Source organism: Pygocentrus nattereri, chromosome 27 (genome assembly GCF_015220715.1).
Source record: "Pygocentrus nattereri isolate fPygNat1 chromosome 27, fPygNat1.pri, whole genome shotgun sequence".
Taxonomy (NCBI): Eukaryota; Metazoa; Chordata; class Actinopteri; order Characiformes; family Serrasalmidae; genus Pygocentrus; species Pygocentrus nattereri.
The window spans coordinates 23,630,151-23,702,239 of NC_051237.1; the positions used below are offsets into that span (position 1 = coordinate 23,630,151).

General features: G+C 41.5%; 3 protein-coding genes and 1 pseudogene across 3 annotated transcripts; 1 reads left to right on the forward strand and 3 right to left on the reverse strand.

The window, feature by feature from the left end:
• Positions 1-14,452: 14,452 nt before the first annotated feature.
• On the reverse strand, positions 14,453-15,391 carry LOC108438422 (olfactory receptor 142-like). Its single transcript, XM_017716214.2, has one exon. The coding sequence runs from the start codon at positions 15,389-15,391 to the stop codon at positions 14,453-14,455; it is 939 nt and encodes a 312-aa protein (XP_017571703.1).
• Positions 15,392-17,268: 1,877 nt separating this feature from the next.
• LOC119262594 lies at positions 17,269-28,787 on the forward strand (annotated as a pseudogene).
• A 9,730-nt stretch (positions 28,788-38,517) lies between these two features.
• On the reverse strand, positions 38,518-39,456 carry LOC108438424 (olfactory receptor 51E1-like). Its single transcript, XM_017716216.1, has one exon. It carries the CDS (start codon positions 39,454-39,456, stop codon positions 38,518-38,520), a length of 939 nt encoding a protein of 312 aa, XP_017571705.1.
• Positions 39,457-54,096: 14,640 nt separating this feature from the next.
• On the reverse strand, positions 54,097-55,035 carry LOC119262595 (olfactory receptor 6N2-like). Its single transcript, XM_037535576.1, has one exon. The coding sequence runs from the start codon at positions 55,033-55,035 to the stop codon at positions 54,097-54,099; it is 939 nt and encodes a 312-aa protein (XP_037391473.1).
• Between the last annotated feature and the right edge of the window lie 17,054 nt (positions 55,036-72,089).

The following is a 72,089-nucleotide window of genomic DNA, read 5'->3' on the forward strand; positions in this document are numbered from 1 at the left end:
GAAGGCACAGGGAAGGCCAAGCTCATCAGATGCTACTCTTCTTTCACCAAGAAGGCAAGTTGGGAGTCCACCTCAGGTCTTGGAGCAGGATGGAGAGGACAGGTGGCATGACATCACTGACGAGGATGAAGAACCCAGTCTCGTCAGATTTCTTCCCAGTCGACCACCAGGACCACAACTTTTGCCAAGCACAATATACTCACCTCTGCAGTTGTTCCAGCTGTTTTTCAGCTCTTCTGTTGTCCGAACACTTGTGGACAACACAAACAAGTTTGGAGAGGTTTCAGCTGCAGCTGGAAAGAAGATAAAGTGGGCTGCAGTTTCTGTTGGTGAGTTTTATGCCTTCATCGGAATCATTGTGTACATGGGCTTGGTGAAAGTGAAGAGTATCATGGATTTATGGTCCAAGAAACAGCTGTACCAATTTCCATTCCCGCCCACAGTGATGAGCAGCAAGAGATTTGCTGCTATATCAAGCAATCTCCATCTGTCTGACCCTCAGGAGGATGAAGAAAACATGAAAAAGAAAGGAACTCCTGCTTATGACAAACCATTCAAGATAAAGCCCCTGTACACTGACATCCTCTCAGCATGCCGCAGTTTTTTCCAGCCCAGGAGAGAATTGTCCAATAGACGAATGAATGGTGGCTTCTAAAGCAAGAAGTGGACTGAAGCAGTATATGAAGGCAAAGCCCACTAAATGGGGCTACAAATTGTTCATCCTGGCAGATTCAGCAAGTGGGTACACATGGAATTTTTTGTGTATGAAGGGAAAAGTGCCTTCACATCAGGAAAAGGACTAAGCTATGATTCAGTCCACACACTACTGGATTTTTCACTGCTTGGCCATGGATACAGGGTGTACATGGACAATTTTTACACCAGTCCAACCCTTTTCACTGACCTACTGCAGAACAACACTCTTGCTTGTGGTACCATTCGTTCCAATCGGCAAGGATTTCCACACACAAAATGGAATGATCTTCCAAAGAGGGCAGAAAGAGGAACCATCCGCTGGTAACGACATGGAAAGCTGCTGTATGTCAAATGGATGGACACAAGAGAGTGTGTTCCACAATGCACAAGGCCTACAAAGGGGACACAGTGAGGAGAAGGGTGTAAGACAAACAAGGCGTGTGGAGTACCACCTCTGTTCCCATTCCGGCTGCTGTGAAGGACTATAACAAGCACATGGGTGGCGTCGACCTTTCAGATGCACTGATTAGGTACTACAATGTCCTCCACAAGTCTAGAAAAACGGTACAAGACATTCTTTTTCCATTTCATTGGCATCGGAATTGTGAACAGCTTCATTCTGCACCATCAACTGGCTGACATCCATGGACAAGCCTCTCTAACACAAAAAGCATTCAGAGAAGCCTTAGTGGTAGAACCCAAAAATGTCATGAAAAGGTCTGAAGATGTTGCAGGACCTTCAGGCCCATCCAAGCAGCCAGCCCAGGAGAAGTGCATACCTGCATTCTTTTCTGATGATGCTACTGCAGGAAGGAGAAAATGTGAAAACTGCAAAAAATAAGGGCGGCAAACAAAGACTCCAGTTTTCTGTGCAAAATGTGGCGTGGTGTGGCGTTGTGCCTAGTACCAACTTCAAGCAGTGGCATGATGAAAAGTAAAAGAAAGCACATGCAGATATATAAATAGATATTGTACATTATTTTTTATATCTTTTATAATACAGCATTTTATGTAGCAAGGCACATTCTACTGCTATTGTATTGGGGTGTTGTGTGGGGTGGGGTGTTGTGTTGAGTGGGGTTGTGTATTGTACATAGTTATTTTTATTGAACATAATTATTTGGCTTTTATAATACAGTTGAAATTGTTGTTATAACAAAATTTTGCTGAGTAAAACAACCAAAATGAATCTTCTGCCTCATTTCACTTCTTTATTGGTTATTGATCTGGTTTGGCTTTAGATTTTCATCTGTGGTAAAGGTAAAAGACCACTTGGAGACGTCAAAAAGCTACTTGGAGAGTGGTTGGATGACAGTTTGTCAAATAATGTAAAGAAATACACCATAGGATGTTGCCATTAAGAGTAGGTAATACACAAACACTTTTTTTCCTGCAAAAATTGTTAGAAAATATTTTTTTTTTCAATTTGGAGAGGTTGGGGTCCTTTGGAGTCTTCAAAGGGACACTTGAAGAAACTACTCTAGAGTGAATAACTTCTGATCAGTGAGGGTAATCAGTTTAAAATTTTACATGGTAAAAATTTGAACCCAAGGGGCAAAATATGGAACTGCAAAAACATTTCATGGACATGACCTCTTCAGTTTATGGTCCCTAAAATCTAAAACAAAAAAAGAAATTTTGAAAAGTGCCTGTTTTTTTCCTATTTTTTACCATATTTTGGCCATTATAGTTTAATTTCAATAATTTCAAGTGTTTTCAATTAATTTTGTAAAGGCTTTTGAGTAATAATGCTTCATAAAATTGCCTCTGGATTATATAATATTTGAGTAAAAAGCATTAATATTTGGGTATGTCATTTCAAGCGAAAATTGGCAAAAATAGGCTTGGAGCGAGCCTGGCACTGATGCTGTCCAGACCTGCAGACTTCCTCACCTTGATCTTCCTGAACTCCTTCCTCACCTGATGGAGTATGCACTTAACACAAAAACATGCAAGAATTTGTTCAGGAGGCAGAACAGGCTCATGCTAATGGGTAATAATTCAATGTTCTTACAGCAGATTTGCTCCTTAATAGTGATGTGTCCAGAGTTATACAATCTATCACTCACAAATACTGCCAGCCTTCCTCCTTTGCTTTTACTGCTCTCTGATGACCCATCTGCCTAAATGAGCTGGAAACCATCCAAAGTAACAACTGTTAATGTGGATTGCTATGACTCAGCGAACAGCAACACTACACTCACAGTACTCCTTCTGATGTCAGGTCAGCAGCATTAGCTTGTCCACCTTATTGGTAAGAGATTTTACATTTTCCATGATGACTGAGGAAAAAACAGGTCCATAACATCTCTTGGCATTATGCAGAGCCCCAGTACAACTCCCCATCTCTTCCTCATCAGATTACAGGAGATATCGAGTGTCTCATTTGGCAACACCTCTATGGTGTGTAGAACTAACAGCTGATACCTACTGTAAACAATAGGGCTCCATACAGGATCTTCAGACATTGTCATAAACAGAGAAAAAAAGGAGTGAGGATGTAATACCATTGAGCAATGATGAGGCAGACACATATGCAGAGATAAGCGAGATTTATTTGGGGCAAATCCAACATCAGGGTCAAGACGGTCCAGGGGCAAGGAGCCAACATGGAGAGATCGGGGTACAGACATGATACAGAAACACAGAACAAACACAACAGAAGCCAGAAGAAAACAATCACCAAACAACACGAGAATACAATGCATCTAACACCTCAAATAATACACTACACTTCAAACACTATTAAACAAGCCAAACAAAGACGAGCAATAAACCAGGAAAAACATGGAGCTTCATACTGAACAGGGAGAATCTGCTTTTAGTTACAGAGCACCAGCAAACTGGAACTCACTATAGGAAACACTAAAGTTCAGCTTGCTGGTGTCACTGCTATTCTGCCTGCAACTGTTTTGCTTCAATTTTTCATTATTATTGTCTTATCTTCATTATTTCATTTGTTTCCCATTTTTTTATTTATTATTCATATTCTTATTCTTGTGTTAATTATGATTATTTTAGTATTATTTCAGTAATTTCAGGGGGACTGGTAGATGTCCTGTAACGCTGGTATTATATTGTCTATGATGGATTCTGCCATGCTCACCACTCCTTTAAGGGCCTTGCGGTTGTACCAGACAGTGATGCAGCCCGTGAGGATGCTCTCTATGGTGCATTTGTAGAAGTTGGTGAGGATCTGAGGAGGCAGACCAAAGGTCCTGAGCCTAAATAGGAAGAAGAGATGCTGACGGGCAGATCTCACAATTGTGCTGGTGTGGTGGGACCAGGTGAGGTCATCAGTGTACACCAAGAAACTTCATACTGCTGACTCTATTAATGTACAGTGGAGAGTGACCACCCCTCTACAGCTTCCTGTAGTCCACAATCATCTCCTTTGTTTTGCTGATGTTGAGACAGAGGTTGCTGTCATGACACCACTCTGACAAAGAGCTAACCTTGTCTCTGTAAGCCGTTTTGTCTCTATCAGTTATGAAGCCTAGGTTGTGTCATGGAAATCCTAACAAAAGAACAAATTGCAAGTTTTGAATAAGCAAAAGTTATTTATTTAGGAAATGAAAGTGATACAGACCAGAGAGTGGAGTGAAGAGATGAGAGTGCATTCTGAAGAGGTCTCCCTTACATAGGGGGCTTATACCCCAAACCAGGTGTTGGCTATATACCAAATAAAGGGAAAAAAGCTGCTGTTATCAGGCTAGTGTTATCCAGTTATTCAGCCAAACCTTCCACTGCATCCCTGGTGTAATTGATGAAATGTTGCTGGTTGTAGTAGATGTAGTTTATCCACTAAACATTCTTATTAAAGGTTGACCACATGAATAACACAGACTCAAACCTTGATGCTGTTTGATTCTTTGGCTTGAATTCATCAGGGACCCCTCTTGGGACACCTGTAGCATCAATATAGACATTGTTGTTGAAACCGCCAGGAATGGCTGTTGACCTCTTTGTTCAGCAGTGGGTTTTGCTTTCATGAAGGGTAATTATGGCTACTGGCATGGTCAAGACTGTGAGGGCACATGTGCCCCTCAATGGACTCTCAAGATGGTCTTTGAGCAGTACCACCAAACATCAGCCCTGGCAATTGTCATTGGTGTCATTCATGGCTGGAAAGTCAGTTATTTTATGTGACATTGCACAGTATGGAAAGCTGCCTATATCAGGTTCTTCAGATTCATGTTGGTTGAAACATGTGTAGTTGCCTTGGACTGGTTCAAAGTGGGGAGGTACGTGGCTTGTCTTTTTGACTGGCCAGAATTTCCAATGCATGTTAATACAGGCCGAGCCACTCAGGACTGCCTTACTGGAGAATAAGAACAGAAGGCACATAGTGCGACTGGAATCATTAAACAAGCCTGGGAAAGGTGCTGCTGTCAATTCTGATTTGGCCATGGAGCATGCATAGCAATTTCATGCCTCCAAGGTGAATGCTATACAGACCATCCATTAAATCCATATAGTTACTGATACTGATAGTTAAGTATAATGGGTTGCAGTCCCTTGAGCATGGGACCGAGCTGCGGCCCTGGATCAGAGTAACACTATCCTGCAAGCCCTGCCATTCAGGACTAGACTGTTTGTAAGTGTAACCATTAACACCTGTGTTCGACCATACTTCGTCTCAACATCTACAAACCCCACTGGGGCTGTGTTGGTCTCTGAGGCAAATATATTTATCAGCAGTCATCCATTGCTGAGCATAAGTTGTGTCAGGCCAGGGGGCTACTGAACAGAAATCGAAACTAAAGATGATTGTGTTTCCTTCCATAATGGTTAAAGTGAGCTACTTTCTGTAATTTAAATCTGTTAGTATCAACATTAACAATGTGCTGAGCAACATATTTGGTTCATTGAGTGTTTGTTCTTGGGGAATTAATCTGTCAGTATCTCTATCTAGTGCACACCTTTTGCACCTAAAACTGTGCCCAAATAGTCTACAGGCGATGTTTCTAGGCGGTAAATATGGTTCTGGCATCCTTCTTGATGTATTTTGGTGCCTGGAGTGCAGGCACACCCAATCAGCACTGGATACTGCATGACGCCATCAGTAAACAAGAGACTGTGCACCCAGATGCCACGTTCATTGTTGCCAGCGACTTCAATCACTGCAACCTGACGGCTGTCCTCACCGAATACCATCAGCACATGAGCTTTCCGACGAGGGAGAGTAACATACTCTGCCAAGTTTACAGCAACGTGAGGGGGGCCTACAGGGCTGTGCCTTGGCCGCACTTCGGACAGTCCAACCACATCTCCATGTTCCTCTACCCAGCATACAGACAATTCCTCAAGCAAGCCCTTCCAGTGAGTAAAACTGTCAAAGTGTGGAATGAAGAAACTGACTTAATGCTTCAGGACTGCTTTGACACTACAGACTGGGATGTGTTCAGAACTGCTGCTATGAGAGAGGACTGTACTGTTGATCTAGAGGACTGTGCTTCTGGGGTAACGGGCTACATCAGTAGTTGCATTGAAAGCATTGTCCCTACAAGGCGCTGCAGAAAATACCCCAACCAGAAACCCTGGTTAAATGGTGAAGCTCCGTCCATGCTACGTGCTCACCATGCTGCATTTCTCTCAGGCAACACTGAAGATTACAAAAGGTCCAGATATGACCTGCGTAGATCCATCAGAGAGGCCAAGAGACAGTATAGGCTGAAGCTGGAAGGCTACTACACCACTGCAGACTCCCGGCGCATGTGGCAAGGACTACAGCACATCACCCACTACAAACAGATGAGTAGGCAAGTCACAACCAGCCACACTACACTACCTGATGAGCTAAATGAGAGGCCCAGACAACATCCCTGGGTGTGCACTCATCAGAGAGTTTGCTCATCAGAACTGGCTGACACGTTTGTGGACATATTCAATCTATCCCTCGTGCAAGCTTCTGTGTCATCCTGCTTCAAGTCCACCACCATCGTGCCCCTCCCAAAGAAAAGCATTGTGACCTGCCTAAATGACTATCGCCCTGTTGCACTCACCCCAATCGTGATGAAGTGCTTTGAGAGAATAGTCATGACTCACATCCAAGAGACCATTCCGAACACTATAGATCCTCTTCAGTTTGCATATCATCATAACAGGTCTACAGACGACGCAGTGAACACTGCTCTTCACACAGCCCTCACACACCTAGAGGGCAAGGACACGTATGTCAGAATGCTCTACATTGACTACAGCTCAGTATTTAACATGGTCATCCCACACAAATTCCCAGAAGTGAACCTGAACCATTCTTTCTTATATGTCTTGTTCCTTCCCTCAGGCACATGAGCTGTGCAATAAGGATGGAGGTTAGGAGGGGACATATACTCAGTATACTGTTCCCCACCCATTTTCTCCCTTGACTTTGCCATCAAATATTCTGTGATTTTTGTGGTTGAGTCATGACACAACTTCCACTCCACTTCCATATATATATTATATATATACAGTACAGACCTTCTCATTCAAAGAGTTTTCTTTATTTTCATGACTATGAAAATTGTAGATTCACACTGAAGGCATCAAAACTATGAATTAACACATGTGGAATTATATACTTAACAAAAAAGTGTGAAACAACTGAAAAATATTTCTTATATTCTAGGTTCTTCAAAGTAGACACCTTTTGCTTTGATTACTGCTTCGCACTCTCTTGGCATTCTCTTGATGAGCTTCAAGAGGTAGTCACCTGAAATGGTCTTCCAACAGTCTTGAAGGAGTTCCCAGAGATGCTTAGCACTTGTTGGCCCTTTTGCCTTCACTCTGCGGTCCAGCTCACCCCAAACCATCTCGATTGGGTTCAGGTCCGGTGACTGTGGAGGCCAGGTCATCTGACGCAGCACCCCATCACTCTCTTTCTTGGTCAAATAGCCCTTTGTGGTCATTGTCCTGTTGAAAAATAAATGATGGTCCAACTAAACGCCAACCGGATGGAATAGCATGCCGCGGCAAGATGCTATGGTAGCCATGCTGGTTCAGTATGCCTTCAATTTTGAATAAATCCCCAACAGTGTCACCAGCAAAGCACCCCCACACCATCACACCATCACACCTCCTCCTCCATGCTTCACTGTGGGAACCAGGCATGTAGAGTCCATCCATTCACCTTTTCTGCGTCACACAAAGACACGGTGGCTGGAACCAAAGATCTCAAATTTGGACTCATCAGACCATAGCACGGATTTCCACTGGTCTAATGTCCATTCCTTGTGTTCTTTAGCCCAAACAAGTCTCTTCTGCTTGTTGCCTGTCCTTAGCAGTGGTTTCCTAGCAGCTATTTTACCATGAAGGCCTAATGCACGCAGTCTCCTCTTAACAGTTGTTCTAGAGATGTGTCTGCTTTCTGAGGCTAGTGAATCAGATGAACTTATCCTCCGCAGCATTCTTTTCTGGGGCGGTCCTCATGTGAGCCAGTTTCTTTGTAGCGCTTGATGGTTTTTGCAACTGCACTTGGGGACACTTTCAAAGTGATTTGAGTAGTCGTGATGGCTTGTAATAGGAAATAAGGTCTTGCAGGTACTCAGGAGCAAGCCCATGTAGGGCTTTATATGTCAATAAAAGAATTTTATAATCAATAGGGAAATTAACAGGCAGCCTATTAAGTGATGATAGCACTAGACTGATATGATAAAATTTTCTAGTTTTAGTGAGGACCCTGGCTGCATCATTTTGGACTAGTTGAATTTTGCTTAGATTCCTGCTCATACATTCTGACAGTAGTGCATTACAATAGTCTAGCCTAGAAGTAAAAAAAGCATGTACTAGTGTTTCTGCATAGATATTTCTTATCTTGGCAATGTTGCAAAGATGTTAAAAGCTGTCCTAGTGATGCTGCCTATGTGTTGATCAAATGATAAATCTGAATAAATTTTGATGCCAAGATTTTTTGCTGCTGAACCAGGTGTAACTAGAAAGTAAGCGGGATTTAAAATTAAATCTGCTAATTTATTTCTTGCCAATTTTGGACCCAGAAGGAGAACCTCTATTGTGTTACTGTTTAGTAGGAGGAAGTTACATAACATCCAGCATTTCACATCTTTTACAGTTCTCTATTTTCTTTAATCTGTATTTGTCATCAGGCTTGGCAGATATGTACTGCGCATCGTCTGCGTAACAATGAAAGTTAATGCCATGGTTACTTATAACTGTGCCTAACGGTAACATGTATAGTGTAAATAATAATGGTCCTAAAATAGAGCCTTGTGGAATTCCAAATCTTACTTTTGAATAATTGGAAGATATCAGTTCGTCCAGTGTAAACAGTTTAAGTTCTGTTAAGTAAGATTTGAACGATAGGGCTGTCCCTGTGATTCTAACCATGTTTTCTAACCTTTCTATGAGATTATTGTGGTCTATTGTATTGAAAGCTGCATTGAGGTCAAGGAGCACAAAAAGAGATATGTAGCCTTGATCAGAGGCAAGAAGAAGATCATTAGTTTATCTTAACTAGGGCTGTCTCAGTGCTGTGGTGTGGCCTGAATCCAGATTGGAATTTTTCATATATGTGGTACTTATGTAGATATGAACTAAGTTATTGTGCCACAGCTTTTTCTAAGATCTTAGATATAAAAGCTAAGTTAGAAATAGGCCTGTAATTAGATAATTTGCTAATATCAAGATTTGGCTTCTTTATCAGAGGTCCATAAAAGTCCATAAAAACTTCACTGGTGAGACTCACCGGAATTTGTGGTTCAGTATCTGTCTGATTTTTTTGTGATTCTGGAAATCACACTAAACAGAACAGGATTATATTTATTATTCTCGATCAGCGAGGTCAGATATGCTGAGCGAGCTTTAGTGAGAGCATTTCTATACTCTATAAGGCTGTCCTTCCAGGCAGAGTGGAATACTTCAAGCTTGGTTTGTGGCCATTTCTGCTCTAGTTTCTGACTGGTGCGGAACCAACAACCTGTTGATGAATGTACACAAAACTAAGGAGATTGTTGTTGACTTCCGAAGAGTGTGAGGTGACCACCCCCCACTGAACACTGGCTCTGCTATGGAAATCATCAGAAGAACCAAGTTTCTTGGTGTCCACATCACAGAGCACCTCACCTGGTCCCTCAACACCATCTCCATAGCCAAGAGAGCCCAGCAGTGCCTCTACTTCCTGTGGAGACTGAAGAAGGCTCATCTCCCCCTCTCATCAGGGTGGATGAGATCCGCCCTGAGTTCCTTAAGGCTCTGGATGTTGTGGGGCTGTCTTGGCTGACACACCTTTTCAACAATGCGTGGACATCGGGGGCGGTGCCACTGGATTGGCAGACTGTGGTGGTGGTGCCTCTTTTTAAAAAGGGGGACCGGAGGGTGTCTTCCAACTAATGGAATGGCTAGAGTGCAGCTCTCCTCATCTACTGGGATTTTCTCAGCAGGTGAGGTGTTAGTTGCTTCAAAACGAGCATAAAGTGCATTAAGCTCATCTGCAAGTGAGGAGGAAGAGTCCCTATCACACATTGTACCTTCTTTGCAGTCAGTGCACAGTCCACTCTACATACACGTCTGAGAGCTGAGGGCGAAGATAGTTAGATTCCACTCTGTTCCTGTAGCTCCTTTTGGCCGGCCTGATGGTCCTTTGAATGTATCTGGCCTTCTTGTAGCTAGCCAGGTCCCCAGAGTTGACCAGAGTTGAGCTATTAGTTTGGCTTGAACCTCAGCATTGATCCAGAGTTTCTGGTTGGGAAATGTTCTGACACCGATTTTTGGTACAATGCCATCAGTGCATTTATTAATGTAGCTTGTCATGGAGTCTGCGTATTCATTGATGTCTGTGCCAGCTGCATCATTTGAACAACTTCCAGTCTGTGGATTCAAAGCAGTATGAAGATGGCCTTCTCACACTATTGATAGACTGATCTGAGAATTGGTTTGGCCTGTTTAAGTCTTTGTTTGTATACAGGCAGGAGAAGAATAGAGGTGTGATCAGCTTTGTCGAAGGCAGGGCGGGGGAGGGGGTTGTAGCTGTCATTGAGTACAGTGTAGCAGTGGTCAAGAGTCTGTTCTCCACAGGTGGGAAATTCAATGTTCTGGTGGAATTTGGATAGAATCTTCTGTCCAAAGTTTGCCCTGTTAAAATCTCCAACCACAATAAAAATAGCTTCAGGGTAAATGTTCTCAAGTCCATTAATGATCTCGTACAAAGTTTCCAATGCACGTGACTTATCTGTCTGATGCGGGATGTAGACGGTATTGAGGATGACAGAGCTAAAGTCTTTGGGCAGAAAAAAGGGTCAAGCTTTGACTGTTATGAGGTCAATGTCTGGAGAGAAGTGACTAGCTAGAACTGCTACATCTGTTCCCCATTTGGGCAGGCGTGGGCTGGAGGTTAGGGATCCCATCTCAATTTGCATCACCAGTGTGCATTATCCGCATCCAGCAATAGAGGGAGCTCTTCGCGCTGCAGACTATGATCACGTGACGTAAGTAGGCAAGAGGCAGAGCGAGGTGAACACGCTCATCAGACACGCGATTTCTTAGTCCGGAAAAAAAATGAGCACAGCCAGGCCAAGTGCCGAAAAATCTTCGAGAAGCGAAGACGTACGTGAGGATGAATTGGTTCCAAAAAGGGGAGGCATGTCTGTAGTCTGGGAATACTTTTTTGTCGAGATGACCATGCTCAATCCAAGGTTTTGTGCAAAGAATGTCGAGCTATTGTGGCTACAGTCACAGGGAACATGACAAACCATTACCATCACTTAAAACACAACCACAAACAACTGTATGAGGAGTGTTCAGCAAAAAAGTCTGAAAGCACGGTTAGATCTACCTCTTGTCACGATGCAGCTCCAGGTGTAAAAGAAAAATCCCTCGCTCAAATGTTCGAAAGTGTAACTCCATATGACCTGGGCTCACGGCGTCACAAAGAAATAACCGATGCCATCACATACTACTTGGCTAAAGATATGGTGCCATTTAAAACGGTTAGCAAAGAGGGCTTTGTGCACTTACTAAACAAGGTGGATAAACGGTACAAGATTCCATCACGAAGGCATTTCTCCCATGTTGCCGTACCAGAGATGTATGCTCAATGTGTTAGAAGTGTACAGTCCGAACTGAAGCAAATTGGATTCTTTGCGTGTACAACGGATCTGTGGTCCAGCAGAACAATGGAGCCATACATGAGCTTGACAGTTCACTTCAATAACCAGGACTTTGAACTGAAAAGTCGAATGCGTGACTAAATGTAAAATATAAAGACTAGGTAGAAGTCAGGAGAATTAGTAGAAAAAATGAAAATGGATCGCTGAGCTTATTTGCAGTCTGTTGGCAAGTTTTTGGCTTTAATTGTTAAATATTTTCTGACTGTAGAGTTCTACACTGTAAACAATGGTTTGTCCGTTCAACCTAAAAAATTACTTAATGTGGTAACAAGATTGAACTGTGTTTAATCAACTTTAAATAAATACTTTTAATGTCTTTTTTAAGGTTGTACGGACAAACAGCATTTTACAGATACCTAACTTTTAGAAAAAACTGCAAGTTTTTGTGCTTTTATGTTGGCTATGTTGCTTCTGTGATGCTGAGCTCTAGCTATAATAAGTTTGTGCTATTACCAGAAAAGAGAGCTTTTGTTTGTATTTTATTTCATTTATTTTTTAACCTTATTTTTCTATTATTTCCTTATGTATTTATTCATTTGTTTTATTATTATTTATTATTACTAAATGTTGAGAGAACAGCCTTGCACCGCACAAAATGTTTGCACTATTATTACTTGTACACATGTTAACTAATTTTAGATTTCATCTATTGTTGAATAAACCTGCAAAATATTTGGAATTATTCTGGATTCATTACACAGTAAAAAACAAAACAAATTAACGTGCTGCTGTTCAGAGAGACACTACATTTCTGTATTTTAATCTTAATTTATCGTGTTTCACATCGATATCGGGATATCTCACAATGTTATCGCACATCGCAATTCTAGTCCATATCGTGCACCCCTACAAGACACCTAACCCCGGGCGCTCTGGGCAAGTGTGCTCACTGCCCCCTAGTGTGTGTGTGCTCACTAGTGTGTGTATGTGGTGTTTCACTTCACGAATGGGTTAAATGCGGAGTTGAAATTTCCCCAGTGCAGGACTAATAAGGGTCTCTTAATCGAGAGTTCACCATGACACATACCCCACCGCCCCTGTCCTTACCAGAGTCCAGAGTTATGTCCTGAAGGTAGATGGAAAAGTCGGTCAGAGTAATGCCTTTTTTTGGTGTTGCCAAGTCTCTGTGAGTGCTAAAATGCAGCAGCTCTCGATGTTGTGCTGAAAATTGATCCGTGTGTTCAGTTTGTCAATTATGTTCTCCAGCATTTGAGCATTTGTGACCAGAATACTAGGGAGCAGAGGGTTGAAGAACATTTTCATTGTCCTGCATAATATGCCAGAGCATCTGTCCCACTTGCACTTCCTACTGCTCCGCTGGCATGCACATGTTGGTAAACAAACAGGCAGAGAAGCTGTGAAGGGGCAGCTGTGAAGGTGCAGCACCTCATGTCTGAGTGTGTGTTTGTATTAAAGTTTGACAAACTCTTCTGAACATCTGATCATCGCTCAAGACAATCATATTGAATCAGAGAAACAGCAGAATAAAACACAGAAAACTGTAGAGTTTACCCAGAGCTCTCACAAGTGCGACCAGTCTACGGCACACCAGAACCAAAATCGGTGCAGCTTTGTAAATGAGGGTCACCCTTAAATGTTCTCTGAGGTTAAATAAAGGTTGATTGTTTGATTGATTGATACTGATAGGATTCACAGTATAATCAATGCCAGGGGGCTCTTTACAAAATATTCCATATGAATGACACATGCAAGTCATTTTTTTGTCCAGCTCATAAAGATTGGTACACAGAAGGGTCTACTTAAAGCAGCAAAAAATAAGTAGGCACCAAAACTGAGCCATTTGTATGAACTGGAGATGAGTAGGCCAGGCCCTATGAGCTCTGGAGAGAGGAAGGTCTTTAATTCATGTTTATAACAGTGACTTTGCAGGGTGCATAAATATGCATATAATTAAAGAAAATAATTTTTCTATGTTACATTTTGGTATTCAATTCATGACAGTTGTAGTCTCAGGACAGGTGATGGATCCGGAACATATCTAAGAAACTAGTCTACAGTAAAACACCCAAACAAAAGGGCATATGGTCATAGGTTTATAGCATTAAGTTTTGGGCAAGAAAGCTCATCTCACTGACCCTGCAGAGTGATGAAAAACATTATCAAATTCTTGTTTACAGCTTAAAGTGGTTTTAGTTATCCTGTTTTTACACTCTGTTCTTTCTTTTGAGTGATGTAGTGGACTTCACCTTGAGATCTTTCTGAACTGAAAAGAAAACATTTAAAATCACAAAAACAATCTAACAATGTCCTTTAAATGTTGAATTCTATGATGTATACAGGTAATTCATATGATGAATAGTTCAGTGAAGTTTGCAGCTTAATGAATGGCTAATACATAAGCTTCTATGTTAATAGTCAAAGTTCACTGACTCTTTTGTTTAGACAGTTAACATTGCACAGCTTTCTGATTGAGTCCAAATAAAGTCAGGAACAGCCTCTGCGTGACAGTCTATTTGTTTTTAATGGGGAGTGTATATATTTAATTAGTTTGTTTGCAGAGGTAATGTATGCTTATATAAACTTAAATGTGTTCAAACTTTTGGAAAGAAAAATGGGGAAAAAATACATTTCTTTGAATCTTATGGCATACAGAATAAAATAATGATTTAAACGTTTAAAGGAAATTAAAATTAAAATGACATATGTGTCTTCCTTTTCCACATCATTTTTTTGATTTTACTGTAAATATCTTGCAGTTTTAAACCATACATAATAGGATTAATAAGAGGAGGAATGACCAAATTTTCAATTGATACCATCACAGAAACAATATGTGGTATATTTCCTTCTAATCTGGTGTTAATCACCTCAAAACAGGAGTTAAAAGAAAAACTGATGAAAATGAAAAGGTGTGGGAAGCAGGTCTGCAGAGCTTTTCTTCTGAACTCTTTGGAATTCTTAAAACAGATTTCAAAAATTTGAACATATGAGTAAATTATGAAGAACAGTGGTGGAAATACAGTAAGAATTAAACCAAACAGTCCATAAGAACTGCTAACAGATGTGTCTCCACAGCTCAGCTTTGCAATTGAATAATCATTACAGTAAATTCTGTCTAAATTAAATTTACACAGCTGAAGTTGGTATGTTAGTATTATTAATATTCCAATTTCACAAGCAGGAAAAAACCAACAGAAAAATAAGAGCTTTTTAACAGTGGACATTTTAACAAGGGTTGCATATTGTAATGGTTTACATATTGACACATATCTGTCAAAGGCCATAACTGATAACAGTGTGAACTCTGAAGCTCCATATGTGTAAATAGAAAAGGCCTGAAGCAGACAGGCTGAGTAAGAAATAACTGGTCTTTCAGACAGAAAATCACTCAGCAGTTTAGGATAAAGTGCTGATGTTCCAAAAAGAGAATTGAAAAGTAAAGCAGCAATGAAAATGTACATCGGCTCATGGAGACATTTGTTTGTGTAAATGACAAAAATGACAACAGAATTAGAAAAAATAATCAAGAGATAAACTGTAAGAGTACTTATAAAATAAAAATATCTGTACTTGTGCAGTTCAACATGCCCATCCATAAATAAGTATATAACGGCAGAAGAATTATCCATGAATTCCCATGAAGTTTGTCTGTAAGATGTGGTGCAGGTCACAGTAACATTTCAGGCACTTTAATCAGGCATTCACGTACTAGAAATCATAAGCAATGATGATCTGGTGCCTTACAGCCAGGCTGTGGTGAGGAAAATATGTTTGTGTTTATTTGTACTTTCTGAAAAAGTGACGTCTGTTTACATAGGGACTCATCTCCAGCCCAGCCCATTTTTGTTCCTATAGCAACAGTTAAAGAACGCTAATAAACTGCAAATCTCCAGTGGATTATGTGGTTAAAATGTTTGACATTTCTTATTAATATATATATATGTGTGTGTGTGTGTGTGTGTGTGTGTGTGTATATATATATATATATATATATATATATGTGTGTTTATAAAAAACAGAATCTTTGATTACTATAATCAGATATAATTTCCCTTTTCTCTGCTGAACTTCCTGTCCTTGATCTTGGTTAAAGTTTGATTTAGCTCTTTTTTTTCTGTCTACAAACAAATTTTTGTTTTATGTTTTATGTTCCTGTAGCGAGCCATGTGCTACCCCAGCCCCAGAATGGACAAAGGAGGCAGAAGGAATGAGTGCAGCGGCCAGGTTTTTTTTTTATTATTATTTTCACACCACATGAAAACAACTAAAGAAAAAAACAAGCTTGCCATGTTACAGTGGCTTCAAAACTAGACTTTTTAGTCCTTTTTCTGTTGAGCCTTTCAGCTCTTCAGTTTGTTGCTGCTACTGCTTGTCTAATTAGTCCATGTAGCTGTTGAAATGGATCTAAATTAAAGCTTGATGTTGGGGATAGTGCATTAAGTAATCTGATCTCTTAGGGGAAGAAGCAGTTGCAGTGTTTTGAAGTGGGGGAATGATTGCTCTGCCAGGTAGCAGGAGGGTGAAGAGTCCCTGAGATGGGTAGGAGGGGTTGTCCACAATGCTGTCAGACATTGTGTATGCTGTGCCTGAGGTAAGTGGTGTCAATTTTGAGTAAAATCACCTTGTTAGTTTTCAGAGCTTTTCTCACAATATGCTACAGGTTCTTGTGGTTTGACCTGGGACAGTTCCCATTCCAGACAATGAGACACTTGGACAGGATGATTTCTGCTGTCCTCCTGTGGAATGTGATGAGGATGGAAATGGGAAAGTTTGCTCATTTCATGTCTGAAGTGAAGTTGCTAATTGGGATTCTTGTCCATTTGACATTGTGCAAACAAAGGAACTTGGAACTTTCGCATCTGTTCATAGGTGAGCCATTGATGTGCAGTGGAAAGTTATCACAGCTAGTTCTCATGAAGTTAACAATTATCTCTTTCATCTTAATGGAGTTATGACATAACTGAAGTTTGATGAAACACCATGCCATAAACTCCTCCTACTTAATTCTAGCTTCCTATAAATACCAGTCCTTCACTCTTACTCATGAATTTCGTACCAACCCAGCTTCATGCTACTTATCCGCTATTATCTCATATCATCTCATCTCGTCATGGACCTCAATATTGTCGCTTCCAACAATGATCTCTTTGGAGAAAACTGGCATCCTTCCTCCCAGAGATCCGCGCATCATGCACCCAGGCTCGAGTCCATCATCGCGGTTCCTGACATGCCTGCTGCCTCGGCTTACTCTGGCTTCTCATTTCACTACAGCAGCTCTCGTTCGGCGCACAGCAGCTCCTGAAGGAGGAGGCGTTCGTCCCCTGATCCACTGCTCCGTTGCGGCCTTCAAGAGCCGGGAATTCCTGCACCTCCCCCAGCTCCGGTGCTTCCATACACTTCCTGCTCCAAATCAAAACCTCTGTCTATCTCCGATTGGACCGTAGCTAAACTGCAGAAGGTCCTTTGGGACTGGCACTTTCTTTTTGCCCGTGCGGCGCCTAAGGCAATGCTTTTCTCCCTGCATGTGGAGTCTCTCGGGGCTAAACAGTGCCTGCCTTTCGCTGCTCTGGTGCAGCCCAATCACGTCACCTTCCATACTGCCATGGCGCGTGATGATGTCACCAACTCTCTGGACGCCTCCTCAACACAAGTGCCGCCCTCTGCTGGATGTCCAAGTCCCACTCCCAGGCAGCTCGTCTCGGTTGCTGGCCCAGCCTAACCTGTTATTGTCCTTGTTACATGCCTTGCTTCCATTTTCTCATGACTCTCCCTCTCCCCCTATTTTTTCCCAGGCTTTGTCTCCCCGACCTGTGGCTATGTCTCTTCCTTCTTCTCAGCTTCCTTTTTTGTCATCCCAACCCCTCCCTTCATCATCCCAATCCCTCCCCTTATCATCCCTTCCAGTTCCCTCATCATCCCAACCCCTCCCCTTATCATCCCTCCCTATTTCCTCATCATCCAAACCCCTCCCCTTATTATCCCTCCCTATTCCCTCATCATCCCAGCCCCTCCCCTTTTCTTCATGCCCATTTCCTCAGTCTTTCCTGCCATTCCCTGCTTGCCCTTCAAGCCTCGTTTTCCCATCCCATTCTGGGTCTCAAGTTGCAGGCATTGTCGGCTCAGCTGTGGCCCCTCCTCACTGACTCCTCATTTTCCCCTCTACACTGCCCCTCCTGCTGTCCCACCTGGAGATGCCCGCCTCTTCAATCCTCCTCTTGATTCTTCTGCCCAGCTTGTGGGGATCCCCCAAGGTACAGAAGTCAGTCTCCCCTCATTACTTCACCCCTCTGCTGCTTCTGGTGCTCCCCACACCATTGACACCGGCAATGTTTCTCTTACCCTAAAGTCTGCCGAAACTTGCACGTCCAAGGTCCTCACCATGCCTCAGTTTGCCCTCATCTTTTCTGTCAACCTCAATGTTCAGCCTTCTCATCTAGGCATCAGGAGCTGGATGATTATCTTTCCATCACATTGGACCTCGCCGTTCGTTTCAGAGGGTCATGTTTCTATGATTACCATTGTTTGTTCTTGGCCGACACATCTTTTCCTTGGGGGCAGGATAGTCTATAACATTTTCAACTCTGCTGGATGTTTTTCTTCTTCATGCAAGTTAATCCATGTCTGCTCACATTGTGGCCAAGCCCATTCTAGGTCTAGATGTCCCCTTCACCCTCCTATGTTTGGGCCCATCTTTCTACTCCTGTCAATGTCCCTGCACTCACTGCTGACTTCACCTTTCATCCAGATCATTCCTTGATCACTTATCTGCTGGATGGCCTTATCTTTGGCTTTTCTCTGGGACTCGCCATGCTTTCTGCTTCTTCACTTTCACGTCGCAACCTACTATCCGCTCTGTCCGAGCCTGATGTCATATCTTCCCTTTTGGCCAAAGAAGGTTAGGAGGGTTTCAAGATCGGCCCATTCTCTTCTTCTCCATTCTCTACCCATCACGTCAATCCTAGCAGTGTTGCCACTCAAATACTCTGGCAAGAACACCTCATCATCAATTTGTCTGCACCTCATGGCTCTTCGGAACCATCCATCAACAGCCTGCATCGCTCATCAAGCAGGCTGGTCTTGGAGCTTGGCTCACCAAGGCTGACATCATCTCAGGTTTTAAGATCCTCCCTCTGCACCCTGATTTTTGGCATCTGCAACTGCTTTGCAGTCCGTCTCACCTTCAGCTGCAAGAGAAGCCCCAAGATTTTTGGCACCTTGGCTGAAGCCTTGTGTTGGATCTTGCTCAATGTTTGCATGCTACCCTACATGCTCCACCTCCTCGATGACTTCCTCATGGTAGTCTCCCCTTCCTCCCCACCTGCGTATGGTCTGCTTTTCAGTGGCTCGGTGTCCCCCTCTCTCCCGAGAAGACATTGGGTCCATCAACGTCTCTTGAGCTCCTTGGCATTCAGCTAGACTCTGTCTTATTCCAGGCTTCCTTTTCACCCGATAAGCTGGATCGCATTAGTACTGCCTTGTCAGACTTTGTGCTGCAGCCTCGATGTACAAAGCTCCAGCTTCTCTCTTCTTGGACATATTAATTATGCAATTCACATAATATCTCAAGGACATTCATTTATCTCCCACCTCCTCAGCATTGCCTTTTCAGTTTCTTCACTCCAACACCACCTCTCCTTGGATGATGCATGTATCTCAGAACTTCACTTCTGGCTCTTTCTCCTTCAACACTGGAATGGCATCTCTTTCTTCTATGAAGACGCTATGCTAGTTCCTGAAAATCTGCAGCTATTCAATGATGTGGCTCCCTCAATAGGCTTTGGCAGCTTCTATGGTGGCTGCTGATTCTTTTCTCCTTGGCATCCGGAGTATGCTTTGCTTTCCCTTAAATCAGGTGAATCCTCCACCTTGTGGGAACTCTACCCTCTCATCATTGCTGCACTCTTTTGGGGACCTGAATGGACAGGATGAGTGATTCTCATCCACTCCAACAATTCTGCAGTTGTACATATAATCAACAAAGGTCGTTCTAATTCCCTAAAACTCATGCCATTCCTACATCGCCTTACTTGGCACTCAATCCAATATCAGTTTATTCTTCGAGCCATTCACATCCTAGGCCGTTTGAATGCTATTGCTGACTCATTTTCATTTTCAGAAATTTCTTGCCTTCCACCACATCAACTGCCCTTAACCTCTGATCTCCTTCACCACTGCATTCAGACTCTATGCTGGTCTCTTCCCCAAAGAACTATCCATTACGTTAGAAACCCTTTTTCTCCTCGCTTTCTTCGGATTCCTGAGATGTTCAGAATACACAGCTCAAACCAAAACTTTCAACCCCAATCTACATCTGTGCCTATCAGACTTAACTATGTTTAACTCAGATACTATGATCTATAATAATCAAACACAGCAAAACAAACGAATTTGGTAAAAAGAATTCCTTTGTACTTGTTTAAAATTAAGCTGTACCTCAGTCCATATGAACCTTTGGCACAGCTACTCCAACTCAGGCTCTCTCAAAATGCCCAGCAATCAGACCCACTCTTTATCACAGAAACTGGCTCCATGGTCTCCCGTCATTGGTTCCACAAACTCTTACTCCTAGTTCTTTCATTATCCAGTTACCCTTCAGAATGATTTTCTGCTCATTCCTTCAGAACTGGGGCAGCTTCCTCTGTTACTTGCCTGGGACTCCCCATCCATGTGGTTCAACTACTCAGACGACGGTCTTCACAAGCTTACCATGGCTATATACGAACACAAGTCCAGGATCTCTGCCAAGTGCACGTACAGCTGGCCTCCATCTAATCTGGAATTTTTGGGGGTCGGCTTTCCCACGACCTGCAGAAGCCATACTGAACTCTAGCCCAAAATCCCTCAGAGTTCCACTCATCTCATTATTTAACTTACCAAGGCGTGTTCTGCATTCACAAAATGGAGTTACGACATAATTGAAGTTCGAGGATAGACCACGCCTAAACTCCTCCTGCTTAATTCTAGCTTCCTATGAATACCAGTCCTTCACTCCTCCTGCTCGTGAAGAATTTCGCACCCCACCTCCTCAATTTTCTCCTCCACCTTGTCCACACCTGCAATTGATCTTTAATGGGGGGGTAGGTCAGCCTTCTTGTGCCCCGCAGAAGCCATACCAAACTCTAGCCCAAAATTCCTCAGAGTTACCCTCCTCATTATCTCACTTACCAAGGCATGGTCTGCATTCACAAATCAAAATGAAGAGGTAGGATACTGTGTCTGCACCAGTCTGCAAGCTGCACCTTTTCCTCTTTGTATGCTGACACATTATTACAACTAGCAAGACCCACCACTGTAGCATCACCAGCTAACATCAGGATATAATTTGAGCTCTGTGTTGCACTACTTTCATAAGTCAGCAGTGTAAATAGCTGGTATTCAGCATAGTGGTGATAAAGGTTGTCTTGCCTATCATGACAGAATGAGGTGTCCCTGTCAGGAAGTCCAGGCTCCAGTGGCAGAGGGAAATGTTCAGGCCGAATAAGCTCAGCTTTCCAATATGTTGCTGTGATTGTGTTCAATGCTGATCTAAACTGTATGAACAGCATTCAGAACATAATTGTCTTTTCTGTTCAAGTGCATACTGGTTTGCGTGACAAAGTGAAATGGATCCAAAGTGGAATGAAGACTGCTCTATATGTGTTTCATTACCAACTGCTCAAAGCACTTAATGATGACATGATTAAGTGTTTTTTTTTTCAGTAATCACTGAAGCAATACACAGTAGATTTCAGCACAGCAAAGAGATGATTTTAGTTGTTTTGCCGTAGTCTAGAGCAATGGCCTGACCCGCAGCAATGTTGAAGAAATCTTGTTATTAAATCTAAAAGCTGGTCAAGATATTCTCTGAGCATCCATCCAGACCTGTGCTCAGGTCCAGCAGCCTTCTGAGGGTTAACTCTGGAAAATTGTTTCAAAGGTTTTCAGCAACTAATAATCAATAAGATAAGATAAGATAAGATAGACTTTTATCATTCCACTGGGGGAAATTTGCATTGTTACAGCAGAACACACAGTAAGCAGACAAAAGATGTGCATCATACAAAATACAAACTATGATATACTATATAAATAAATAAAACAAGACATCTGTTAGAAAAATATAAAAAATAAAGATAGAATTAAGATACTATACAAATTTACAGTTTGCACATGCAGTTGTATGGATATTGCACAATTCTGAGCAGGTAATAACTAGATATTGCGCAGTAATAATTGCAGATATTGCACAGAACTAGTATATGTATTGCACTTGTACCATTCTGTCAGCAGCAGATATTGCACATTAATTAGAGGTAGAATATGATATAGGTAAAAAAATTGTCTTCTCCATTGAAGTGTGTGAGTGAGAGGTGAGTGGCAGAAGATATGGTATCCTCTGCAAAATGGTTAGGGTGAAATGTGTAGTGAAATGGATCCAAGGTGGAATGAATTGCTCTGTATGTGTTTCACTATCAACAGCTCAAAGTGATTAATGATGACCGTTTTGAAGTAGTGCCAGGCTCCCAACAATGCTGAAGGTGTCTGTTGTCATATGTGAGAGCTGGTTAGGACATCCCCTGAGCACCCATCAAGGCCTGTTATCAGGTCCAGCAGTCTTGTGATGGTCAATTCTGGAAAGAGAAATTTCAAGGTTTACTAAGGATAGACCAAGTACGTGAAGGAGTTCTACTTTATTGGCTGGTGGTTCTGTGCATCAAACTCTCTTAAAAATCATTCAGTGCATCTAAGAGCGAGGCATCACTATCACAAGCATGTGCTGTCACTTTGTAGTCAGTGTTGGCCTGAATGCCCTTCTATATATGCCTTGTGTCTCTGGTATCCTGAAATTGTCCATTTCCTGGGCATAATAGTTCTTTGCATCTCTGCAAGACTGGGACAATTTGGTTCTTGAACTGCTGAGAGATGCCATTTCATCCATGTTGATGACTGCTTGTTTTTTGACCACTGGCTATAATGGATTTGATTCTTAGATTTCCACCAGTAAAGCCATTCCATACATGAAGCCTGGCTACAAGCCACATTCATAATAAAAAGCTGGACCATTTAAATTTGCATTGAATAGTATGCTCCACCAAGCCCAGTTCCTCACCGCTTGTCCTTTCCAAGAAGTTTGACAGAGCACCAGCAAGGTGATAATTTGTGAGTGAGTGGCAGTTCTATTTAGCACATCACAGTGGGTGGTGCACTATGAGTGGCATTTGTACCTTCTTTGACAAGAGCACCTGTCTTAAACTGGGCAGACTAAAACAAGCTTTTTTAGGGTACTGCTGCTCACTTACTGGCCAGGTTCTGGAACATCTGCCAGTTTGCCTTTGACTCACTTTGCCTGGAGGAGAAGAAGAATCACAAAAACTGTGGCCGAAGGCCCAGTTACTCTTTTCCTCCTGCCTGTGGTGAAGGCCTAGAAACTCTTGTCCTTCTGTCTGTAGCTAAAGGCCCGGTCATTTCTATCCTCCTGCTTGTAGTTTTAGGTCTAGTTACTCCTGTCCTCCTACCTGTGGCTGAAGGCTTAGTTACTTATGTCCTTTTGCCTGCAGCTTAAGGCCTTGATGTTCCTGTCTTTCTGTCTGTAGTTGAAGGCTCAGACACTGCTGTCCTCCTTCTTGTTTTGTTAGGCCTAGTCTCTCCTGTCCTTCTCCTTGTGGCTGAAGGCCTAGTCCCCTTTCCTGCCTATGGCTTATTCCTTATTTCCTGCTTATCTGGCCTCACTCACTAACCTTGCACTCAATAACTGCTCCCTACATACACTGTGCTGCTGTTGTCAGAAGGTTACTGTTTACATCTGTTACTGCACAGAACGCTATTGTTTACATAGGTCACTTGCAACATGCACTTTATGAACAGTTGCTCTACATACTTGCACATGTAACTTACATTTTTCTTTCAATTTTGCACATAAAACTGTTTTTACGATCATTTTAGTGTTATTCTTATATTGTCTATTTTTTTTCTATTTTCTTCTAAGATTATATTAGGTGAATGGAGGAACAGCAAAGTAAGAAATTCATTGTTCAGTGTAACTGCCTGTTCTGCTGTGTATATGACAATAACACTCTTGAATCTTATGCTATGCATAACATATGTTATGGTATTGTGTTAGAGTTCAAGTATGGATGTCCATTACTGTGTTAGTAATGCATGCACATCAGTAAAAAAATTAAAATGTTTTTGCTCTTTAAAATGTAATATCCAGTTTATAATAAATCTTGGAGGGGCATCATATGTAAGTAGTTTACTTTAAAATACACAAAACCTAATACTGTAAACTTGAATGTTTTGGATAAAGTAAGTTCACTACAATGATTTTGAACAAGGAGGGATATCTTACTGTATGACAGTTTAGTTTACAGGTTAAATTTGTTTTTCGTTATCCAGTATTTTATAGTCTGATCTGACCTCTGAGTAATGTGGTTGACCTCATGCCCTTTTGAAATAAAAGAAACAATTAAAATCTCAAAAACAAAATCATGAACAGTATATATATATATATATATATATATATATATATATATATATATATATATATATATATATATATACACACATACACATACACACACACACACACACACATACACACAGTACAACTGCATTGAAAACTAATAGTGTATGTTGATAGATATTTTTTCATGGCATACAGAATAAAAATAGCCATGTTAAGGTTTAACAAAAAATTTTAAAAAGTTCTTCTTTTCCACATCATTTTCTTGACTCTACTAGAAATCTCTTGTAATTTAAACCATACATGATAGCATTCATAAGAGGAAGAATGATCAAATATTCCACTGACACCATCACAGAAAAGATATGAGGTTCATTTCCTTCAAATCTGCTGTTGATCACTTCAAAGCAGGAGGTAAACGTGAAACTGATGAAAATGAAAAGGTGTGGGAAGCAGGTCTGCAGAGCTTTTCATCTGAACTCTTGAACTCAGACATCAAGTATTTGAGCATATGAGTAGATTATGAACATCACTGGTGGAAACAGCAGAAGAATTAAACCAAACAGTGCAAATTAATTGCTAGCAGAGATGTCCCCACAGCTTAATTTAGCAATTGCGGAATTATTACAGTATATTCTGTTTAATTTAAATTTACACAGTTGAAGTCGGATTGTTACGATTACTGATATGCCAGTAATAAAGGAAGGTGTGACACCCACAAAGTGTTGGTCACATTTGTGATTGTTTTTGTATATTTCGTGTTACTAAATTATGAACTTCTGCTGGTATAGCTCAAACGATATTGCTGTTGCAGAGATGCCCTGTAGGGTGTGCTGTGGCGTTGGGTAATTACTGCTGCTCGCAACTCAGATTTGAGAAGCTGTTGCACACACAAGTCATACTGCCTCGTGTCTCATCTCTTCCACCCTGTTTACAGGTGTTTAATCTGTGTACACCAACCAACAGAAAAATAAGAGCTTTTTCACAGTTAATATATTAACAAGAGTTGCATATTGTAATGGTTTACATATGGACACATATCTGTCAAAGGCCATAACTGCAAACACTCCAAATTCTGAAGCTACATGTGTAAATACAAAAGCCCTGAAACAGACAGGCTGAGTAAGAAGTAACTGGTCTTTCAGACAGAAAATCACTCAGCAGTTTAGGATAAATGGCAGTTGTTCCAAACAACTGGCAGTTGTTTGTGTAAATGACAAAAATGACAAACAGAATTAGAGAAAGTAATCAAGAGATAAACTGCAAGAGTAGTTATAAAATAAAAATATCTGTAATTCTGCAGTTCTACATGACCATTCATGAACAAGTACGTAACATCAGAAGAATTATCCATTAGTTCCCATGAAGTAAACCATAAATCTCTAACACTTTAGATTTGTCTGTTAGATGTGGTGCTGGTCACAGTAACATTCTGCTTCAATCAGAGATCATATATTGGAAAATAGAATTAATGATGAACTGTGGTCTGACAGTCACGCTGTGGTGTGAAAAATGGCCTCACAGTTACGTCTCATTATTTACTGACTGACATCTCTAGCCGAGCCCACCTTTTTTCTTTTTTCTATTGCTACAGTTAAACAATAATGCTTGTAAACTGCAATATCTACTACATATATTGACATTTTTCAAATTATATATATATATATATATATATATATATATATATATATATATACACACATACACACACACACACACACACACACACTATTAGGTGCACCTTGCTCGTAAAAGGTTGGACCCCCTTTTGCTTTCAGAACTGCCTTAATTCTTCGTGGCAGACTTTCAACTATGTGTTGGAAACATTCCTCAGAGATTTTGGTTGGTTATTTGAGTTTCTGTTGCCTTTCTATCATCTGGAACCAGTCTGCCCATTCTCCTCTGACCTCTCACATCAACAAGGCATTTTTGTCCACACAACTGCCACTCACTGGCTATTTTCTCTTTTTTGGACCGTTCTCTGTAAACCCTAGAGATGGCTGTGCGTGAAAATCCCAGTAGATCAGCAGTTTCTGAAATACTCAGACCAGCCCGTCTGGCGCCAATAACCACACCTCATTCAAAGTCACTTAAATCCCCTTTCTTCCCCGTTCTGATGCTCGGTCTGCACTTCAGCAAGTTGTCTTGACCACCTCTACATACCTAAATGCATTGAGTTGCGGCCATGTGATTGGCTGATTAGCTATTTGTGTTAACAAGCAATTGAACCTAATAAACTGGCTGGTTGAATGTATATTCTCCTGGTTATCCGGGTTCCTCACACAGTCCAAAGACAGTCAAGCCAATTGGACACCCTAGGTATTGAATTGCCTTCTGACATGTATGAGTCTTGTAGGCAGGCGTCTGCAGCATTATGGGAGTCCTGTTTGGCTTGGTAGCTGGAGGGGAGCATGATGCATATCCCTAAACTGAGTTCTACCTCAATCATACACTAACACGCATTCATATATGAATTCTACTCCATGTTGACAGTAATACACATTCAAACAAGAATGGAAAATGGTCCCCTACCACACTTTTACAATAATATAAATATCCAATCCAGTTCTACTTCACTTTACCATGATAGACACATTCATACCCGAGTTCTACTGCATATATATATAGAGTAACAAAAATCTATATCCGAGTCCACCTAAAGCCTTAAGGAAAAACAAACTCCTACCTGAGTTCTACCTTAAAAGGGCCAGTGATACAGTCTGAGCCTGCCAGGACAGACACAGAAACCAGCTGAACTGGACTTGAGGAGGTGGTCACTGAAAGGAAGACAAAGCTGGAACAGAATGAGGATACAGTGCCTTGCGAAAGTATTCACCCCCTTGGCATTTTTCGTTTTGCTACCTCAACCTGGAATTAAAATGGATTATTTGAGGTTTAGCATCATTTCATTTACAGAACATGCCTATAACTTTGAAAATGTTTTTATTGTGATGCAAACAACAAATAGGACAAAATAACAGAAAACTTCAGTGTTCATAACTATTCACCCCCCTAAAATCAGTACTTTGTAGAGCCACCTTTTGCGGCAATTACAGCTGCAAGTCGCTTTGGATAAGTCTCTATGAGCTTGCCACGTTTTGCCACTGGGATTTTTTGCCCATTCCTCAAGGCAAAACTGCTCCAGCTCCTTCAAGGTGGTTTCTGCTGGTGAACAGCAATCTTCAAGTCTGACAACAGATTCTCAATTGGATTAAGGTCTGGGCTTTGACTAGGCCATTCCAACACATTTACACATTTCCCCTTAAACCACTCAAGTGTTGTTTAGCAGTATGCTTTGGGTCATTGTCCTATTAGAAGGTGAATCTCCATCCCAGTCTCAAATCACTGACAGACCAAAACAGGTTTAGCTCAAGAATATCCCTGTGTTATGGCCAGGGTTACCTTTGGTCTCTGTGCTGCCTCTCTGATTAATGCCCTCCTTGCCCGGTCTGAGAGTTTTGGTGGGCAGCCCACTCTTGGCAGGTTTGCTGTGGTATCATGTTTTTTACATTTGATGATAATGGATTTGATGGTGCTGCGGTGGATCATCAGAGATTTGGATATTTTTTTATAACTCAACCCTGACTTGTACTTCTCAGCAACTTTGTCCCTAACTTGTTTGGAGATCTCCTTGGTCTTCATGGTGTTGTTTGGTTAGTGGTGCTGCTTGCTTAATGGTGATGCAGCCTTTGGGGCCTTTCAGAAAAGGTATGTATATACTGACAGATCATGTGACACTTAGATTGCACACAGGTGGACTTCATTTCACTAAGCATGTGACTTCTGAAGGTAATTGTTTGCACCAGAACTTTTTAGGGGCTTCATAGCAAAGGGGGTGAATACAAGTGCACATGCCAATTTTCAGTTTTTTATTTCCAAAGATTGATTATATATATATATATATATATATATATATATATATAATTTTTATAAATTTATTTATTTTTCACCAATTTAGACTATTTTGTGCAGATGCATCACATACAATTCAGATAAAAAAAACATTTAAATACAGGTTGTAATGTTACAAATAACAAAAAAGCCAAAATTATTACAGTATAATACAGATTTGAGCCACAGGCAGGAAAACATTGACTGGGCCTTCAGCCATACGAAGGACAGGAAAATGTGGGCCTTTAGCTACAGCTAGATGGACAGGAGCATCTAGGCCTTGAGAAAGAAAAGAGCGGCTGGGCCTGCAGGCACAAGAGGGAGGATAGGAGCATCTGTCAAGCAACCTGCTTGAAAACACAAGGACTGGAACTGGAGTGATGCTGTCTCTCTAAAGATTATGTGGGATTCTCCTTTTCCTCCTTCAGAGGGTCAAGGGCAAACTGGTAGAGGTCCCAGGTGAGGTCCCACCTGAATAGACCTCTTGTAGTCTGTCCACCTAAAACAGATTATCATATTAAAGAAGCTACAAAAGCCATTCACAGTGGAATGAAACATTGCAACGATCTAAAAAGAACTGGCACTCACCCTGAAACCTTTGATACCCCTCAACAGGTGATGAGGAGCTGGGCTTGTTGGTGAACATGTGGGGCAAGCTATTTAATGTAAACTATGTGGGCAAAGCCTTCTGACACAAATGAGGCTTGTAGGCAGGCTTCAAGTACTGAATAGCTAAGCTGCATAGCTGGGTAACACATTCTTTGGATGGTCCCCTATAGATGAGCTACAAATATTTATCAAACCTTTGTGGTGGTACTCAGTTGATCATCAACAACATTAAGATTAAGGTTAGGAGTAGGTGTAGGTTTTTCCATGAAGTTAAGATTAGCGTTAGGTTAGAATTTCATAGAAAATTTCAGTCAACTTCAAGTTCAGGTGCATTTATTATTTAGTTGAATATTGCTAAAAGGTCTGAGCATCTAAAAAGTACACACAAAGCTGTAATTAAAGAAGTAAATTATATATATATATATAAGAGAAGCATGAAAACAAACTTTTTCTTTAGAATTTTTTTTTCTTCCAAAATATAGTTGAGGTGTTGATTTGATATCAATTTGCTATCAAAAATTAGCACTGAAGAATGAAAAGTGGTTGTTGGCTCATGTTTGCAATAGTTCGTTGACAAGACATGAACATATGCACGTGACTGAATGAGAATATTTCTGTTCTTCAAAATGTAGTATTCATATAATTAAAGTGTTGGAATGGTATCATAACTAATCAACAGTAAAAAACCTGAAACCTAATACTGTAAACCTTATTGTTTTGGTTAAAGTATGCTCACTACAATGATCATGAAGAAGGAGGAATGTCTTGCTGTATCATAGTTTAGTTTACAGTTTAAACTTGTTTTTGGTATCCAGTATTTTATAGTCTGATCTGGCCTCTGAGTAATGTGGTCGACCTCAGGCCCTTTTGAAATAAAATGTTGTACTTTACAGTTGTAATGAATGCCTGCAACATGTCTAATCTACACAGTTACATTTACACAGCTTTCCCACAGAGTGCAAATGAGGTTAAGTGAGGAACCAGCTATGCAGATTAGACTTTTTTTTCTTTTTTTTAATGTGCAGTGTATATATTCTATTAGTTTTGTATGCAGTTGTACTATGTTTATAGAAATGTTCTCAAGGCATAAAAAATAAAAATAGCCATGTTAAGGTTTTAAGAAAAACATTTAAAACATTTTCTTGACTCTATTAAAAATTTCTTTCAATTTCAAACCATACATAATAGGATTAATAAGAGGAGGAATAACCAAATATTCTATTGACATTACCACAGAAAAAATAAGAGGTACATTTCCTTCAAATCTGCTGTTGATCACTTCAAAGCAGGAGGTAAAAGTGAAACTAATGAAAATAATAAGGTGTGGGAAGCAGGTCTGAAGAGCTTTTCTTCTGAATTCTTTTGAGTTCTTTAAACAGACTTCAAGTATTCTAACATATGAGTAGAATATGAACATCACTGGTGGAAACAGCAGAAGAATTAAACCAAACAGTCCAAATGAATTGCTAGCAGATAGGTCCCCACAGCTTAATTTAGCAATTGCGGAATTATTACAGTATATTCTGTTTAATTTAAATTTACACAGCTGAAGTCGGAATGTTACTATTACTGATGTGCCAGTAATAAATGAAGGCATAAACCAACAGAAAAATAAGAGCTTTTTAACAGTGGACATTTTTACAAGAGTTGCATATTGTAATGGTTTACATATAGACACATATCTATCAAAGGCCATAACTGCTAATAGTCCAAATTCTGAAGCTCCATATGTGAAAATACAAAAGCCCTGAAACAGACAGGCTGAGTAAGAAGTAACTGGTCTGTCAGACAGAAAATCACTTAGCAGTTTAGGATAAATGGCAGTTGTTCCAAAAAGTGAATTGAAAAGTAAAGCAGCAATGAAAATGTACATCGGCTCATGGAGAGGTTTGTTTGTGTAAATGACAAAAATGACAACAGAATTAGAGAAAATAATCAAGAGATAAACTGCAAGAGTAATTATAAAATAAAAATATCTGTAATTCTGCAGTTCTACATGACCATCCATGAACAAGTATGTAACATCAGAAGAATTATCCATTAGTTCTCATGAAGAAACCCATAAATATCTAACACATTGCATTTCTCTAAGATGTGGTGCTGGTCACAGTTCTGGTCAAACATTCTGCTTCAATCAGAGATCATATATTAGAAATTAGTATTAATGATGAACTGTGGTCTCACAGTCACGCTGTGGTGTGAAAAATGGCTTTGTGTGTAGTTATAGTTTCTCGAGCAGTTATGTCTCATTATTCACTAAGTGACGAGTCTCTAGCCCAGCCCACCTTTTTTATAGCTACAGTTAAAGAAATAAATAATGCTTGTAAACTGCAATATCTACTTCATATTTTGACATTTTTTGTATATATATATATATATATATATATACACAAAAATCTGGGTTATCTGGTTTCCTCCCACAGTCCAAAGACATGCAATCAGGCCAATTGGACACCCTAGGCATGTGTGTGTGTATATATATATATATATATATATATATGTTTGTCCATCATTAAGTGCTTTTTCTAGATAATTTTTGCACAACATTTTGGGCAGGAGGATAACCGTCTTGCACTCCCAAACAGGTCTTTATATTAAAGAAGCTACAAAAGCCATTCAGAAATGAATGACGCATAGGCTAAAAAGAACTGCCACTCACCCTCAATGTGACATGCAACTAAAAAGCAGACGTTTGCTTTTTGAAAACAAAAGTGAAGCTTTTAGCTGTAACCCAAGAACCTCCTGGTGGACACTGGAAAGAGCACTTTGATGAACTCCTTAATCTGAGAGACATGCCTCCCTCATAGCAGTCAATGCCAGAGACTTCTTGTGTGTCAAATTCCATTTCCCTGGCAGAGGTCACTGAGGAAGTTGGTAAGCTCCTCAGTGGCAAGGCAACAGGGGTGGATGAGATTTGTCCAGAGATGCTTAAGGCTCTGGACATTGTGGGGCTGTCATGGCTGACACGCCTCTGCAAAATTGTATGGACCTCAGGAACAGTACCCTCGGACTGGCAGACTGGGGTGGTGGTCCCTATTTTTAAAAAGTGGGACCGGAGGTTGTGTGCCAACTATCGGGGTATCACACTGCTCAGCCTCCTTGGGAAAGTCTATGTGTTTGAAAGTCTGTGTTATTTGTGTTAACAAGCAATTGAACTAATTGAATAAAGTGGCTGGTTGAGTGTATATTCTCCGGGTTATCTGGGTTCCTCCCACAATCCAAAGACATGCCAATTTGACAGCCTAGGTAATATATATATTCTTTATGTCATTACATTATCCAAAATCCGTTGCGGGGGTAAGCGACTTTTATTGAGGGCAAATCCAATATCGGTCGTAATGGTCCAGGGTCATATAGCCAACATGAACAGATTGAGTTTCCGACATGACAGCTGGATACGGCAAACAACACCAACACGACGAGCACACAACGACCAGCGAAAACAAAAGGCAAACACAGGGCTTGAATACACAGGGGCAACGAGAGACAGGTGAAAACAATCAGGGGCGGAGTTACAAAACCAAAACAAAAACGCACATGGTAAACCAAAACATGAACACATGGACAGGACTGGCAGGGGCCAATCGTGACAGTACCCAACCCCCCACTCACCCCCCCAAAGGCACGCACACCGAGGCATGCCAACCAAAAACAGAACAAAACAAAAACAGACACAAGAGACCAAAAACAGAAACAAACTACACAGGGACAGGTACAGACCCAGGAGCAAGAGAACATGATACTGAAACCACGGGCACAGACTCATGAGCAGAGGCAGAAAGGGGTACAGAGGCAGAAACAGGTAAAGAGGCAGAACAACAAGAGGCAGAAACAGACACAGGTGAAGAATACGAAACAAGAACAGACACAGACGGAGAATGGGAAACAGGAACAGACACAGATGGAGACATAACACCAGACACAGGAACTGACTAAACAAAATGAGGACGAAAAATGGTGGGAGGATGAGGAGGCACAACACAAAACGACACAGAACGAGAGACGACCAGAGAAACAGGACGCGGAAAACAAGAACGAATGACACAAAAGACAGGGGAACAGGCACTAAGACAGACATAGGAACGGAAACGGGTACAGAAACAGAAACAGGAACAGAAACAAAAGGAGACACAGGAACGGGAACCATAACAGGAAAGGGAACTGACACAGACACAACAGTAGGGAACAGGACAAAACCAGGACAGGGCAGAAACGAAGGAACAGAAACAGACACAGGAGGCACAGAAGGACCATGGGGAACAAAGACAGGAGAAATGGAAGGCCCAGGGGAAACAGACACAGGCGAGGGCGGCATGGGCAGGAACAAAGGGGCTGTAAAGTCCATGGGGGCAGGCGGGCCTGCTACGATGTCCACGGGGGCAGGCAGGCCTGCTACGATGTCCAACGAGCCTGGTGGCGGGTCCGGAGGCGTGGCGACTGGCGGCGGGTCCGGAGGCGCAGGCTTGCCGCAGGGCATGGCCATTGGATCAGGAATGCCGTGGGGTGCGGCCACAGGATCAGAATTGCCGCAGGGTGTGGCCACGGGATCAGGCTTTCGGGCTGGGGACCTTTGCTCCAACCTGGAGGAACAAACAGACACAGGACCCACTCTGCCTGAGGGATCGAAGGTCACAGGCATTCAATGTTGGTTTTCTGCCTTGCTGCTTACTTGCAGAGATTTCTCCAGATTCTCTGAATCTTTTGATGATATTATGGACTGTAGATATGAAATCCCTAAGTTCCTTGCAACTGCATGTTGAGAAATGTTGTTCTTAAACTGTTGGACTATTTGCTCACGCAGTTGTTCACCTTGCTTTGCTTTGGTTGTTGTGAACCTTGCCTCATCCTTGCTTGTGCACGACTGAGCCTTTCAGCGATGCTCCCTTTATACCTAATCTTGACACTCACCTGTTTCCAATTAACCTGTTCACCTGTGGAATGTTCCAAACAGGTGTTTTCTGAGCATTCCTCAACTTTCCCAGTCTTTTGTTGCCCCTGTCCCAACTTCTTTGGAATGTGTCCCAGGCATCAAATTGAAAATGAGTGAATATTTGCAGAAAACAATAAAATTTATTCGTTGGAACATTAAATATCTTGTCTTTGTAGTGTATTCAGTTGAATATATGTTGAAAAAGATTTGCAAATCATCATATTCTGTTTTTATTTATGTTTTACACAACATCCCAACTTCATTGGAATTAGGGTTGTAGATGTAGGATAAGTGCCATACAATTAACTAATGTAATTCTTATTATTAAATTCCTCTGCATGTATTGTTATCTTGGGTCCTCCCAGGCTAGAGGAGCATAATGCAATATTTTCTTGGTTCAATTGTGACTTAGTCTCCTGGTCAGAATTCTGCATACAAAACTGTATCACTTATTCATCGGTTGTTAGATCAACTTTGATTGACAGCCCCACTACTGACAACCTTTGCAAACACTCTGATGAATACTCTGACCTTCTAGAATTTTTTTAGTGAAGGAAATGCCACTAAATTACCCCCCTCATTGTCCATATGATTGTTCCAAAGATCTCCCAGATGTTACTCTACCCAAATTTAGTGTCTATCTGTTAACTCAGGAAGAGGAAAGGGCTATGGATACATACACTCATGAGACTCTAGACTAGGGTTTTATAAGACCATCCACCTCTCCAGTAGCTTTTTTGTCTTTGTTAAAAATATATATTTGGGTGTTTCCACCCTACTAGTATATACTATGAATACTTAGTCATGCCATTTGGTGTGCTAAATGTTCCCTCAGTGTTTCAAGCATTCATTAATGATTTAGTCTAATAATTTTGATTTAGTCTAATAATTTTGACCCATGTCCATCAAGTCCAATTAGTCCTCCTTCTGGGTCACATAAGTGGTAATGGAATTGTTATGGATGATGAATTTTGATGGAGACTGTAGTTAGCTGACCCAAACCCACTACTGTAAAAGAATTTCAATGCTTCTAAGGATTTGCTCATTTTTATTGACACTTCATTCATAACTTTTGCAGCATAGCTGCACCCCTGACAGTTGGTCTTAGGCTGAAAGTGCTTTCCTTACCCTCACAAAAGCATTTATTCATTGTCAAGTTAGATGCTCAGAGAAACACGGGTGGGTGCTGTTTTGTCTCAAAGGTCTGGGGAAAAATGTTACACCTAACAGTATTCTTTTTACACAAGCTAACACCCACCGAATGTAATTATGGCAGAGTAGATCACAAACTCTTGGCAGTGAAATTAACCTTAGCAGAATGGAGGCATAGGCTAGTGGGTGCTAATCACCCTTTTACAATCCTGATCACAAGAATCTCAAAATACCTCTGTTTCACTAAATTTTACTTTTCTCCCTGGCTCCCACAACACCAAAACTGACTTTACTTTATCAGATATTATTTTCTCAAGGACAGGAAAAGTTAGATAGCAACATAGCATATGAAAATATCCTGCCTCCCCATGTTAAAATCTCAGTTTGGTGGGAGATAGATAGGGATGTGGAAGAGGCTCTAGTGAATTCTACTATTCCAGAACAATGTCCTTCAGACAAACATTTTGTGCCACTTTAGAGATAATCTTATCACTTGGGCTCATTCCTCACTTACCACGAGCCATCCAGGTGAAACTAGAAGTTATCAACTCCTCGTGAATTGATATTGGATAGTGGTGGGAGACCATGAATAATGATGTTCATATTTTTGTTGTGTCATGTTCACAGAGAACTTTACATACAGGCAAACTAATGCCATTGCCCATGCCCGGTAGACCCTGGTTCCTTAGAATTGTGTGTCATAGCAACCCCAATGACTGGTCCTGTTATTTAGTCTGGGCAGAAATTGCACAAAGCTCCCTGATAAGTTCTACTACTTGTATCACCTCATTCCAATGTGTTTTAGGATTTCAATCTTCTGTAGCTTTATTGACTGGTACATCATCTTACGTCTGATGAGGCTGTGCTTCAATGGAAAAAAATGCTAACTGATCACCACAGTGGTGACACTCCCTCCTATCAGCCTGGAGACCAGGTTTGGCTGTTGACTTGCTGAGGGAAGTGAAAAGCTGAATCCTAAAAACAATTGATCCATCCAGGATGCTCAAGAAAAATTCTATGATGTAATTTATGAACTAGATTTGCTTTCTGATTATCATGCCTTATGCTCATTTCAAGTTTCCCTACTCAAACATGTTTTTCCAGGTCCATTGGACAAAGTTTTGCCCACTAACATGCCCCCTCTTCCAGAGGAGATTGACGGGACCCAGTCTATGCTGTACATGAGCTGCTGGACTCTAAAAGAAGGTGAAACCAGCTATAGGACCTGGTCAACTAGGAGAAATATGGACCTAAGAAAGAGTGCTGGGTATCTGCTGGTTATAGCTTGGATTCATGTCTTTCACAGCCAGCATCAATTGGGTCACCCACAGAGGGTTCCCACAGTTTGTTTCCTCAGTCCAGTGCCACGGCAGGTTTGGGCATAATTCTCAAATCTCTGGTCATGTGGAAAGCGGACATTCTGGTCATCCTCATTCCTCGGCCATCCCAGACTCTTTGGGGGTTGGGGGCACTGTGACACATCCTCCCAGCTCTGATATCCATAAAACTCCATTTCCCAGAACTCTCTGAATCGCATGACCCATGAACTTTCACAATCAACCAATGAACAGTTCACCTGAGTATTAACCTGTTGCATCTGTGATATATGTTATATTACTATATGTAGTTTAGTATACAAGACCTGGCTTTAGCATTTATAATTGCATGGTATTGCTTCTCTCCATAGAGCTACTGAGTGTTCCTGTCTGTATTTTGTCTTTTTTGATTCTTAACTGTGTTTTTGGACTTTTTTAATTTGCCTTTTTTTCTTTGCCTTTCAGATCTGCTTGCCTGATCTGTCTTTTTCTGGATTGTGGCCTTTTTGGATTTGACCACAGTCTGTCTTTTCACTACTGTCACAATTGTCTCCTCCTTCTGCTCCATGTGGTTTTTGTTTACTTTTTTCGTCCACGTGCTTCTTTGTTTTGAGGCTAAGTCCAGCTCCCTTATTGTCTGAATCCACCAGTGATCATTGCCACCTGTTTTCTGCCTCTCCCTCATTATTCTTGTTTTGTATTTAAGTCCTGTGTTTGCCCCTTGTGTTTGCTGGTCTTTGTTTTATGTTTGATATATTTGATTGTATGCTTGTGCTGTTTGATTTGTTTGGTGTGTTTCTCTGTTGTGTTTATCCTGTGTTTTTCATTATGTCAGTTCCCCAATCTCTTCGTCTTGGCTATTTGAACCTGCACCGTTCTGACCATAACCCTGGATTTGCCCTCAATAAAACATGCTTGTCTCTGCACATGCATCTGCCTCATCACTCCCTGGTGTTACAACTATGAATATTGTAAAGCCTCATGTATTAATTTTGACCACAAGCATCTGGCTGGTTCTTTTATTATACACATATAAATATAAACAGCAGTTTCATTCTCTGCCAGAGAATTATCTAGACTCTCTGTCTCTTGAAACTTGTTTCTCTTTCTATTATATTTTTCCTTTTTTCCTGTTCTCTGAGGAATGTCCTGTCATTGATCTTGGTTGAAATTTTGTTTCTGAAAATATTTTTTTTTCTGTCTATGATCAGATTGTTTGATGTTCTTTTCCACACTTTAGGGTCTGTTTCTGGACATGCTTTCTGCTCTGTTTCACTTCCATATTTGGGCCCTATTTTTCTTTAAGTTGCTGGAACTGTTTCTGTTTTTGATTGTGATTCATTTTTGTGATGCTGATTAAGACCTTTTTCCAAATAAATTAAACTTAAGTGGTATATTTTCATTCTTCAATACACCTTAAAGACATTGGAATTAAATGTCAGTCTCACTTATTATTTATTGAGTCACATATTTGATGACTTTAGACTCAAGAAAATACATAAAGACTTGCTTTTCAACTTTGACTTCAACACCAGCCAACCAGCCAACACTTCATTACAGCTCAACAGGCAAAGCATATATAGCATCAATGTGTCCTCGATCAGCACTTAAACTCCAGTCTTACTGGAGAAACTTACCAGGTGAACTGATTTCCACATGGTAGCAAAAATCTTAGACTGTATCAGTGACCCTTGTGTGGTAAAAAGCAGGTAGATGTTAATGTTTGTGGGTATATGGTAGAACTCATGGATTGCACAGATGACTGTGTTACAGAATAAGTGTAGTAGATTTTCTTGTCTTTTCCTTACAGCGTTTCAACTGTAATTAAGCCAAGTGGGGACTTAACTAATTTAATTTTTAGGGGTGGAATAATACATGCAACATTTTTTTTAGTTTCTGAAGGTCAGTACACACAAAGCTTCAAATATGAGCACTGGATTCTTTTTCAGAATAGTTACGTCATAAAATTGGTATATATGCATGTCCATAAACAACTATTTGTGTCCCTCATGTTGTATTATTCAATTTATGACACTGTTATTGTTGTATTTTCTCTAAGGACCTAGTCTACAGTAAAATACCAAAATCTAACACTGTAAACCTCACCGTTTTGGTTAAACAAGCTCACCTTACTGATCTTGAAGAAGAATCAGAATCTTACTGTGTATAGGGTACAGTTATAGGGTCTATATACAGTCTTTATACAGTCTATAAGTAGATTGCTTTTCTTTGTTTTAGACAGTCAAATTTACACAATCAAAACAAAGTTAAGTGAAGAAGTAACTATGCACATTATTTTTCTTCTATTATAATGAGCAGTGTTTATTTTGTTAGTTGCAGTGGTACTGTAGGTTCATAGAAACTTTTCATGGCATACAGAATAAAAAAGTAATTGAAAGGTTTTAAGATAAATATTTATAAAGACATATGTGTCTTCCTTTTCCCCATCATTTTCTTGACTCTGCTAAAAATCTCTTGCAATTTTAAACCATACATAATAGGATTAATAAGAGGAGGAATGATCAAATTTTCAAGTGATACTATCACAGTAAAAATATGAGGTACATTTCCTTCAAATCTGCTGTGAATCACTTCAAAGCAGGAAGTAGAAGTGAAACTGATGAAAATGATAAGGTGTGGGAAGCAGGTCTGCAGAGCTTTTCTTCTGAACTCTTTTGAGTTCTTTAAACAGGCTTCAAGTATTCGGACATATGAATAGATTACGAAAATCACCGGTGGAAAAACAGCAAGAATTAAACCAAACAGTCCATATGAATTGCTAGAAGAGATGTCTTCACAGCTTAATTTAGCAATTGCTGAATTATTACAGTATATTTTGTTTAATTTAAACCTACATAACTTAAGTTGATGTGTTATAATAACTGATATGCCAATATTACAGGAGGGTACAAACCAACAGAAAAATAAGAGCTTTTTAACAGTGGACATTTTTACAAGAGTTGCATATTGTAATGGTTTACATATGGACACATATCTGTCATAGGCCATAGCTGATAACAGCGTGAACTCTGATGCAGCATATATGTAAATAGAAAAGGCCTGAAACAGACAGGCTGAGTAAGACGTAACTGGCCTTTCAGACAGAAAATCACTCATCACTTTAGGATAAAAGGCAGTTGCTCCAAAAAGAGAATTGAAAAGTAAAGCAGCAATGAAAATGTACATTGGCTCATGGAGACATTTGTTTGTATAAATGACAAAAATGATAACAGAATTACAGAAAATAATAAACAGATAAACTGCAAAAGTAGTTATGAAATAAAAATATCTGTACTTCTGCAGTTCTACATGACCATCCATAAACAAGTACAAAACATCAGAAGAATTATCCATTAGTTCCCATGAAGTAAACTATAAATCTCTAACACTTTAGATTTGTCTGTTAGATGTGGTGCTGGTCACAGTAACATTCTACTTCAGTCAGACATGATCTATTAGACATTAGAAGCAATGATGAACTGTGACCTTACAGTCATGCTATTGTAGTCATGATAAAGTGTGGAAATGGCCTTCTGTGTATTTAAGTCTTTCTGAAATAGTGACGTCGATTTGTTTACTAACTAGTTTCTAGCCCAGCCCTCCTGCTTCGACTTCTACAGTTAAAATTAAAAGATGTGTTTGTGGACTGCAATATCTCTTGTATTAACAAAAAAATTATATGTATATAAATATAAATTTTATACACACTATAATTATAGTTTTATATTTACATTTATAATTTTATATACACTGCTCAAAAAAATAAAGGGAACACACAAATAACACATTCTAGATCTGAATGTATGAAATATTCTCATTGAATACTTTGTTCTGTACAAATTTGAATGTGCTGACATCAAAATCACACAAAAATCATCAATGGAAATCAATTTATTAACCAATGGAGGCCTGGACTTGGAGTCACACACAAAATTAAAGTGGAAAAACACACGACAGGCTGATCCAACTTTGATGTAATGTCCTTAAAACAAGTCAAAATGAGGCTCAGCATTGTGTGTGGCCTCCACGTGCCTGTATGACCTCCCTACAATGCCTGGACATGCTCCTGATGAGGTGGCAGATGGTCTCCTGAGGGATCTCCTCCCAGACCTGGACCAAGCATCCGCCAACTCCTGGACAGTCTGTGGTGCAACGTGGCGTTGGTGGATGGAGCGAGACATGATGTCCCAGATGTGCTCAATCGGATTCAGGTCTGAGGAACGTGCGGGCCAGTCCATAGCTTCAATGCCTTCATCTTGCAGGAACTGCTGACACATTCCAGCCACATGAGGTCTAGCATTGTCCTGCATTAGGAGGAACCCAGGGCCAACCGCACCAGCATATGGTCTCACAAGGGGTCTGAGGATCTCATCTCGGTACCTAATGGCAGTCAGGCTACCTCTGGTGAGCACATGGAGGGCGGCCCTGCAAAGAAATGCCACCCCACACCATTACTGACCCTCTGCCAGACTGGTCATGCTGAAGGATGTTGCAGGCAGGAGATCGCTCTCCACAGCATCTCCAGACTCTGTCATGTCTGTCACATGTGCTCAGTGTGAACCTGCTTTCATCTGTGAAGAGCACAGGGCGCCAGTGTCAAATTTGCCAATCCTGGTGTTCTCTGGGAAATGCCAAGCGTCCTGCACGATGTTGGGCCGTGAGCACAACCCCCATCTGTGGACGTTGGGCCCTCATACCACCCTCATGGAGTCGGTTTCTAACCGTTTGTGCAGACACATGCACATTTGTGGCCTGCTGGAGGTCATTTTGCAGGACTCTGGCAGTGCACTTCCTGTTCCTCCTTGCACAAAGGCGGAGGTAGCGGCCCTGCTGCAGGGGTTGCTACCCTCCTACGGCCTCCTCCACCGTCTCCTGGTAGTGCCTCCAGCCTTTGGACACTATGCTGACAGACACAGCAAACCTTCTTGCCAATCTTGCATTGATGTGCCATCATGGATGAGCTGCACTACCTGAGCCACTTGTGTGGGTTGTAGAGTCCGTCTCATGCTACCACGAGTGTGAAGGTGTAACGGAGTTGAAATTAAACAGTTGATAAAATATTGAGTTTCACCAAAATGACTCCATCTTTGTAAAAAGGGTTAAGAACAATTGTAAAAAGTTATTTATATTTTTATATAAAAAGGAATAAAACCTTACAAATATTTTTAGGGAGCTATTCTTTTCTTGCTGTGACATCACTGCAGACTATGTCCCTCTGCTGCTGCCATACCTCCATCAGACGAGTGAGAGCTCTGAGATGGACGGTGTGTAACTGCTGTGGTTCCTCATTGATATATAGTTTAATTCAGTTCATATAGAGGAAAAAACTTTGAAACATTGTTCTAACACATTATATGAGCATGTGGTAATCTTAGATTGTAGTTTTGATTAGAAATGCTATTTTGTTGAATTATTGCTCGGACATGTGCTTCAGCTAGCTGAGCCTCGGTAGCTAGCTATATGGCCAGCTAAAATTCGCCCTCAGAAGCAAAGTTCCATTATAAAAACTTCTAATTCCTTCTTACTTTATATTCATATGTTCAGCTTGTGAGGTCTGCAGCTGTCTAAGGCAAGAGAGGATTAATACACTGTAAAATCCGTTTCAGGTATGTGCTCCCCAGTCTGTTCCCTCCTGAAATGTGCAGTGCATTTCGCTGATGCTAGCCAAGCAGTGTCAGTTTTGTATTTGTTCTGCAGTAAGTTCCCTTTGTTTTGCCATAAGAGGAAAAAGAAAACACTTTTCTCTGTCATTTTGGGATTTTGCATGATATGAACAAACTATACGATCACATGTATGCTATTGTAATGTGAGGAGTGCTCTTTTGGGAAGAAATACTATGAGCTCATCAGACGAGTGAGAGCTCTGAGATGGACGCTTGCGAGGTCTGCAGCCGTCTAAGGCAAGAGAGGATTAATACACTGTAAAATCCGTTTCAGAATAAACAGAGTGGAAAGCGAGCCCTTGTGTCCGACTGGTTGATGACCGAACAGTGGTCGTTACAAAAGCACCACCAACATTCAAAAGTGACCAAAACATCAGCCAGAAAGCACAGGTACTGAGAAGTGGTCTGTGGTCCCCACCTGCAAAACCACTCCTTTATTGAGTGTGTCTTGCTAATTGCCAATAATTTCCACCTGTTGTCTGTTCCATTTGCACAACAGCATGTGAAATTGATTGTCAATCAGTGTTGCTTCCTAAGTGGACAGTTTGATTTCACAGAAGTTTGATTTACTTGGAGTTATATTGTGTTGTTTAAGTGTTCCCTTTATTTTTTGAGCAGTGTATATACACACACATTTCTGCAAATATTGTATTTATCTTTTCATGGAATGACACCATACAAATGAAACTTGGATATAACCTAGTGTGCAGCTTGTATAGCAGTGCAGATTTACTGTCCTCTGAAAAGAACTCAACACACAGCCATTAATGTCTAAGCAGGCAATACAAGTGAGTCCACCTCACCATGAACATATCTAAATTGTGCCCAGTTGTGTCGTTGTCCCACCCTGGTGTCATGTGACTTGTTAGAGTTACAAGGTTCCAGGTGTGAATGGGGAGCAGGGCTGTTAAATTTGATGTTTTGGTTAGGGTTAGTAGAAGTTGGTAGAAGTTGGCTTCAAAAAATCGATGTATGAGTGCTGCCAGCATTGCTTCAGAGGCTGAAGAAGTGGGGGTCAGCCTGTCAGTGCTCAGACCATACATGCCACAATGCCTCACCTCTGTCTGGATGACCATTGTCCCAGAATAAAGCCTCTTCTGAAGCTGAAGACAAGCAGTCCAGGAACATGGATTACTGGAACTATGTCCTATAGTTTGATGAGACCAAGATAAACTTGTTTGGCTCAGATGGTGTCCAGCATGTGTGGTGGCACCCTTTTGAGCAGTACCAAGACAACTGTCTCTCGCATATAGTCATATATGGTGGTGGTAGCATCATAGTCTGGGGCTGCAAGAGTGCTGCCAGCACTGGGGAGCTGCAGTTCATTGAGGGAAACATGAATTCCAACATGTACTGTGAAATTCTGAAGCAGAGCACGATCCCCTCCCTTTGGAACTGCACCGCATGGCGGTTTTCCAACTTGATAATGACCCCAAACACACCTCCAAGATGACAACTGCCTTACTGAGGGTAAAAGTGATGGACTGGCCAAGTATGTCTACAGACCTAAACCCAAGTAAGCACCTGTGGGGCATCCTCAAGCAGAAGAAGGAGGAGCGCAAGGTGTCTAACATCCATAAGATCAGTGATGTCATCATGGAGGAGTGGAAGAGGGTTCTTGTAGCAACCTGTGCAGTTCTGGTGAATTCCATATCCAAGAGGATTCAGGCAGTGCTAGAAAATAATGGTGGTCACATAAAATATTGGCACTTTGAGCACAATTTGGATTGTACACTGTGAGGCAGACTCACTTGTGTTGCCAGCTATTTAGACATTAATGGCTGTGTGTTGAATTCTTTTCAGAGAACAGTAAATCTGTACTGCTATACAAGCTGTAGACTGACTACTTTTAGTTATATCCAAGTTTCAGTTCTATAGTGTCATCCCAAGAAAATATATAATAAAATATTTGCAGAAATGTGAGGGGTGTACTCACTTTTGTAAGATAATGCATATTATAATTATATATATATATATATATATATATATATATATATATATATATATATATATATATATATATATAAAATGTAGGCCCCGGTGACCCTTTCCCGGACAGTGCAAAAAAGAGATGAGGAAGAGGGTGCAGGCAGGATGGAGTGGGTGGAGACGGGTGTCAGGGCTGATGTGTGACAGAAGGATAGCAGCAAGAGTGAAAGGGAAGGTTTACAAGACAGTAGTGCATCCTGCTATGCTGTATGGTTTGGAGACTGTGGCTCTGTCTAAAAGACAGGAGGCTGAGCTGGAGGTGGCGGAGATGAAGATGCTGAGATTTTCGTTGGGAGTGACAAGGCTGGACAAGATTAGAAATGAGCAGATCAGAGGGACAGTGAAGGTGGAGCAGTTTGGAGATAAAGCCAGAGAGGCCAGGTTGAGATGGTTTGAACATGTGTTGAGGCGGAATAGTGGATATATTGGGCAAAGAATGTTGGAGATGGAGCTGCCGGGTAGAAGGAGAAGAGGTAGACCTCAGAGAAGGTTTATGGATGTAGTGAAGGTGGACATGGAGATGGTTGGTGTAAAAGTAGAGGAGGCAGTGGATAGGGCAAGATGGAGGCAGATGCTCCGCTGTGGCGACCCCTAAAGGGAGCAGCCCGAAAGAAGAAGATTTAGATTTCATTTGGGGCAAAGACACAGTCTCAATACAGTTGAACCTGAGTGATGCCTCAAGGCAGTTTCCAGCCAGTTGGTTTAGCCTGTCTGTCTGCAGCCTGGTCCTGGCTCTGGATTGTCAGCAGCTGTTTACACTATTCTGCCGACTAACTAAAAGACTATGTGCTATGCTGCAAGAAAGTAAGGCAGCACTCTCCCGCATGGGGTGGAAAACGTGCCTACCTAAAAGACCAGGCTTGTCCTTGAAATGTAACCAAATACCTATGAAGCCCACTTGATTTTCCGAACACCACTTGGACATCCAGCAGTTAATTATGGCATCGGACATCATCTAAGCCAGTTTAGTCACATCTCTAATATTACCCTTAGTTACCTCAGACTGCCGATGAATATCCTTGGCCCCTACATGAATGACTATCCTCGAATATCTCTTATTAGCTAACAGTCTAAAGTTGCCACTACTGTCCGGTGCACTGCCTCCCAGTAAACAGCTGTTACTGCTGGTGCCCCTAAAGGAGTAGCTAATTACATGTGTCAGACAATCGAGTCTCCTATAACCAGGGCAATTTTAAAAGGCTCCTCAGAGGATGCTTCGCTGAGCAGGGAAAACCTCTTTGACATGTGAATCAGAGGAGTGTGGTGTTCCAGTGGGCTAGCTTTGGCCTCAGCTTTAACATTAGCCTTAGCTTTCCGGCTATGTCGCCAAGACGTCACTCATTCACCCCACTGTGAGGGCTCTAACACCAGAGACGAGGGGGTGCTGACTCTCCCTAAGGCATCTGGAGCTGCTAGCAGTGAATCTTGCTGTCTGTCCCTTAATAAACCTTGGATGTGCACCTCTAGCTAGTCCACCTTATTCACCAGAGAGCTAAGTAGTTGGCACTTAGCACAAACACAGCCACTATCATTATCGCTAGAGGTGGAAAAGGGGATTAAACTAAACATTCCAAGTCAAAGGGGCGCTGACTCTCCCTAAAGCACCTGGAGCTGCTAGCAGTGAATCTTGCTGTCTGTCCTTTAATAAACTCTGGATGTGCACTTCTAGCTGGTCCACCTTCTCCACCAGAGAGCTAGCTGGAACTTAGCACAAACACAGCCACTATAATTATCACTAGAGTTGGAAAAGGGGATTAAACTAAACATGCCACACTCTGATCAGGCAACAAAAACAAACAACAGAAGCCATGATATTGCAGGTATCCACCCCTTTTGGTTTATTTATGAACTTACACCAGAAACGTTGCTGCAGTGATGTGCTCTGTCGCTCGCAGTGACGTGTTCTGTCTAGTCTAAATTTTTGTTGGTTATTACACCTTTTGTTGTGTAAGTCTGATTGTTTGGTTACACTTAAACCTACATTTTGGTGAACTTTTTTGTAAATTTGCAGCTTTACAATTGTGTGTTTATTTCTGGCACATGATTAAATACGGTATCTTGTTCACACTGTCACTTGGGCTTGTTGGGTGAGTCAGATGGAGATTCATAAACATTCTGACAATGATGCTTTGAAAGTAGCTAAAAAGTAGTGCACTAATTTTCAAAAAGTTCCTAAATTGTAGCCACTAATTCTTCTGGAAATGGAGCTAAATTGTAGAAAGCTTCAAATTTACTTACAACGTAGCTAACTCAAATCAAATTAATTTGTATAGCACTTTTTTCAACTGTTGTCACAAAGCAGCTTCACAGAATTGCAGAAAACAAAGTTTTAACAAGAATGTAAAACCCCCCAGGTGAGCAAGCCAGGAGTGACAGTGGAGAACCTCCCTCAGAGCTAAGGAAGAAACCTTGGGAAGAACTGAGGCTCACAAGGGGGGACCCATCTTCCTCTGGTCAGACTACCTACAAAGTTATTATACTACTAATATTAATAGTAGTAGTATTAGTAATACCTAGAAGTCTATAAAAACTTCAATGTAGTTTTCTGGGCAGGTAGTCCAAGGCAGGTGGTGGTAGCTGGTGTGTGGGCAGCTGGTCTGAAGTGGGTAGCAGGAGAGCTCGACAGTCAGTCATCCTTCAGTGTCTGGCTGGACATGTGGGCGGTTGTATACTCTGAAAAAAGGCAGGGAGATGGAATTAGTTTTATTCTGTCTGTTTGTACATAAAACAGGGAATGTGAACATTTCCAGAGTGTGGCTAATGACTCCGGCAGATCTGACTATGACGGCTTAAGAACCAGGACACACAAACCCCTGGATCTACCACCTTTGTCTAAGCGGGAACTTTAACTACCAAAATCTAAACTGAACAAGCGAGTTTTCAGCCTAGATTTGAAGATTGAGACTGTGTCTGAGTCCTAAACATTTTCTGGAAGATCATTCCAGAGTTTGGGGGCTTTATAAGAAAAAGCTCTTCCCCCAGCTGCAGCCTTATGAATTCTATGAACTATTAATAAGCCACCACTCTGGGATCTGAGCAGTCGTGAGGCTCATAATAGGAAATAAAATCTTGCAGGTACTCATAAAGCCCTACATAGGCTCGCTCCTATGTCAATAAAAGAATTTTATAATCAATACAGAATCTAACAGTCAGCCAATGAAGTGATGATAGCACTGGACTGATATGATCAAATTTTCTAGTTTTAGTGAGGACCCTGGCTGCAACATTTTGGACTATTTGAAGTTTGCTTAGATTCCTGCTCGTACATCCTGACAGTAGCGCATTACAATAGTCTACCCTAGAAGTAATAAAGGCATGTACTAGTTTTTCTGTGTCACACAGGGATAGGGCATTTCTTTGTTCTTTCTTCATGTTGTGAAGATGTAAAAAAAACTGTCCTATGGATGCTGCCTTTGTGTTGATCGAATGATAAATCTGAATCAATTATGATGCCAAGATTTTTTGCTGCTGAGCCAGGTGCAACGGGAAAGTCAGCAAGATTTAAAATTAAATCTGGTAATTTATTTCTTGCCAATTTTGGAGCCAGAAGGAGAACCTCTGTTTTGTTACTGTTTAGTAGGCAGAAGTTTCGTAACATCCAGCATTTCACATATTTTACAGTCCTCTATTTTCTTTAATCTGTATTTGTCATCAGGCTTGGCTGATATGTGCAATTGCATATTGTCTCTGTAATAATGAAAGTTAGTGCCATGGTTACTTATTACTGTGTCTAATGGTAACATGTACAGTATAAATAATAATGGTCCTAAAATAGAGCCTTGCGGAAGTCTTAGTTTTGAATAACTGGAAGATAACTTGTTTACACTGATGAACCGAAAATGTTCTGTTAAGTAAGATTTGACCCATGATAGGGCTGTTCCTGTGATTCCAACCATGTAGCCTTTCTGGGAGAATATTGTGGTCTATTGTATCGAAAGCTGCGCTGAGTTCAAGTACCACTAACAAGGATACAGAGCCTTGATCAGAGGCAAGAAGAAGATCATCATCATCATCATCAATATTATCATCGTTGCCCGCTAGTCCAAACAGGGTCGCGGTAGCAGTTGGGAGAGCAGAGAATCTGATGCCTGGAACACCACCACTGGGAGGCGTCCAGGGGGCATCCGGATCAGATGCCTCAGCTGGCTCCTCTCAATGCGGAGGAGTAGCGGCTCTACTCTGAGCTCCTTCTGGATGACCGAGCTCCTCACTCTATCGCAGAGCGTGTAGCTCGCCACCCGACGAAGAAATCTCATTTCCGCCACTTGTATTCGCGATCTCGTTCTTTCGGTCATTACCCACAGCTCATGACCATTGCTGAGGGTTGGGATGTAGATCGACCGGTAAACAGAGAGCTTCGCCTTTTGGCTCAACTCCCTCTTCACCACTACAGTCCGGTACAGTGACCGCATTACTGCTGCTGCCTGTCACAGCCTACGGCCGATCTCACGATCCCTCTTCCCGTCACTCATGAACAAGACCCCAAAATACTTAAACTCCTCCACCTGTGGCAGGTCCTTTCCCCTTACCTGGAGTGGGCATGCCATCCTTTTCTGGGCCAAGACCATGGACTCAGACTTGGAGGTGCTGATCCACATACCAACCGCTTCACTCAGCTGCAAACCACTCCAGCGAGCATTGGAGGCAACCATGTGATTCCGCCAAAAGAACAACATCATCTGCAAATAGCAGAGACGCCACCCTCCGGCCTCCACACATAATGCCCTCCTGACCCCGGCTACGCCCTGACACTCTGTCCATGAATATCATGAACAAGAGTGGAGAAAGAGCACAACCCTGGCGAAGTCCAACGCTAACCCTGAAAGAGTCTGACTTAATGCCGAGTATACGGACACAGCTCTCGCTCCGGGAGTACAGAGATTGGATAGCCCGGAGTAGTAGCCCCGGCACCCCATACTCGCGGAGGACCTCCCACAAGATATCTCGAAGAACACGGTCATAAGCCTTCTCCAAGTCCACAAAACACATGTAGACTGGTAAACTCCCATGCCCCCTCAACAATCTGTGAGAGGGTGAAACGCTGATCCATTGTTCCACGGCCGGGACGGAATCCACGTTGTTCCTCCTCAATCTGAGGTTCAACTATCGGTCGGAGTCTCCAGCACCTTTGCATAGACTTTCCCAGGAAGGCTGAGTAGTGTGATACCCCGATAATTGGCACACACCCTCCGGTCCCCCTTTTTAAAAATATGGACCACCACCCCAGTCTGCCAGTCCAAGGGTACTGTTCCCGAGGTCCATGCAATATTGCAAAGGCGTGTTAGCCATGACAGCCCCACAATATCCAGAGCCTTAAGCATTTCTGGACGAATCTCATCCACCCCCGGTGCCTTACCACTGAGGAGCTTACCAACTACCTCAGTGACCTCCAGCAGGGAAATGGAACTTGACACCCCAGAAGCCTCTGGGCCTGACTCCCATGAGGGAGGCACGTCTCCCAGATTAAGAAGTTCCTCAAAGTGCTCCTTCCACCGACCGACAATATCCTCATTTGAAGTCAGAGTTTCTCCACCCTTGCCGAATACAGCTTGGGCGCAGCCACCCCGACCCCTCCTGAGTCGCCGGACAGTTGTCCAGAACCTCTTTGAGGCCGAACGAAAGTCTTTTTCCAAGGCCTCACCAAACTCCTCCCATGCCATGGATTTTGCTTCTGCCACCATTGCAGCTGCCACCTTTTTTGCCTATCGGTACCTATCTGCTGAACCGGGAGTCCTTCGGGCCAACTAGTCACTAAAGGCCTCTTTCTTCAGCTTGATGGCCTCCCTCACCACCGGTGTCCACCAGGAGGTTCTTGGGTTACCGCCCCCACAGGCACCCACAAGCTTTTGGCCAGAGCTACGCCTGGCAGCTTCCACAATGGAGGTTTTGAACAGGGTCCATTCAGACTTCATGTTCCCTACCTCCTCCGGGACATGAGAAAAGCTCTCCCGGATCTGGGAGTTGAAATCATTCCGAACAGGGGCCTCTGAAAGTCGTTCCCAGCACACCCTCACTATTCACTTGGGCCTACCGGATCTGACCATCAGTCTTCCCTGCCATCTGATCCAACTCACCACCAGATGGTGATCAGTTGACAGCTCAGCACCTCTCTTCACCCTAGTGTCCAGAACATATGGTCCCAAGTCAGATGAAATGACAACAAAGTCGATCATTGACCTTTGACCCAAGGAGCTCTGGTTCCATGTACACTTATGAACATCCTTGTGTTCGAACTTGGTGTTCATTATGGACAACCCATGCCTGGCACAGAAGTCCAATAACAACTCACCATTCGGGTTTAGATCGGGCAGGCCATTCTTCCCAATCACGCCTCTCCAGGTCTCCCAGTCATTGCCAACGTGAGCATTGAAGTCTCCCAGTAGGACTATGGAGTCTGTAGGCAGGACCCTTTCCAGAACCCCACCCACTCGCTCCAGGAAGGCCAAATACTCTGACCTGTTGTTTGGTGCATACGCACAGACAACAGTCAAAGTTTTCCTCTCTGCGATTTTAATTCACATTGAGGCGACCCTCTCGTCCACTGGGACAAACTCCAACTGCCTGGTCACCAGCCGGGGACTTGTGAGTATCCCCACACCCGCCCGGCGCCTCTCACCCTGTGCAACCCCTGAGTAGGAGAGAGACCAACCCCTATCCAGGAGTTTGGTTCCAGAGCCAACACTGTGGGTGGAAGTGAGCCCAACTATATCTAGTTGGTACCTCTCAACCTCCTGCACAAGTTCTGGCTCCTTCCCCCCCAGTGAGGTTACATTCCATGTACCAAGAGCTAGTTTCTGCTGCAGGGGCCTAGGCCAACTAGGGCCCCCCCGCAATCTCCCACTGCCAATATGGCACTGCACCGCTCCCCCATGCTGGACCTTGCGGGTGGTGGGCCCACATGGCCTCCCCATGTTGGCCCCGATCCAGGAAGGGATCTAGTTGAAGATCATTAGTAATCTATCTAACTACTATTTTTTTCAGTAGCTATCCCAACCCTGTCTCAGACAAGGAATAATGAATGTAACTATTTTTTTCACCTTACAAATGTCAGCACAAAGAAAGGTGCATGTAGAGAATCTAATATTAAGCAGACCCCAAAACGGAGGTGTCCATATGAGCTGGAGGTCAGTAAGTTGGCAAAAATGAGTGCTGGAAAGTGGACAGAGGTTTTTGGTTCATGTTTATAACAGTGACTTGAAAACATACATAAATATGTATGACTGACAGAAAATGTTTCTATACTTTACATTTTAGTATTTAATTCATGACAGGTTAGGTGTTGGAGTGAGAACATATCTAAGGAACTGGTCTACAGCAAAGCAACTGATTCAGCCGGAGGATGAGAATCTTACAGTATCACAGAGAAGATAACAGTTTAAATTTGTTTTCAGTTTCTACATGTCCTTTAAATTCTACAATTTATATAGATTATGTATATAATAATGAGTCAGGTATACTTTCCAGATGTAATGAATAAAGCAGTTTTCTGTGTTTATAGTCAATTTTCACCAGCTTTCTTTTGTTAATACAATTAAAGTTACACAGTTTTTGGATAAATTGAAGAAAGCAACATCCTCTACAGGAGAGTCAAACTGTTTTTAATAGTCAGTATGTATATTCCATGTATTCTTGTTTTGCATGCGTGCTGATATAAATACTAAAGTGATATGACAAGACATATAAATATGCATTTCACCAATGTTCAGATTGTTGGAAAAGAAGTACAAGTAGGAAAACAACAACAGAAAAATAAGAGCTTTTTCACAGTGGACATTTTTACAAGAGTTACTGATAACAGTGCAAACTCTGAAACTGCATACGTGTAAAGAGAAAAGACCTGAAACAGACAGGCTGAATATGAAGTAACTGGCCTTTCAGACAGAAAAACACTCAGCAGTTTAGGATAAAGTGCAGCTGTTCCACAAAGTGAGGTGAAAAGTAAAGCAGCAATGAAAATGTAATTACAAAGTATAAATATCTGTACTTCTGCAGTTCTATATGTCCATCCATAAACAAGTATTTAACATAAGAGGAATTATCCATGAGTTCCAATGAAATATCCCATAAATCTGGTGCAGTTCACAGTACCATTCCACTTAAATCAGGTATCATCTACTAGAAATCCTAATGAACAATGATCTGCGGTCTTACAGTCAGGCTGTGGTGAGGAAAATGGCTTTGTCTGTAGTTATACTTTCTTAGTCAGTGATGTCTAATTGTTTACTGACTAAGAGACTAGTCTCTAGCCCAGCCCACTTTTGTTTCTATTGTTACAAACAATGCTTGTGAACTGCAAATACCCATTGAGTAAAGTGAGAAATATTGGTGTAATTTCTTGGTGGTATATACTTTTTGTGAATCCTTTTGATTACTATCATCCAGTAATTAAAATAAGCTGTTTAATTCTCTGTCCAAAACTCTTTTAGTCTCTCTCTCTCCTGAAACCTGTTCCTATTTATATCACTGTCCAATTACTTTTTTTACTTTTCTCTGTGGAAGGTCCTGTCCTTCATCCTGGTTACATTTCTTATCATGTACTTAATGTTTTTTTTTTCTGTTTATGAACAGAGTATTATATATTTGTGTTTGTACTTTACGGTCTGTTCTTGTTCATGGTTTTTGTTCTGTTTCAATCCCCAATTTAGGCCCTGTTACTCGTCATGATTCTGGTCCATTTTTGTGTCCCTGATTAAGAACTTTTCCCAAGTCAAGTGAAGTGCTATGTATTTTCGGTCCTCAATATAAATGTAGACATTGAAATGAAATATCACTCTTCAGGTCTGAAACTCAAAACAGCAGCACATGACGCATGACTACATAAAATACAACCACACATCAGTGTGAAACCAATGCAAAATATGCAATATCGTCACTTCATTGGCTGCCTTTTAAATTCATCATCTGGGCCTGTTTAATCACCTCTCTAATATTACCCTTAGTTACCTCAGACTGCTACAGACGAATATCATTGGCCCTTGCATGAATGACTATCCTCGAATATCTCTTATTAGCTAACAGTCTAAGGTTGCCACTAATGTCCGGTGCTTTGGCTCCGGACAAACAGCTAACTGGTAAACAGCTAACTGTCACTGCTGGTGCCCCTAAAGGAATAGCTAATTTTATGTGTCGAATGATTGAGTTTCCAATAATCAGGGAACTTTTTAACAGGCTCCACAGCGAGTGTTTCAGTGAGCAGGGCAAACCCGTTTGACACACGAATTGGAGTAGCGTGGTGCTCCGGTGGGCTAGCTTTGGCCTCAGCATTAGTATTAGCCTTAGCTTTATGGCTAAGTTGCCAAGATGTCACCCATTCACCCCACTGTGTGTGCTTTAACACCGGAGTCAAAGGGGCGCTGACTCTCCCTAAAGCACCTGGAGCTGCTAGCAGTGAATCTTGCTGCAGTGATGTGCTCTGTCGCTCGCAGTGACGTGTTCTGTCTAGTCTAAATTTTTGTTGGTTATTACACCTTTTGTTGTGTAAGTCTGATTGTTTGGTTACACTTAAACCTACATTTTGGTGAACTTTTTTGTAAATTTGCAGCTTTACAATTGTGTGTTTATTTCTGGCACATGATTAAATACGGTATCTTGTTCACACTGTCACTTGGGCTTGTTGGGTGAGTCAGATGGAGATTCACATTTAACATTCTGACAATTACTTTTTAAAAGGAGCTAAAAAAGTAGTGCACAACTTCTTCTGGAAATGTAAATAAATTGTAGCAAGCTACATATTTAGCTACAAAGTAGCTAACTACTAATTTTTCAGTAGCTATCCCAGTCCTGTCTTAGAGAAGGAATAATGAATGCAACTATTTTTTTCACCTTACAAACATCAGCACAAAAAAGGGTTCATGTACAGCAGCTAATGTTAAGCAGACCTCAAAACAGAGGGGTCTGTATGAGCTGGAGGTCAGTTAGCTGGCAAAAACGAGTGCTGGAAAGTGGAAAGAGGTGTTTTTGGTTCATATTTATAACAGTCACTTTAAAAAATAGATAAATATGTATCTGTATACACATAGTTTTTGTTTTTATAGTCAAAGTTCATTAGCTTTCTTTTGTTAATACATTTGAAGTTATATGGTTTTCAAATTAAGTAAAGAAAGGAACATCCTCTGCAGGAAAGTCTAACTGTTCCAATGGTCAGTCTGTATATTCCATGTATTCTTGTCTTGTATGCATGCTGATATAAATGTAAAAAGTAATATGACAACTTACATAAATATGCATAAAACCAATGTTCAAACTGTTGGAAAGAAACAGGAAGAAAATACAGATATAATATATTTTTGGATCACATGCATACAGAATGAGAAGAATCGTGTAAAGGTTTAAAGTAAAACATCTAAAATGAAATATGTATCTTCCTTGTCCGCATCATTTTCTTGATTTTACTGTAAATTTCTTGCAGTTTTAATCCATACATAATAGGATTGATAAGAGGAGGAAAGACCAAACCTACAACTGGTATTATCACAGAAATAGTATGAGGTATATTTCCTTCTAATCTAGGGGTAATCACCTCAATGCAAGAGAAAATACAGAAACTAACGAAAATGAAAAGGTGTGGGAAGCAGGTCTGCAGAGCTTTTCTTCTGAACTCTTTGGAATTTTTTAAACAGACTTGAAATATTCTAACATATGTATAAATTATGAATATCAGTACTGGAAATACAGTAAGAGTTAGTAAAAATAGTCCATATGAATTTGTAACCGATGTGTCTCCACAACTCAGTTTTGCAATTGAGTAATCATTACAGTAAATTCTGTCTAAATTAAATTTACACAGCTGAAGTTGGGATGTTAGTATTACTAATATTCCGATTTTACAAGCAGGAAAAAACCAACAGAAAAATAAGAGCTTTTTCACAGTGGACATTTTTACAAGAGTTGCATATTGCAATGGTTTACATATAGACACATATCTGTCAAAGGCCATAACTGATAACAGTGTGAATTCTGAAACTCCATATGTGTAAATAGAAAAGGCCTGAAACAGACAGGCTGAGTAAGAAGTAATTGGTCTTTCAGACAGAAAATCACTCAGCAGTTTAGGATAAAGTGCAGCTGTTCCACAAAGTGAGTTGAAAAGTAAAGCAGCAATGAAAATGTACATTGGCTCATGGAGACATTTGTTCGTGCAAATGACAAAAATGACAACAGCATTAAAGCAAATAATCAACAAATAAACTGCAAAAGTAATTACAAAATAAACATATCTGTACTTCTGCAGTTCTATATGTCCATCCATAAACAAATATGTAACATAAGAAGAATTATCCATGAATTCCCATGAAATATCCCACGAATCTCTAACACATTTGATTTGGCTGTAAGATGTGGTGCAGGTCACAGTAACATTCTATTTCCATCAGGCATCATCTACTAGAAATCCTAATGAACAATGATATGTGGTCTTACAATCAGGTTGCCGTGAGGAAATTGGCTTTGTCTGTATTTATACTTTCTCAAATAGTGATGTCTAAGTGTTCATTGACTAATTCACTAGTCCAGTCCACCTTTGTCTCTATGGCAACTGTTAAACAAGCAATGCTTGTGAACTGCAAATATCCACTGAATAAAGTGAGGAATATTGGTGTCATTACTTGGTGGTATATACATGCTGTGAATCACTTTGATTACTATAATACAATAATTAAAGTTTAATTAAGCTGTTTAATTCTCTGTCACTCACTCTCCTGAAACAGGAATGCAAAAAGGATAATAAACGGAGGACCATGGGAGGCATGCATCCTCAGTAAAAGGGACTGTTCTTGTTGTTGTAGTTGGTTAGTTTGAGGTGTTTTCATGTTTTTATTAATTATGTGGCAGGTGGTGCTTTGAATTAGTCTAAGAAAATTTGTACCATAGAGTGAAATGTCATGGCTTTAACTGACCTTCTCAGCTATTTAGGGTTTTAGGCAAGTGGTTTTTCTGCCATGGTAACAGCTTGTTTTGAGTAGAAATTGTGATCTCTACTGTAACGTGACAGAAAGGGTCAGATGCTCGTGGTAAAAACCAAAAGATGAGGCTTTAATATCAAAGGGTTTGACAAGAATCATGGTCAGTAAACAGGAGTGGGTCAGATCCAAAACAGCAAAAAGGTACAAAAAGGCAACCATAACCAGAGAGCAAAGACAAAAGGGAGGATGCAGAACACAAGAAAAACAGTCCAGGCATGAAAAAGGCAAGCACAAAAACAGGAGAAACACTCAGTAGCTCCACAGGAGAAGCAATACCTTGCAATCTGGCTAAGCTAAAGCCAGGTCATTTAAACTAAACAAGTCATATCACATGGAGCACAGGTGAAAGGACTCAATACTTAGGAGAACTTGATTGTTGATTGGTTCTGTCATGTGATCTTCTAAGGGGTTCTGGGAGATGGAGTCCTTGTAAGAATCAAGGCCAGAAGGATGTATGACATCTACAGACTCTTCTTCTACACAATGCTGCAATAAATATATAAACACACACACATATATGCATGGATTGGCATCAAAGAACCATTTGAGTTTTTAGTCTGTACAGACAGACTGATCAAACCTTTACAGGCTTTTAGAATTAACAGTGCAGGCAAGCAGTGATAGTAAAGGGGATCAGGTGAAGTTTTCTGAGTTTTGCTTACAGGACTGTGAAATTTTTTACTTTCTCCAAAGCTGTTGATGTGAAGTGAAGAATTATCACAGCAAGGCCTCCTGAAATCAATAATTTTCTTTTTAATATTATGAACATTAAGATGGATAGGTGTTGGCTCATCTGGCAACTGGAAGCGGGGGGGGGGGGGGGTCTAAATCTAAGGGGTGTAAATCTAACCACTAAAGGTACAAAAGGAAAATACACCAAGTATACTTTGAGCATTTGAACATGACACATGGGGTGGACTTCCTCACAATGGCAGCACCCACCCCCTTTCTCTCCAGCATAGATATTTTTGGTACTAAGCAGACTAAATGCACATAAAGGGGCTAGGCCCAGATGGCATCACTGGCCTCAGAGCATGCGCTGGACAGCCAGCCCTGGTCTTCACTGACACCTGTTACTGGCCCAGGCTGATGTGCCCACATGCTGGAAGGCTACAACCATCATTACAGTGCCAAACCATTCTTCTGCAGTATGTTTGAATAAGTCCTGCCCTGTCGCACTCACATCCATTGTGATGAAGCACTTTAAGAAACTGGTTCTCAGTAATCTAAAAGCAGTGCTCCAACAATCACTGGATCCTCTCCAGTTTGCATTCCACTTAAACAGATCGACAGAGGATGCGATTTCTACAGCTGTTCATTCTGCCCTCACCCACCTGGAAAACTGGAACACATACATTTGGATACTGTTCACTGATTTCAACTCCATCTTCAATACAGTCATCCCCAACAGGCTGGTCACCAAGCTCAGTGATCTTGGAATCAGTTCCCCCTGTCTAAATGTCCTCCACCTTCACCATGAACATCAGTGTTCCATAAGGCTGTGTCCGGAGTCCTCTGCTCTTCTCCCTGTTTACCCATGACTGCATTCCTCTGCACACATCTAACATTATTATTAAATTTACAGATAATGTCACAGTGGTTGGCCACATCAGCAATAATGATGGTCTACAGGGAGGAGATCCAGCACCTGGCTGCCTGGTGTACCACCAGCAACTTCTCCCTCAACACAGACAAAACCAAGGAGTTCATTGTGCACTACCAGAAAAACAAAAGCTGCACACTCTCTCCTGACTGAATCAACAGTTCTGAGGAAGAGCATGTCACGAGCTTTAAGTTCCTGGGAGTGCCTGGGATCTCTGAATTTCTTTCATATACACTCCACACCTCACACCTGGTTAAGAAGGCACAGCAGCACCTCTATTTCCTGCAGAAAGTAAAGAGGGAACATCTGTCTCCTCAGATTCTCATAAACTTGTACTGCTGCACCATCAAAACATACTGACCAACTGTGTGACAGTGTGGTATAGCAGGTCCACTGTGGCCAAAAGAAAGGCCCTCCAAAAAAGTAATAAAGACCACTGAGTGCGTCACTGGCGCATGGCTCCCTGCCACCAGAGACATTCACAACCATCTCCTGAAACCATAAGCCCCCTTACTCACTGAAAGTACAAAAGAGCACTGCAACAACTTCATGACTTTCTTTAGAACAAAAACCTATTTCAACCTTCTCCACTCTACATGTGCAGGGTATGTACTCACAGTCTGAGGTCTCCCAGCCCCTGAACTGTTTTCCAGAAGTCTCACAGCAAGAGGTTGAAGGCATTGTCAAGAAAATGAAACCTTCCATTGGAGCTGGATTCAAACTGTTCTATCATGGTGTAGAGAGGAAGAGAAATGGGATAATCCTAAAGGAACAGCTTGTGAAAAGTATTCTGGATGTAAAGAGAGTGTCAGACAGGATCATGAGCCTGAAGTTGGAGGTTGATGGTTTAATTTTGAATGTGGTCAGTTCATATGCACCACAGGTTGGTTGACAGTTAGAGGAGAAAGAGGACTTTTGGAGTAATATGGATGAAGTGGTAGATGGTGTCCCTAGAGAGGAGAGATTGGTGATTGGTGCAGACTTCAATGGACATGTTGGCAAAGGGAAGAGAGGGGATGAAGTGGTGCTGGGTATGTATGGTGTGAAAGACAGAAATGCGGAAGGTCAGATGGTTGTAGATTTTGCAAAGAGAATGGAAATGGCTGTGGTGAACACGTATTTTCAGAAGAGGGAAGAACACAGGGTGACATACAAGAGTTTAGGGAGACACACACAGGTGGATTATTTCCTTAGCAGGAGATGCCAACTAAAGGAGATTGGAGATTGTAAAGTGGTGCCAGGGGAAAGTGTCGCAAGGCAGCATAGGGTGGTTGTCTGTAGAATGAGATTAGAAACAAAGAAGAGGAAGAGAGTGAAGACAGAGCCAAAGATTAGATGGTGGAAGCTGAAGGAGGAGGATGGTTGCAGGCAGTTCAGGGAAAAATTGCAACAGGCCCTTGGGGGCAGCGAGGAGCTACCTGAGGACTGGGAAACTACAGCTAAGGTGGTGAGAGAAACTGGCAAACTGTTGGGTGTTTCGTCTGGTCAGAGGAAAGAAGACAATGAAAGTTGGTGGTGGAATGAGGAAGTCCAGGAGAGTATTCAGAAGAAGAATGCAGCTAAGAAAAAGTGGGATAACCAGAGAGATGAAGGAACTAGGCAGGAGTACTGTGAGGCTAGTCTCATAGTGAAAAGAATGGTGGCAAAGGCAAAGGCTCAGGCCTATGATGAGCTGTATGAGAGGCTGGACAGTAAAGAAGGAGTAAAGGACTTGTATCGTTTGGCTAAACAGCGAGATAGAGATGGAAAGGATGTACAGCAGGTTAGGCTGATAAAGGATAGAGAGGGAAATGTACTAGTGAGTGAACAGAGAGTGTTGAGTAGACGGAAGGAGTACTTTGAAGAACTAATGAATGAGGAAAATGAAAGAGGACAACGGGGGGAGAGATAGTGGCTCAGGAAGGGCAGAGAATTAGTAAGGTGGAAGTGAGGGCAGCTTTAAAAAGGATGAAGAATGGAAAGGCAGTTGGTCCAGATGACATACCTGTGGAGGTATGGAGATGTTTAGGAGAGAAGGCAGTGGACTTTTTAACCAGGTTGTTTAACAAAATCCTGGAGAGGGAGAGGATGCTTGATGAGTGGAGAAGCAGTGTATTGGTCCCCAGTTTTAAGAACAAGGGTGATGAGCAGAGCTGCAGTAACTACAGAGGTATAAAGTTGATTAGCCACACCATGAAGGTATGGGAAAGAGTTGTTGAAGCAAGGCTAAGGCGAGAGGTCCAGATCAGTGAGCAGCCTTTTGGTTTCATGCACAGAAAGAGTACCACAGATGCAATTTTTGTGTTGAGAGTGTTGGTAGAGAAGTACAAAGAAGGTCAGAAGGAGCTACATTGTGTCTTTGTGGATCTAGGGAAGGCATATGATAGGGTGCCAAGACAGGAACTGTGGTACTGTATGAGGAAGTCAGGTGTAGCTAAAAAGTATGTTAGGGTGGTGCAGGACATGTATGAGGATAGTGAGACAGTGGTGAGGTGTGTTTCAAATGGTTTCAAGGTGAAGGTAGGGTTACATCAGGGATCAGCTTTGAGCCCTTTCTTGTTTGCAATGGTGATGGACAGGTTGACAGATGAGGTCAGACAGGAGGCTCCATGGACCATGATGTTTGCAGATGACATTGTAATCTGTGGTGAGCGTAGAGAGCAGGTGGAAGAGAATCTGGAGAGGTGGAGGTTTGCACTGGAAAGGAATGAAGGTCAGCAGAGATAAGACGGAATACATGTGTGTGAATGAGAGGGAGTCAGGTGGAAAGGTGAAGATGCAAAGAGTAGAGGTCATAAAGGTGGATGACTTCAAATATCTTGGGTCAACCATCCAGAGCAATGGACAGTGCAAAAAAGAGGTGAGAAAGAGGGTGCAGGCAGGATGGAGTGGGTGGAGACGGATGTCAGGGTTGATGTGTGACAGAAGGATAGCAGCAAGAGTGAAAGGGAAGGTTTACAAGACAGTAGTGCGTCCTGCTATGATGTATGGTTTGGAGACTGTGGCTCTGTCTAAAAGACAGGAGGCTGAGCTGGAGGTGGCGGAGATGAAGATGCTGAGATTTTCGTTGGGAGTTACAAGGCTGGACAAGATTAGAAATGAGCACATAAGAGGCACAGTGAAGGTGGAGCAATTTGGAGATAAAGCCAGAGAGGCGAGGCTGAGATGGTTTAGACATGTGTTGAGGAGGAATAGTGGATATATTGGGAAAAGAATGTTGGAGATGGAGCTGCCGTGTAGAAGGAGAAGAGATAGACCTCAGAGAAGGTTTATGGATGTAGTGAAGGTGGACATGGAGATGCTTGGTGTGAAAGTAGAGGAGGCAATGGATAGGGCAAGATGGAGGCAGATGATCCGCTGTTGCGACCCCTAAAGGGAGCAGCCGAAAGAAGAAGAAGAAAAAATTTTTAGTGACTAAGTGACTTGTCTTCAGCTCAGCCCATCTTTGTTTCTAATGCAGCAGTTAAAGAAAACTTGTTAACTGCAAATATCCACTGGATTAAGTGATTAAAATTGATATTGCTTCTCTGTTGGGTTTAGTTTATATATTTCTTTGATTATACTTCCTATCTCTACCAGGATCGAATACAAGGTTTCCCTCCTCACCCACCAGCGTATTTCTTCTGGGCCTTCTGTTCTGCTGCTCCTTGCTTATGTAATGCTCTCCCTGACCATCTGAGGGCACCACAGTCGAATAAGAGTTTTAAAAAAGGACTTTCTCTTCAGCAGAACTTATAACTCATGATCTTCCTATGTAGTGTAAAGATGTTTTATAGTATTTCTTTGATTTCATAGAAATGCGAAATGCTTCTACTGTATAGCACTTTGAGATTTGCTTAAAATGTAAAGTGCGTTACAAATAAAATTCATTATTATTGTTATTATTATTATTATTATTATTGTTATTATTATTATTATTATTATTATTATTATTGTTGCAGGATTAGTGATATTCTGTCTGAACCATCAACTACACCAGAAAATGTTCTCTATTGTGATCACAATAGTTAGTAACAAGAGGTTAATCAGTGTTAGCTTAACTTTGGCTCAAGTTATCCAAGCTCTGCTAACCATCTGTTGTTCTCTGAAGTCCCATTATTATCTAGCTTAAGCAGAAGAGATCTAGACATAGTTAGATTCCAGAAGTCAACAATCATTCTCAGTTGTCAATTGTGAACAACTCTGAGATTTTATATTACACCAAACTGTCTACCTGTGACTGACGGAGGAAAGCTGCTTTCTACAGCTTTCAGCACTCCAGCTGCAGCCCACATTAACCTCAAAAAGCTTTTATGTAGCTCTTCGAGAGTGTAGCCCAGCTTGCAGCCCAGCAGCTCTACAAGAAGTTGGAGTATGACAGCTTAATGAAAGCAATCCTTCAGCTGTGCTTCAAGATGTTGATACTCAGTCAGTTTGGCTGACTCTTCATCTATGTGCAGCAGCTCTGGCTCTCATGTTGAGAATGGCTGTTATCCAAGTTTTGCTATGTAAAATGCAAAAAAAATTTTAAAAATTAAAAAAATTCTACCTGGTGGTAATTTATTGTCCAGGCAATTCCAAGATAGTTCTCAATTACAAAAGAGTGGGATGATAGATTAGGTAGCTGCAGTGCCCTGATCATGCATACGTCATGTCCAAAAGGCATATCAAGCCTTAACGGATACAGTCTGTAATCAGACCACAATGTACCAAAACTCAGTTCAAGATATGGCACTGAAGTTGATATATCAGGTTGGGTGATTCACAAATATCTTCTATGTTTATTGATCTTCGTGGAGGAAAGTGGCATATAGTAAGTAGTGGTATAATGGTGGTTGGTGTTTGCATTTCTCATCCTCTGATTTTGGGGAGCAGTTTGCCAAAGATTTGGGGGTTAGTGAATGAGCTGCTTGGGGATGGGACCTGCATTAGTTGAATATGTGAGACAAGGGCTGTTGAGTGTGTGACAAGTGGATGGAGTCAATGACAAAATGTTGGATGGTGGGCAGAGAACAGAGGGATGGGTTTAATTAATTTTTAAGGAGGTTAACATGGTATATTTGTTCCATTTTTTATTTAGCTGGCTGCTCAAGATACTAGTTGACAGGGCCTGGCTTCTCATTTGCAGTAAGGGGCCCTGCCAAGTGTTTAAGATTTTACAGGTGGTTATGGATACCAGGACCAGGACATCGTCCCCTGATTTAAACTCTCTAGGCTGGGCTGGGCAGTTGTAAACCCACTGTTGGGCTCTTTAGGCCTCAAGATTTTCCTGGATGAAAGGTGACACTGCATCTATCCATTATTGCATCTCTTTCACATACCCAAAAATAAAGTGAAAGGGGAATGGTTGTTGCTCCCATGCCTCCTTAACCACATTGAGGAGCCCCCCAAGGCCTCTGACCATATAATAACTTAAAGGGAGAAAACTGTGACCTGTGGAGGCCTAAGTCCCAGTCATGTCCATCTTTGCTTATCACTTTTTTTTTAGCATGCATTTAAGATTGATTAAACTGTTCCATAATGCCATTCATCATTGGGGTTGTAGACTGATGTGTATAGGTGCTTTACCCTGAAGGAGCTGGCAGAGGTCAACCATGAGACAAATGGGTGCCCTGATCCGTGATAATGTCTTTAGGTATTCCAAGCCAATTGCAGAGAAGAAACACGTCCATAGCAAGAGCCTTAGATGTGGCTTTTCAGAGGGACTGCCTCTGGGTAATATGAGCATAGTCGACTATGGACAAGTTGTACTCATGTCCCCACCCTGATTTTGGCAGCGGCCCAACAATATCAAACAGGACTCCCAATTACAGACAGCAGAATGAGGGGAACAAGAGGCAGGGTGACAGTGCTACCTAAATCCATTAGGGCTTGAACTGGATGCCCATCTACTTAGAGTTTGCAAATGGGGCCCTCAGCCTTGGTCCAGCAATGTAGACTGCAGCTGGCCAGCCCTGCTTTGGCAGGATGAGGTGGAGTACCTGGGTCATGCTCAATGGGCATAGGCTCATCAAGCGGACTGTGACAGACAGTGGGGCAATGAGGCTGGTTCTTGTTGAAATGGTGGTCTTCTCTCTCTGGTTCACACATTTGAAACCATGGACTAGGACTTGATGAAAATGCTGAGGTATTTCACAGAGCACAGGTTATGGCAACGCCAGCATGTTTTCAGCACACTCTGTCTCCTATACCATATCTCTTTGGGACTGCTCATGGCAACCATCCTTCTAATGTTGTCTGGTAGGGTCAGTAGAATTCTCTCCATGGCAACCTGCTCTGCCACCTCTTCGACAACCAGTGCGCCCCAGGTTATAGCCAGCATTTTGTGATGAAAATAAAGTGGAGCATCTGCTGGCGAGGTGGTTGGCCATTTTTACTGGACCACTGGTGGCATTCGGCTGCAGCCCATTCTGGCTAGGATCTCTTTTTTTAGCTCATCATGATCCCCTACTTCATCAGAGCAGAGAGTAGGCGAGTTGGGCTTCACCTGATAAGAAAGAGATGAGGCTTCCCACCCACTCCCTTTTGTCCCAGACTTCCCGTTTGGTGATGGTTTCAAATGTGTGAAGTTTGGCCTCGATGTTGTCATTGGGGTTGGTGAGAAGGTAGTGTGCTGTTTCTTTGGGGCTTGGAAGAGGTGGGGTGCAGGTGCTGTGTGACGGATGGCCAGCAGATCTTCCACAATGGTTCTGACACCCCTGGACAGTTCCTGGATCACCACATGCTGTTAAAGATTTATTTCTAAGTGATGTATGAGCTAATCTAATTCTGTTCCTGTAAGATGGCTGAAGAAAAAAATATTTTATTTGACTCATTGCACCACTTAAAAGCACTACTCTGATCAACTAGCACTGATATATTACCAACATCTTTAAGAAATCACTGGAACTTTGCTCTGTTCTCATGTGCTTCAAAACATCTATCATCCCAGGCCCCCAAAAATCAAGCATTAGTAGATTAAATGACTACAGATCAGTAGTCCTGTCCTGTACATAGTCATGAAGGTCTTTGAATGCCTGGTCCTTGCCCAAATGAAAGCCTTCAGGTCTTCTGCAGTTCAAGGTCTGCTAATGATGCAGTCAGCTTGGCCCATCACTTCATTTTACCGCATCTTGACAGACCTGGAACCTATGCTAGAATTTTCTTTGAGTATTCCAGCTTGGCTTTCAGCACCATAGTGTTAGATAGGTCTAACTATCCCAGCTGTCTGTGCCACATCCCATCCCCTTTAGCATTTGTCACGCAGTGTCACCTTGTGCTCTGGAGAGCATTACTGAGTTGACTCTTTACTCTGTCCTACTGGATGAAGTCTCAGCCACTCTAGTCCTTCACTCTGTAGCCAAAGGACCTGGTGCTTATGTAATCTTTCTTGTGGCTCAAGGTTCAGCCGTTGCTGAGTCTTCAGCCACAGGCAGGCGGACAAGAACATTCATCAGTACATGAGTGATCCTGCACTTATACAATAACACAGGCCAATCTTCTGGCCTGTGTTATTGTATAAGTGCAGGATCACTCATGTACTGATGTATGTTACTGTATAAGTGTGAAGAACTCAGGTATGGATGCCTTTTACTGCACAAGTGTGGCAGATAGTCGATTCAGATTACTCTTATATAACAAACGTCTATTGTCCCCAGTTTTGAAACATTTTGCAACTGTATACAAAGGCCTATGATCTGCAAACATTCCTGGCCAATAAAGCCTGATTCTGTTTTTTCCCATGTGAGATGGCATAAATAAATAAATAAATATATTTAAATTATCTTTCTACAACAATGTACTTACACTCCCAGGTTGTAGAAATGTGAACTGCTTTGTTCTACTTGGAATTCTGTCTAAGAAATTTGCTGGACTAGGATGGACAGGCACGCTCTCGGAGAGACTTTTCCTTAAAGTGTTCATACTGTTATTAAGGAAAGGGTGCTCATGTCCAAGTATTAGAGAAGGAACGATACTTGCGACTAAATGTTTTTCCAGCTTATAAAGTTCAGTACACAAAAATGGGCACTTAAAGCAGTAAATATTATGCAGGCATCAAAACTGAGGTGTCTGTATGAGCTGGACAGGTGGAAAAAGATTTGTGATTCATGGTGTAACAGTCACTTGACACTATATATAAATATGCGTATGACTTAAGGAAAATATTGTAGTATTTTTTATTTTAGTTTTTAATTCATGACAGTTTTAGATTCAGATTAGTTGATGGAGTGGGATCATATAGAAGGATCAATCCCACAGTAAGACACCTGAAAACTAATGCTGTATTCCTTTAATATACATTAATCTACAGCCTTATGGTTGACTAAAGCAAGCTCACCTCACTGATCCAGCAGAAAGATGTAAACCTTATTGCACCACAGATCAGTTGACAGTTTAATTTTGTCATCAATATCATGAATTTAGAGGCTATGATATTGTGGACCTCTTTCTGAAATAAAAGGAATGCAAATAATAGCTGTAAAACACATGAATAATGTTTAAAACTTTTAAATGACAGTTAAATATATGTTCTCCTTGGAATGTATTGGTACTGTATGCTGAAATATGCTGATAAATGTGTTTCAAATTTTTAGAAAGAATAGGAAAATTAAAGAAATAATTTATTATGTTTTGGATCTGATGGCATACACAATAAGAAGAATCATGTAAAGGTTTAAAGGAAAACATTTAAAAAGACACATGCATCTTCCTTTTCCACATAATTTTCTTGATTTTACTGTAAATCTCTTGCAATTTTAATCCATACATAACAGGATTAATAAGAGGAGGTATGACGAAACTTTCAATTGGCATTATCACAGAAATAATATGAGGTACATTTCCTTCTAATCTAGTGTTAATCACTTCAAAGCAACAGTTAAAAGAGAAAGTTATGAAAATGAAAAGGTGTGGGAAGCAGGTCTGTAGTGCTTTTCTTCTAAACTCTTTTGAATTTTTGAAACAGACATCAAATATTCTAATATATGAGAAGATTATGAAGATCACTGGTGGAAATACAGTAATAATTAAACCAAATATTCCATATAAATTTGTAACAGACGTGTCTCCACAGCTTAGTTTTGCAATTGAATAATCATTACAGTAAATTTTGTCTAATTTAAATTTACACAGCTGAAGTCGGGATGTTAGTATTATTAATATTCCAATTTCAAAAGCAGGAAAAAACCAACAGAAAAATAAGAGCTTTTTAACAGTGGATATTTTAACAAGAGTTGCATATTGTAATGGTTTACATATTGACACATATCTGTCAAAGGCCATAACTGATAACAATGTGAACTCTGAAGCAGCATATGTGCAAATAGAAAAGGCCTGAAGCAGACAGGCTGAGTAAGACATAACTGGTCTTTCAGACAGAAAATCACTCAGCAGTTTGGGATAAAGTGCTGATGTTCCAAAAAGAGAATTGAAAAGTAAAGCAGCAATGAAAATGTACATCGGCTCATGGAGACATTTGTTTGCATAAATGACAAAAATAACAACAGCATTAACATAAATAATCAACAGATAAACTGTCAGAGTAATTATAAAATAAAAATATCTGTACTTCTGCAGTTCAATATGCCCGTCCATTAACAAGAACATAACATCAGAAGTATTATCCATGAATTCCCATGAAGTAACCCATAAATCTCTATCATATTAGATTTGTCTGTAAGATGTGGTGCTGGTCACAGTAACATTCTACTCAGGCATCATTTAATAGAAATCATGAGAAATTATATACTGTAGCCTTACAGCCATGCCATGGCGAGGAAAATGTCTTTGTGTGCATTTATACTTTCTCACATAATGACATCTAATTGTTTACTGCCTTGTCTCTAGCCCAGCCTACTTTTGATTTTATTGCAACAGGTAAACAAAGGATTCTCAGGATTTGCACATATCCACTGAATTAAGTAAGGAATTACTTTTCTCAGTAGTGTATATGTACATACATACATACGTACGTACGTATAATATATATATATATATATATATATATATATATATATATATATATATATATATATATATATATATATATAAGGGCCGGGACTTTAACACGTTAATTTAGATTAATTAATTACAAAGATTTTAATGCGTTACAACTTTTATCGGAATTAATCACATTTTTTTTAAAGTTTGGAGCCGGAACCTTTGTATTCACGTGTTCTGGCACGACTGTAAATCTGATGCACAAGCGACATCTGCAAACAACAACAATGGATGACGAAGCCGCTTCTCTTGGTCCACTGAGGGACAACTTTAGCTTTAAAAAACTTCCTGATGGGACTTTCGAAAAGACTACTGTTGTATGCAAGTTGTGCAAAAAGGAGTTTGCTTATCACTGAAGCTACTATCAAGCCTAAAATACCATCTCAATGCAAAACATGTTGCGGCAAGCACAGCCGACCCCACAGCTGATTTCAGTGTGCAGACCCCCAGCAGCGGTACAAATAACCGTTCCAGCCAGCCCACATTGGACCAGATGACAGGTTTCAGGGCCAAAATAAGTAAGTCTACATCTGAAAAATTAAGCAACTCCCTAGCTAAATGGATCGCAACAGACTGTAGAGCGCTTTCGGTGGTAGAGGACAGGGGGCTACAGTCTGTGTTAGATAGCGACATCGGACCCTGCTTAAGAACTCCCGTGTAGGAAAACCATGGCAACTAAGATTAGGCAGCTTTATGATGACGAAAAGCAGTCAAAACAAGACATATTGAATGCAGTTGATTGTGTTGCATTGGCAGGGGACTATTGGACTTCTGTCAGCAATTCTAACTATCTTGGCGTGACCGCGCACACAGTATGCGTTGTTAACAAAGTATGGCATTTAGCATCTTTTGTCCTCACTGTAGAAAAAGTCAACAACAGACATTATGCAGTAAACTGCACAGACCATTTTTTTCTGTAGCTGAGTCCTGGAAAATTGAGCAAAAGGTTACAACAATTGACACCATTTGTGCCAGAAACATGATGGCAGCAGCAAGACAGCTCCCATTTCAGCACATTCCATGTGTTGCACATATTTTGCAGAGATCCATCACTGTGTGCCTGGACAGCTGTGGATTTAATTAAGAAATGTCATTCTTCAGCCCCCAAGGCACACAACAGCAGCACATTACACAGGACTATATAAAGTGCTTAAACCCAACGATGTGAAATGAGTCTGGAATATAAACTGAATACTCCAAACAATAAATATGAATGAGTAAATGCACAAGACAGTAAATACAAGGCAGCACAAAATATAATTATATATCAGTGGGCTTCATATATATGTACATATGTACACATGCAGAATGTTGTTTGACATTGTCTTGCAATAAGCAAGGTCTTCCCTGAAAAAGATGTCAAATGCTCAGCATTAATGGTGCCTTCACAGATGTGCACGCCACCCATGCCATGTGCACTAATGCCCCCGCCTAAACCATCATGAATACTGGCTTAGAACCATGCACTGATAACAAGTTGAGGGGTCTTTAACCCAGAGGACACAATGTCCATGATTTCCAAAAAGAATTTCAAATGTTGATTTGTTGGACCACAGGACACTTTTTCATTTCCCCTCAGTCCATTTTAAATGAGCTCAGGCCCAGAGAGGGTGGCAGCATTTCTGGGCCCTGTTTACATCTGGTTAGCATTTAAGAGTTCTAACTTGCATTTGTGGATGCGGTGATGAACTGTTTTCACAGACATTGGTTTTCAGAAGTCCTCCAGACCCATGCCATAATTTCCACTGCAGAATCTGTTTTTCATGCAGTGCCGTCTGAGGGCCCAAAGATCACAGCCAGCAAATACTGTTTTTTGGCCTCGTCCCTTACATACAGAGATTTATTCAGATTCTCTGTCTTTTAAAGTTAACATGTACCATAGATGATGAAAAGCAAATGTTCTTTGCTGTTTTACATTGAGAAATGTTATTTTTGAATTGTTGCACTGTTTGATGGTGCAGTCTTTCACAGAGTGGTGAACCCTCCTCATCATACAAGGCAGGAGAGGAGAGGACGCTGGCGTGGTCTGTTCACCGCTTCTCCACCTGATTCTGCCCCGGTTTTTCTCAAGTTATCCAAGTTTGACATTCTATATAAAGTTAAGTTCGCTCTCGGATCTCACTCTACTGGTTCTGGATGCCTTCTTCCTACCTTTTGTTGGCAATTCATCACAGCATTTCACTGCTTGGAGACTCACCCTCACCGAAGTGTCGCGTGGACCTTCACCTAGGCACCACCTCTGGCTCAAACTTGTACTGGTGTAGTCTGCCTCGATACCTGACTCTGGGATTGAAAGGGTTAACTCTGCTCTAACTCTGCTCTAAGCAGACTTTGCAGCAAGCATAGCTACTGTCCTTGGCAGTTTTGCACAAACAACTTGCTCCTCTTATCGGGACAACATTCTGTCCAGAACCATTTGTTCTCTTTCGTAGGTAAGATTATCGTACACAGAGCAGAAGCCCCCCTCCTTTGGGCAGTTCCGGTGGTCCGTGAGTGTCAGCTTAGCATTTCATGACTGTTAGACAACTTATTTGGGTCCACCCTGTTTGCTTGTATGCAACAGGGCAGGACGTGTTTGTATAAAAGAAGGAGTGCCCTTCTTTCTTTGTGCAGAAGACTTAATAAACTCTTTGATTGATTACGAGAGTGGTTCTGTCTTTCTGCACCGAGCGCTCTTGCTGCAACTGAGACTTTCCACAGGACAGGTGATCCACTCTCTGGTTCCTCTTCATGAACAGACCAAAAACGGCCGGTCCTTTCAGGGATCTAGAGTCTCCATAATGTGTCCTTGCTGTTCACTCACTGTGTTGGATGTTTTTCCCCTGAAACATCACAGAGCAACAAGCGCTGCTCTGCATGATGGTGAATTATTCGGACAGCCAGCTGATGATATTCAACAATTTCACTACTCCATCATGCATATCAGTCATTAAACAACTCAAACTCCTTCGGTGACCTCGCTACATTCATAGGAGCTCGTGGAGAAAGTTAGTTTACTCTAGCTCTGGGCACGCCATCCCATCCATCTGATCAGCTGTGCGTGCCACGACGTCGTCATCAGAACGCTGCTGCTACTCACACTAGTAAAGTTGGGGTTCCTGTGGCAACGCTACTCACGGAGTGGGATGGAAAACGTGGAGTGGATTTCAGTGTTCTCCAGCCTATATGTAGACCCAGTGCTCCATCCAATATCAAAATTGAATTATTCAATACACAGTCATTAACAAATAAATCCTGCCTCATACGTGACCACATTCTGGACAAGTGCTTGGATTTAATGTGCCTTACAGAAACCTGGCATCAACCAGAGTTTTTGTCTATATTAAATGAGACCTGTCCCTCTGGCTACAGCTACCTTCAGAAAGCCCACAGCACAGGTCGTGGTGGGGGTCTGGCTACTATCTACCGCAGTGATCTGGACTTATATTATTTTCCTCTGCCCGAGCTTTCCTCTTGTGAATGTGTGGCGTTTAGATATAAACTGCCATCTCCTGTGACAATACTTCTCATTTATCGGCCTCCCAAACCAAACCCATCCTTCTTGCCCGAGATGTACAACCTCCTCTGATCACTCTGTACAACCTCTGCCAATATAATTATATTTGGGGATATCAACATTCATGTCAACAATCCTTCCTGCCGCTTTGCGGCTGAATTTCTCCAACTGCTGGATTTCTTCAGTCTAAGGCAACATGTTGATATCCCCAGGGGGCACACTCTTGACTTGGGCATTACTGACTCTGCCCCAATCAGAAATCTTTCTGTGTATCCGATCATAAGGTAGTCTCTATGGAATTGCCAATTTTGTCTCTGTCCATGAAGCCCAAACGCCAAATCTGCTTCAGAAATTTGAAAAAAATAAATCCAGAAAATCATGACAGCCGACTTGAAGAATCCTCTACATACAGACCTCCCATCGGTCAATGACGCAGTGGACTTCTACAATAAAAGTCTGAGCAGAATCTTGGATTTTCACGCTCCTGCTAAATCCAGAACAGTCACCTTCTCTCGTTCAACCCCCTGGTTCACTGATGAGCTAAGAGAAATGAAGGCAGCCGGGCGCGTCCTCGAGCGTAGTTACAAAGCCTCTGGCCTCACTGTTCACAAGTTAGCGTATCGGGAACATCAAAAAGCCTACTCAAGATCCATTACGGAAGCACGGTCACAGTTTTATGGAAACATCAAAAACAGTCAAGGGATTTCTAAGCAGTTATTCACCACTATCAACCATCTCCTGAAACCACAAGCCCCCTTACTCACTGAAAGTACAAAAGAGCACTGCAACAACTTCATGACTTTCTTTAGAACAAAAACCCTCTCAATTCGTTCTGCTATTTCAACCTTCTCCACTCTACATGTGCAGGGTATGTACTCACAGTCTGAGTGTAATGTGGAGCGAGGAGGCGGACGCACACGCTGAGATAAGCGAGATTTATTATGGGCAAATCCAGGGTCGTAGTCAGAACAGTTCAGGGTCAATGAGCCAACACGTACAGATTTAAGGTATGACATACATACCAAAAGCTCAGAACCAACACAAACAAAGACCAGGTACACAGATACAAGGATACAAAGACTGGCAAACGCAAGGGGCAAACACAGGGCTTAAATACACGGAACAATGAGGGACAGGTGAAAACAATCAGGGGCGGAGTTACAAACCAAAACAAGAACACATGGACAGGACTGGGAGGAGCCAACCGTGACACTGAGGTCTCCCAGCCCCTGAACTGTTTTCCAGAAGTCTCACAGCAAGAGGTTGAAGGCATTGTCAAGAAGATGAAACCTTCCATTGGAGCTGCATTCAAACTGTTCTACCATGGTGTAGAGAGGAAG

Excerpts from the sequence above, each read along its gene's own strand:
- LOC108438422 (XM_017716214.2), bottom strand. The coding sequence starts at position 15,391 with ATGGATAATTCTTCTGCCGTTATATACTTATTTATGGATGGGCATGTT.
- LOC108438424 (XM_017716216.1), bottom strand. The coding sequence starts at position 39,456 with ATGGATAATTCTTCTGATGTTTTGTACTTGTTTATGGATGGTCATGTA.
- LOC119262595 (XM_037535576.1), bottom strand. The coding sequence starts at position 55,035 with ATGGATAATTCTTCTTATGTTACATATTTGTTTATGGATGGACATATA.